We start from the raw sequence: 72,089 nt of genomic DNA on the forward strand, positions 1-72,089 counted from the left end.
ATTTCAAAGACTGGATTTCCCAGAAATGGGTCAGGACATCTATATACAGTCTTTCATGACATAATTCATACCCAGATCTCAACAGAAGCCAAAGAATAATATAGATTATATGACCATTTTTAAATTTTAAATGCTTTAGCAAAATCTATAAAAACAGGACAAAATTATAGGGCAAAAAAGCTTTTAAAAATTCCGATGACTCTCTGGAGATTTCTGGTAAAGTTAACTCAAATAAAATGATTATTTCCAAATTACAATCATTTTAAAATAAATCATTTGTGAAATAAATATGTTTGATTTGTGACACATTTATTCCAAGAAAATTACTGATACTTGGGATTCAGTAAGTTTTATTTATATTCTAGACTGTCATTAAATTCTTTTTACTAGGGCTTGGACAGTAGGTGGACTTTTCTTTCCCAGCTGCCAGTTCCAGGTAACCACAAGGAGGCTTACGTTAATTACAAATGCTCAAATGTTGGGCTCTTAGCTCTGAATTGTTACTAACTAGCTATTGCAACTTAAATTAACCCATCACTATTAATCTGTGTATTGCCACATGGCTTGTGGCTTTACCTGTCCTCTAGCATGTCTTTTTCTCTCTGTATCTCCTGACAACTCCACTGACTCCACCCTTTTTCTGCCCAACATTCTCATTTTGGGCCCTTCCTATACTTCCTGCATTGTCACCAGCCAGTCAGTTCTTTATTAACCAAGGATAATAATATATGTTAACAGTGTACAGTAGGATTATTACACAGAATTTCCCCTTTATTGTCTAATTAAAAGGAATGTTTTAACCTTAACATAGTAAAACCATATATAACAAAACAATAATTAAGTAGAGTTACAGTTACAATATTCAGTCTTTTTGTATTTGGCAAATTCAGGGAAAATGCTCTATTATTTATCTTATTTTTATGACTCTAAATTTTTATACCTAATTTACCTTATATCATAACTAAAGAAAATTTTAATTATGACTATCTAGTCTTCAACTCTATCAAAGATGTCAGGAATTTGGAAGGACTGCCCTACCTTGTCTTGGCAAATTCGTTAGTGCTGTGGGATGGTCTGTATGTTAAATTGCTCTGATTGGTCAATAAATAAAACACTGATTGGCCAGTGGCCAGGCAGGAAGTATAGGTGGGACTAACAGAGAGGAGAATTGAGGGAACAGGAAGGCAGAGAGAGACATGCCGCCATGACAAGCAGCATGTGAAGACGCCAGTAAGCCACGAGCCACGTGGCAAGGTATAGATTTATGAAAATGGATTAATTCAAGATATAAGAACAGTTAGCAAGAAGTCTGCCATGGCCATACGGTTTGTAAGCAATGTAAGTCTCTGTGTTTACTTGGTTGGGTCTGAGCGGCTGTGGGACTGGCAGGTGACAGAGATTTGTCCTGACTGTGGGCAAAGCAGGAAAACTCTAGCTACACATCAGTCATTTTCTTTGTGTCTTGTTTGTCCAATTTGGACAGCATACTGTCAGCAGTTGAGACAAGGGCAGTTTGTTGCCCAGTGGCTAACTTTTGCCACAAAGAAAGTAAACTCTATATGGAGTTTTTTCAGTGCCCATCATCTTTTATGAAGTAAATTGGTGCTGCCAGAAGCAGCCATGTCTCATTGTCATAAAAAAATCCTGTATTCTATTAAAGTATCTTAAATGCCATATTCTGTAGATCTCTAAAGTGTTTGAAGACCACATGTCTATCATAAATATATATCTGTTTGATATTGAAAACATATCTAACATGACTACAAGTTTGATTGTAATAGGTGATTAACTATTAACCCACATTTCTTTATTTTCCTAAATAGTTTGTAATAACTTTCAAGGACTAGTAATTTACATTACATTGTCAAATGAGCTGTCTAGGTACAATACCTTGAACAAAAGTAAAACCATAAGTACAGTAGGCTCTACCAAAAAATAACCTTAAACTTGTATCAAAGTACAAAAATGTCTTAAACAAAAGTAGAAACATATATACAGTATGTTTCTGTATATATCCTCAAATTTGTATCAATATATAAAAATCCATACCAATGTAAAATATTTAAGACTAGTAGTTGCTGTTTTGGTTTAAATGTAGATTCAATAATCTACCGTTTTTCCTCGTCATTTCTATTATCTTATCCTCTTTTCTTCCTTTAGAAAGAGCTATCTGAATTTAATTTTTATTTAGCATTTTTCCTGACTATAACCAAAAACAATTGGTTGCCAACCCTCTTAAACAATGACAAACATTTATAATCCATTTTAATGAACTTCCCTATACCTCATCATGTGGGAATGTGTGCATCATTCTCTAGAATACTTCCTGTTGTTTGGGGGCACAGGGAATCTTTGGAGGAACCTTGAGAAAATCAGGATAATTGTTAGGTCTTGGCTGGAGTATTTTTTGAAGATGTATCATCTCAATCAGCAGCCTTGAAGCTGTTCTGGATGACGGATCACCTGGGCCATCTGTTGCCATTGGTGTCTGGTTTCCTTGCTCTGAAAATACATAAAATTTTAAAGGTAACATACATATCTTCTTTAATACAAGTATAGACTATTGTACACAAGTCAACAAAAGATGATTGTTATGTGTTTGAACATACATCATGTGTCTTGTACTTCTTCCAGGCTTATTTCTTTATGTCAATAGTCAGGACTTCAGGAATTCTTCCTCAATCAAACCTGATCATCTTTAACCTTGAATGAAGTCACAGCCTCTCATTTTTAGTGGAATAAAAGTGTAATATCTTTCCAAAAATGATCTATCTTTTAACTTAAAATTTGATATCAAGATATTTAAAAAATATGTATGTTGGCTAAATATATCAGCTTTCATAATCCAGTGTCCCTTATCAACCATTGCTCCTTCCTCATCAGTCAAAAAGTTCAAAGACAACACAATAACATACAGTATCCAGACTCTCTATGTAATTTCTATCTTTACATGCCTTTTTATATTACTTTGCTGTCTTTTTAAGAACTTTATTATTTTAAAATTATATTTTTTCAATCTAAGACTGTACATACACTTCCACTTTTCTCCCAAGACTTTGTACATTTTTGAACACACTGTAGCTGTTGAGAGGTTTTCTCCATCTGACTCTGTCTTTACTGCAATATATAATCCTTTTCTGTCTGCATGAGAAAAGCTCCAAATCCACCATGCAACATGGTGGTGGAGATTTTGCTGGCAGCTTAGCCTACAGGTAGTGATTGAGGGAAGTCTCTCTGTACTGTGGCCACTGTGAGATACTATAGAAACCCACCATGCAGCTTAAATCATGGCAGTTAGTGCCTGGCTCCATCTTACAGGCAGCTTACAGGAGACAGATCTCTTCATCGTGGCTTGCATGAAACTGAGACTAGGAAACTGTGTTTCTCTCTCTTTCTGTGTGTTTAGAAGCATTTTTTAAGCTCTCTCAGGTTTTATGTGGAACATTCTTGTGCCTTTTATAGGTGGAGTTTTGTTTTTTGCCTGACTGTCTCAAGTAACCACATAGAGGCATATATTAATTGTAAATGCTCAATCAATAACTCAGGCATTTTGTAACTAGCTCTTACAACTCAAATTAACCCATTTCTATTAATCTATGTATTGCCATGTGGCTTGTGAATTTACTTGTCCTCCACCATGTTTCACTCTCTCTGTGTCTCCTGATGACTCCATTGACTCTGCTTTTCTTCCTCCCACCATTCTCAGTTTGGCTGTCCTGCCTATAATTCCTGCCTGGCAATTGGCCAATCAGTTCTTTATTAACCAATGAGAGTAATATATACTCACAGTATACAGAAGGGTTATTCCATAATATCAAACTTTGTAGTGAAAGAAAAAAAAACAGGAAATTGTAAGAAAAGTCTTGCCCACAACATATTAGAATTACTGTGCATATTTTTAGAATTTAAATTTAGGTGGTTACAGCTCACTTCCTTATTCTACTATAAGAAGTTTTTCACATGGTGTTTGACTAATGCCCAGAATTTATCAACCATCAGTATGGTTTCCTTTTATAAGTTGAGTGTTTTCTAGTCATTTGCAACCTAAGCAGGTTCTTTATAATTTTTTTTCTTACTCACCTCATTTATGTTCATTTTTACAAATGTGAGTTACAGGTGAGATATCCATTCTGAAAGCTGCTTGCAGCATCATTACATTTTATTCATTCTTGACATGTTTCAAAGAGTATTGGTTACATCAGCTAAACAAATACCATGTTGAATTCTATACATTAATATTTATTTGAATTAAACCGACAGGACTCCTTTGTACTCTGGTGTACATTCATGACTCTCTGTTATAAAAGGATCAAAAACAATTTACTAATAGTTGAAACATGTTAATATGCTTTTGAATTTCAGCAACTCCATAGGAAAAATAATGAACATAAAGAAAATGGTTATTTTCATTACCAAGAGATAGTGCTCTTTTGAAAGTATACAGTGGTGACACAAAAGTCTATTACAATATCAGCAGGGTATAGACCTAATATTTTATAGAGTTATTACTGGAACTACCAAGAAAGAAAGAGCCCCTATAGGCATCTATTATTCCCTAAACATTATGAAATTGTAGATTTAGCCAAAATACTAATATCACCAAAGCAGTCTTTATTATACCCTTTATTTCTACTAAAATGAACTATAATTTTATTTCTAAACTAAAAAAGATTCTCCACGTGGTAGAAAAAATATCTATTTTTATTTCCACTTTATAGAAATAAAACAGTTAAGGAAGTTGAGATTTTTTTTTACCACAGTTTTACTAAGTATAGTTAGGTTGGCTTTGATCATTTTTTTCCACAATATTACATTTGAGATATTATAATAGGTTGTGTCATTATTTAGATTATTTTAACATTAATAATTTTCAAAGCATCACATGGGTCAGATTAATGTGATGTCCCCTTCTGGATGATGCTGTGAGTCTCTTAGTGAAAGGCAGAACTAAAGACAAGAAAAAAATAAAATAAAGCAAACATGCAAAAAAGTAAAACCCACTTTCTTCTCTAGCTTCAAGTAGAAACCTCAATGATGAGAAACTCTAAGGAGTGGATGAAACTTGGTCCTTATGACATTTAACAAAGAACCAAGGAATCTGTAATGAAGTAGCAGAGGAGGTCTTGGCTTCCTTGAAGCAAACATCATGCAAGGAAATTGACAGGAAGAAAACTGTAAGGGCTTGTTTGAAGGTTAGTTACATCTTAAAGCCAGCTTCCTCTCATGCTCATGACCAATTCCAGGAAAACCTCAGAACTGTTCCCTTTGTATATAGAATGTTCTCATTTGGGTCACACAATAGAAGTTTTTAAAAGGCTCCTATGACAGTTGTGGAATTTCCTTTGGCCTCTGCTTAGCATGATTATTTTTAAACAGTTTATATTGAAGTACAATATTTTTTAACCCCTTAATGATATAAAGTGTGTCCACTTGAGTATTTTGGCATTTGTATATGATGATCCACTGGTTCCATGACTTTCTGACAACCAAAAATTTAACTGTAAAGATGAATCAACTTTCTTATCATTGTATTTTCATGCTTAAAGTGTGTAGATGATATTACATCAACATGTCTATATTTTAATGGAAACATCTATTGGTTAGATCAATTATTTCTATGTCTGTTTGCTTAAGGTAGCTTTTCTGAATTCTTATTTAACTCCTGACAGTTGATATGAGATCAGACAGTGTGTAATACAAAAGTGTCTGTAGTTTTCTGATGCCAATCTGTCTCATTGTTCTACCATCTCTTTAGTAGGGGTACTGATGCCACTCCTAGATGCAAACTTCATTAATAGACAAAGAATAGATGTGTTTGCTAAGATAAATAATGAATGGGGGTGATCAAGTCAATAGGTGCTTTGGTAGTAAGAAATTTAAAAGAAGCAGGTAAAATATTCATATATTCATGAGGTAGTGGCTACAACTGTAAAACAAACAAAGAAACAACAACAACCAAAAATTAACAATTGTGAAATTGCAAAGCTATCTGGAGAAAAATATGCTGATCTCTGAAGAGGTAGCTCAGTTGAGTGAGTTCTTACCCAGAACCTAAGAATGCTCTTAATTTTATCTTCAGTAGAAGGTCAAGGCAATGTGTGTTTACATATCATATTTAACCACATCTAGGGCAACATGAGTGCCCAACTGAAGTAAATATAGAGAAAATAATTTTGAACTTGTATCTTTCTTTTTTAACATGACAAAATATCATATAAAATAAAACCATCATATAGAACCAGACAAGCCGACCCAAAAGAAGCAAAAAAGCCTCAAGAGTGGGCAGAAGAATCAGAGATCCACTCATTCATACACTCAGGAGTTTCATAAAAAGTAACTTATCTGAAAGCTATGATATATACGCAGGGGACCTAGTGCAGACCTGTGTAGACCCAGTGCTTGCTGCATCAGTCTCTGTGAATTCATATGCACCTTGCTAAGTTGATTCAAAGACCCTTGTCATTCAAGTGTTCTTCATACCCTCTGGTTGCTACACTGTCTGCCTCTTCTTTGGGGTTCACTGAGATAAGAGTGGAGGAATTTGATGGATATAAACCATTTAGAGCTGTTTTCCAAGGACCTATTCTTCACAAAATCTAGCTGTAGGTCTATTCATCTGTTTCTATCTGCTGCTGGATGAAGACTCTCTAATGATGAATGAATAAGGCACTGATCTATCAGTATAGTATAGCGGAATACCACTAGAAATCATCTTATTGATACATTTCTTTAATTTTATACCAGTAGTTTTCTGTTTTACCCTTGGTCTCTGGGCTCTCTAGTCTCTCATTCATGATTACCCAAGCAGTATCAGATATGGGTTCCATCTAGTGGAGTGATCCTTAAGTCAAATCAGACATTGGTTGGTTATTCACACAAATCTTATGCCACCATAACCGTAGTATATCTTACAGGCAGAATATGTTGTAGGTCAAAGGCTTTGTGGCTGGATTAGTGTTTACATTTCTCTTTTGGTAGCCTAAAAATTGCTTTTTCTTACCAAAGACATGATTATTTACATAAGTGAAATTTTTCCTTCATACATTAGTCACAAAAATATTTATCCAAGTAATTGATTTAAATGATATTAATCTATAGCCACTTATCTACATACTTATGTTAAAAAGGATTAGTTTCCATGCACAATGCTGACTTGAAAATAATCTAGTCCTATCATTTTTATCTAGACTTTAATGTATAGAATTCTATAGATGAATTTCTAAAATGTCTTATTATATAAAAAACACAGAGCCAAATACAGCGGTGAAAGCCTTAGATCAGAGAAATAGGGAAAGCCACCAGCCAACCTTACCTCACCAACTCTGCAGCTTCCAAATGTGTGTTACTTCCTGTCTATCCATGCCTTTATTGCTTTACTGTTCTTCCCTCTCATTGGCTCTCCTAGCCCAGCTATATCACTTCCTCTTCCTACACAGCTTGTCACTTTCTGTTTATCTGTACAGACCTTCAGGTCTCTATGGTTAGTATTAGGATTAAAGGCATGTGTCACCACGCTTTGCCCTGTTCCCTAGTTTGGCCTTGAACACAGAGAGACCCTGCCTGCTAAGTGATAGGATTAAGGGTGTGTGTTACCTGACTTCTTGTTTACTTAAAATGGCTGGCCTTTTCCCCCTAATCTCCAGGTAAGCTTTATTTATTAACATACAAATAAAATATCACCACATTTCAGCACAAATAAAATATCACCACAGAATTCATTACAAAGTTCAGTCACTTATTACTTCTTATTGGTTTAGCGATTATTTAAAACTTCTGGGGATCATTTTGTTTGGAGAGAAACTTGTAAATTACTGGCAATTAAAATCAGCATAATGTGTATCTGTTAAAGATCTTAAATTTAGAATACATATCATTTACAAAATCATGAAATTGTCATATTTGATAAACTTTCTGTTGTATATGGCTGTTAATTGTTTCAACAACACAATATTTCATTTCTACTAGGAAAACAACAGAGTCCTACAGGAACTTTTATTGCATGTCCCAATTTTTAGTAAATGTAACTGTTGAGTGCTAGTATTTCCTTGTGGACTTTTCTTTTCTTTTTTCATAAAATATCAAGCTAAAGAATTCCCTCTTTGAAAACAGTATGCTATAAAATTTTGTTTGATATTGTGTATACTTCTTTCATTAAGAGGTGATTTGGAGTTCTACAATGGATTGTAATAACAGATAATTTCCCTTAAGATGATGCCACACTATAATAGGGATTTTAGAGTACTAATCTCCATAGGTCTAAAATGATTCATCTATCCGGTTACAATTTGAGGAACTTTTGTCTTACTTACTGTGTCCTTGGCCTTACAGAATCTTCTGTTTCAGGATATCCCAGTTTTAATTGTTGCTCTCAGTGACTGAGCTACTAGTGTTATGTTTAGAAAGTAGTCTCCTGTGCCAGTGCGTTCAAGACTACTTCCTATTTTCTCTTCTATCATGTTCAGTATAATAATGAGATGATCATGTTTTTTTTTTCAATTTGTTTATATAGTGTATTACATTGACAGATTTTCATATGTTGAACCATCCTTGCATCTGTGGAATGAAGCCTACTTGATCATGGTGGATAACTTCTATGATGTGCTCTTGGATTCAGTTTGCCAGCATTTTACTGAGTATTTTTGCATTAATGTTCATGGGGGAGATTGGTCTGTAATTATCTTTCTTTGTTGGATCTTTGTGTGTGGTTTGGGTATCAGGGTAACTGTAGCCTCATTAAAATAGTTTGGTGAATTTCCTTCTGTTTCTATTGTGTGGAACAATATGAATAGTATTGTATTAGCTCTTTTTTGAAATTCTGGTAGAATTCTGCATTGAAACCATCTGGTCCTGGGCTTTTTTTTTTTTTTTTTTTTTTTTTTTTTTTTTTTTTTTTTGGCTGGAAGACTTTTAATGACTGTTTGACTGTATCTATTTCCTTGGAGGATATAGGTCTATCTGGTCTTGATTTAATTTTGGTATGTGGTACCTATCCAGAAAATTATGTATTTCTTTTAGATTTTCCAATTTTATGGAGTACAGGTTTTTGAAGTATGACCTGCTAATTCTCTGTATTTCCTCATTATCTGTTGTAATGTCTCCCCTTTTATTTCTGATTTTATTAATTTGGATGCTCTCTTTCTGCCTTTGGTTGGTTTGGCTAAGGGCTTTTCTATCTTCTCTATTTTCTCAAAGAACAAACTCTTTGTTTCATTGATTCTTTGTATTGTTCTGTTTGTTTCTATTTTATTGATTTTACCTTTCAGTTTGATTATTTCCTGGCATCTATTCCTCTTGAGTGAGTTTGCTTCTTTTTGTTCTAGAGATTTTAAGTGTGCTGTTAAGTCACTAGTATATGATTTCTCTAACTTTTTTATGTGGGCATTTGGTGTTATGAATTTTCATATCAGCACTGCTTTCATAGTGTCCCATAAGTTTGGGTATGTAGTACATTCATTATTATTGAATTTTAGGAAGTCTTTAATTTATTTTTCTTTGACCCATTGGTGATTTATCTGAGCATTATTCAGTTTCCATGTGATTGTAGGCTTTCAGTAATTTTTGTTGTTGAAATCTATCTTTAAGCCATGGTAGTCTGATAAAATTGAGGAGGTTATTCTAATTTTTTTTGTATCTGTTGAGATTTGCTTTGTGACTGAGTATCTGGTTGATTTTGGAGACTATTCCATGGGTTGCTGAGAAGAAGGTATATTTTTTTTTCTTAGGGTGATATGTTCTATAGATATCTATTAAGTCCATTTGAGTCATAATATCTGTTAGGTCACTTATTTCTCAGTTAAGTGCGAATCTGGCAGATCTGTCCAATGGTGAGAGTAGGGTGTTGAAGTCTCCCACTATTAATGTGTGGGGTTTGATATGTGATTTAAACTTTAGCAGTGTTTCCTTTACATATGTTGGTGCCCTTTTATTTGGGGCATAAATGTTCAGAATTGAGACTTAATTTTGGTGGATTTTTCCTGTGATGAATATGTAACGTCCTTCCTGATCCCTTTTGATTGATTTTAATTTGAAGTCTATTTAGTTAGATATTAGGATAGCTGCACCAGCATTCTTCTTAAGTCCATTTGATTAGAAAGTCTTCCCAGCCTTTTACTCTGAGGTTATCTCTGTCTTTCAGGATGATGTGTGTTTCTTGTATGCAGCAAAAGGATGAATCCTGATTTCATATCCATTCTGTTAGCCTGTGTCTTTCTATAAGTGAACTGTGTCCATTGATATTAAGAGATATTAATGACCAGTGATAGTCCATTCCTGTTTTCTTTTGGTGGTAGTGTGTGTATGTGTTTCCCTTCTTTGGTATTTACTATTGTGGGATTATCTATTGCCTATGTTTTTGTGGGAGCATCTGACTTCCTTAGGTTAGAGTTTTCCTTCTAGTGCTTTCTGTAGGGCTAGATTTGTGGATAGGTATTGTTTAAATCTAGTTTTGTCTTGGAATGTCTTTTATACTATGTCTATGGTGATTGAAAGTTGTGCTGGGCACAGAAAGGAGTTTAGACTGGCATCTGTTGTCTCTTAGTATCTGCATTATATCTGTCCAGGACCATCTGTCTTTCATAGTCTTCATTGAGAAGTCAAGTGTTATTTTGATGAGTCTGCCTTTATAAGTTACTTGGCCTTTTTCCTTTGCTGCTCTTAATATTCTTTCTTTAATCTGTATCTTTAGTGGTTTAATTATTATGTGGCAAAGGGACTGTTTTGGGTGGTCTGGTCTATTTGGTATTCTATAAGCTTCTTGTATCTTCATAGGTATTTCCTTCTTTAAGTTGGGAAAGTTTTCTTCCATGATTTTGTTGAATATATTTTCTGTGCCCTTGGGTTGGTATTCTTTTCCTTCTTCTATCCCTACTGTTCTTAGGTTTGGCCTTTTCATGGTGTCCTAGAATTCCTAGACATTTTTTGTTATGGCATTTTTGGCTTTGGTGTTTTCTTTGACTGACAGATTTCCTCTATTGTATCCTCTACAGCAGAGAGTCTGTCTTCCATCTCTTGTATTCTGTTGGTTATGCTTGCATCTGTAATTCCTGTTTGTTTACTCAGATTTTCTATTTCCATTCTTCCTTTGGTTTGTGTCCTTTTCATTGTTTCTATTTCACTTTTCAGGTCTTGAGCTATTTCCTTCACATGTTTATTTTTTCATGATTTTCTTTAAGGGATTTATTAATTTCTTCCAATTTTTTGTTTGCCTTTTCCTCAATTCTTTAAGGGAATTTTAATTTCCTCTTTAAAGATCTCTATCATCTTCATAATGTTATTTTTTAAGGTTGCTTTCTTCTTATATTGCTTTCTTCTGCTTATATGATGTTCAGGTCTTGCTGTTGTAGAACCACTAGCTTCTGGTGAGGCCATATTGTTCTTTATGTTGTTGTATGTATTTTTGCATTGGTGTCTACCCATGTCTTCCTCTAATAAGTGCAAGAGATGCCTCTGAACAAACTGCTCTTGGTTAGATCTGTGCTTGCTGTGTCTGTGTCTTAAGGTGCCACTGTGGGTCCAATATTTTCTCTTGGTCTTATTTGGACCTGGAAGATTCTGTATCTCAGGGAGGTGCACTTGGTCCTATGAAGAACCTTGGTTCAATAATAGCTGGCAGTTTCTGTGTCACAGAAAGCTGCTCTTGGTTCAGTGAGAGCTCTTGGTCCAGTGAGAGCTGATGGATTCTATGTCTCAGGAAGCCTCCTTTATTCCAATGAGATCTGGAGGATTCTGTGTCTCAGGAAGACACTGGGGCCACAGGGGTATGGGTAGGTTTGGGATAGTGCATGGGTCTTGTAGATTGCAGGGTCTGATGGGGGGTTTTGGTGGGGGAACTTGCCCCCGGGAGTCTTCCCTGCTGGGGCAGCAATCTACATTAGAGTTTTAATTGAGCTGTGTAGCCAGAAGTTTTCCTTTGTCCTGTCTGGCCCTCAGCAGCTTATAAAATAATCACTCAGAGGCTTAATACATTAATTATAAACTGTTTGGTCTATGGTTCAGGCTTCTTACTAGCTAGCTCTTACATTTTAAATTAACCAATTTCTATTAATCTATGTATTGCCACATGTCTCATGGTTTTTTTTTCTGTTGCATTTCATCTTGCCTCTCAGGGCAGCTCTCAGCATCTCCTCTGACTCCACATTCTTTCTCCCTGTACCTCTCTTGGATTCCCCACCTGGCTGTATCCTGTTTTACCATAAGCCCAAACAGCTGCTTTATTAACCAATGGCAGCAACACATATTCAAATCATACATAAAGACCATCCCACAACAGTTACATAGGTACAATACCTTAAATAAGAAGAGAAGCATATATATATATATATATAGTATAAGAAAAATATCTTTAAATTTGTATCAATATATAAAAATCCATACCAATGTAAATTATTTGAGACTAGTAGATGATTTAGTTCAAAAGTAGACTCAATGATCTACCCTTTATCCTATCATTTCTATACTTTATCCTCCTTTTTTTCTCTTTAAGAAAGGATCCCTGAATCTAATCTCTGCTCAGCTTTTCCCCTTACTATGACCAGCACCAACTTGCAAACAACCCCCTTAAATTATGATAATCATTTATAATCCAATGGATGACCAAAATCTACCCCCCATCTCTTAAGAATGTGGGTTTTGTGTTTTTCTAAACTACTTCCTGTTATCTGAGTGCAATGACATATTTAGGGGTCCCTGAGAAAATTGGGATAATGAACAATTCCTTGGGGAACTAGTTGTGTTATTTGTTGTTCAGTCTCTATGTAATGGGAAAGTGCTGGGCTTAGCTAAAGTCCTGGCTGGATTAGGGTGTGACACTGGACCATTTCCTTTAGCAGTTTTGAATTTGTTTTAGATGCAGAATTTTGAGGAAATTGCACCAGAGGAATTCTGGGAAACAGTATCACTTATGTTACTCATCTTTTTTGGCATCTGGGCCTCTTTTTTTTTTCTGAAAGCACATGAACTTTTAAAGAATATGTATATATATATATATATATATATATACACACACACACACACACACACACACATATATATATATATATATATATATATATATATATATGCACATTAGCACAAGTATGGAATATGTCATGTGTCCAAGTAAGCTAAAAATGATTTCTGCTTTCTGTTTGAGCACCCCCACCCTTTGCAACTCCTGTTGCAGATCAGCAGGCAAGACTCTTACAAGCAGGCCTTCCTACTTCATTATTTTTAAACTATTTATTTTTCTATGGTGGTCTATACTTTTTTTTTATTTATTTAGTATCTAAGCAATTTTAAGCATATTATATCCGTTTAGAGGTTTTCTCAATCTGGACCTCTTCTTATTATGCACATGTAACATTATCTGACCACTGGAGACAAACCTTAAAGATCCAGGCTACTGCAGAGAGTGATGCTGGTGAATGTCTCCCCCCACTCTTTGGTTTGTGACAGTCTACCCTCCTGTAGGCAGGCACTGGCCCAGGAGACATATTTACCTCTACAGCTTTGGGAGTTTGTGTCCACATATGGCAAGCATTTTAACCAGTGAGGGTTTCTCAAATGCTCAGCTGCTCAGCAGAGCCTCATAGAAGAGCCATACCTCTGTAACCAAGCCTGTTCAAGAGACCATGGTCCCGGGAAGCCTTCTCAGGACTTATGTGGAGTGCCAAGCCTTCACCTTGGATGCCATATGTAATTGCACATTCTCATCAAGATTCCCAGCCCAAAGTAATGAAGTTCCACCTATACTTCCTGCCTAGCTATTGGGCATTTGGCTCCTTATTAAACCAATCGAAAGGTGCCTTGGCAAAGACACATCTTCACAGTCTACAAAGGATTATTCCCTCCACCCCTCCCCACTGGCCCGCACTTCCCCTCTCCTCCAGGTCTACTTCATTTTCTGTCTCTCACTAGAAAAGAGTAGGCTCTCAACAGACAACAAGCAAACATGACTAAATGGAAAACAATAAGATGAATCAAAAACTATCAAATCAAAGTTGCACATGCCAACGAAACAGCAGGAAAAGAGTCCCAAGAGCAGGCACAAGAGTCAGAGATACCCTTCTTTTCACAGTCAAGAGTCCAGTAAAAATTATAAAGTAAGAGTTATACTATATACACAGAAGGCCTGGTGCATACCCATGTAGGTCATGTGCTTCTGGCCTTGAGATTTTCAGTCAAAGAGGGAAAATGATAAGAGGACCATTTCTATAGAATCGATTAAGCAATTAGGTGAGTGATCAATGTAATCAGTGGTTCTCAACCCTCCTAAAATCCTATAAACTTTATTGAAGTTCCTCATGTTATGGTGACTCCCAAGCATGAAATTATTTTCTTTAATTTTGCTGTTGTACATCATATATAATAACACACATCATATATATATATATATACATATATGTATATATATATGTATATATATATATATACACATTATACACACACACACACGTACACACATATATATCGCCAGGCTTGGTGTCCCACAGTCGTAACCCCAGTAGTCCAGAAAACTAAGGAAGATAATTACTGTGAGTCTGAGGGCAGCAAGAGCTACATAGAGAAGTAAACTCTTTCACAGAGGCAAACAAACAAAAATTTTGAATTCTAAAATTTACCTTTTTATTATATTTGCTAATTCTAGTGCTACTTGAAATTAGAAAGCCACATTCTCTATGTTTCACCATTTATTAAAACATCTTCTCTCTTGTCTTATGATTTTACACTAGGGTCTTACTTCAGAAAACATGTTTACATGGTTTGCTTAACCAAGATTAAAAACAAGCAAAACATGTTATTTAACCTAAATTTTACAATTCTTTTCAATAATCTCAACTTTTAGATTTTTCAAATTTTTGGTGTTATATGATGGAAAATTTTCATTTATATATTTTTATTTATATATGTGTGTATATATATGTATATATATATAAATGTTTTTATTATGAAGAGTAAAATTAAATGACTGTGGATAAGAGAAAATATGCAACTGTTTATATATCTATAGTATCTTGGTCAGAATAGCTATTGTTTGAGTACTTAAAATATTTCAATATTCATCTAATTTAAGATATGTTCAGTGAACAACTTGAAATAGAAGCATATTTTCAAAAAATGTGCAGTGCCAATTTATAATAAGTTCTGTGTACTACTCAAAGTGTTCATAAATATTTTTAGCTAACATTGTTTTTAAAATGTGATAAATACTAAAATTATATCAATACCCATTGCCTCTTAGATGGTATTCCATACCAATACAATATGATCTCCATTATAATAACCTACTTTATGAAGATTAAATGCTTTTGCAATTCAAACATGGTAAAATTGGCTTAAAGCAAAATCAAACAGTAGTTTGCTGGTTCAGGATTTGAATAGTGGAATGAGAAATCTCTCTTATATTGCTATTGTGCCCTGGTCAGCTAAGAAGTAATTGCTTTTTATAAGGCAAATTTGCTTTTACTTTTCTAAGGTAATGAAATGAACCTGAAACATTTCCTTTGAAATCAAAGTCACTATCCCTGAAATGTCACCAGACAAATTCCATCATATAGTTTCAGCAAACACATAATGAGAAAGTTGGGCTAGGTGTTGATTGACAGAATTCTATTAGAAAGCCTTCTCACACATTCACCCATAATTATCTATGTTGTAAATCAATACTGATTGGCATGAGGAAAAACAAAATCATATGTATTTTATGGAGAAAAAACCCTCAAGCAAAAGCAAACGTATGTGTTAAGATTATATGATCCAGTAAACATTTACTAAAAGTCCTTAGCAGCAGATATACATATATACATGTAAATACTACACATATAAATTAATAAAATATCTACTTGTTTATATAAAAGCAACAATAATAAAAGCTTCAAAAAATTCAGTGTATTTATTCCTCTTAATTATATTCTCAGGTTGTTTGAAAGTATCACCAATAAATACAGCATTCACCTAAACTGTAAGTTCTAAGAGAGAATATTTGTAGTAGTTTCACTGAAGGTGTTCTGTGGTACATTATTTCTGATGCATAGTTTATTCCCAGCAAGATAACAAAAAAGCTATTTTTAGCGCAAATATATGTTATAGATGAGACATTTTAGATATGTGCTGTACCTAAACACTCCTGTGAATTAGTTTCTAGGTAATATCTATTTGCTTAGTATTTCTCAAAAATCATATATTGATTGTAATAATTCTAATAATGTAATTTTGAAAAGGTTGTTTTAATTTGGAAATCTTTCCAGCGCATAATTTTTAAAGATCCTCATTGCCAGAGAATAAAAAATAACTGCACACACAAATTTTAAGGGATAAACAGAAAGTGTCCCTTGGAATTTGCAAAACTCATACCATCGAAAACTGTTAGAGAAACACATGATCTTAATACTAACACATCTCTGAATGAAATACAGAAACAACTGGGGCTATAATGGCAACAAAAAATGATTGTGAACAATGCAAATTTCTTTTTAACTAGCATCAAACTATTGGTACAGCTACACTCAATGTCATTTTTGCAGTATCCATTAACCAATGTTGTAGAAAACTGAAGCCATATGTTCTAAGTACATTCTTGGGACAGCAGGTTACTCCCTTTCTTCAGGTTCTGCCTGGCTTCAGGACTTAATTGGTATTTAGAAAATGTTTTTTATTGTTTTAATTCACATCTCAATATTCAAATTATCATCTACATTTTCACCCACTTCAAAACCAAGCATATCTTTCTTCAACTCTCCCAGTAGCTAAGTGTACAATCCCATGATCTTTTGCTGTAAAATTTTGGTATCACTACCTGAATTTCTAAAGATGTGGGTCAGTAACAGAAATAACACACACATATGAACTCCAGGGTACTTGGAAGAATTGCTCCTCACAAAATTTGCACCTAATTCTCTTATTATAATACCAATTTATTCTTCAAAAAGTATAGTAGCTTTGAATAAGAAGTTATATAAACAAAATTACTGTTGGAAAAAAATTACATAGAAATCATACACTGTGACAAAAATTCTGTGGCAGAACAATGGAGCTAAACCCAGAGTCATTGAATCTGTCACTCTGTGACATCGGAACACGATTAAAAATTACCTCAGTCCTTTTTGAAAATATAATTCACTACTACGTTCATTTAAAACATTAGCTGTTGATTTTTCTGAGTGAGGTTTCTAAATATTTCCAAAATAGTTCTTAGGCTTTTTTCAGATGATTTTATTTTTTTATATGTGGATGAATGTTTTTCTTGCATATGTGTATGTGAACTACGTGTGCCAGGAGCATGGAAAGGCTGGAAGAAAATGTTTGGGCCTCTAAACATGAGTTACTTTTGGTTGTGAGGCACCATGTGAGTGCTAAGAACTGAACTCAGATATTCTACAAGAGCTTTGAGCTGCTGAACAATCTCTTCAGGCTCAAATTTTTCCAAATAAATTACCTATTTTATTGCACTGAATTATTAGCTACAAATATGCCATTACATACTGACTATATGTCATTACATACTGACATATTATTGGAAAGGTTTGTGATTAAGCTGATGAAATGAACACAAATTGAATGGACTGTAAGTGAACTCTACAGAAATTTTAAGGATAGGTATTTTAATATATATTATATACTCATATATATATATATATATAATATGTATTATATACTGATATACCATTTTATTTATTTATTTTTTGTTTGTTTTTCGAGACAGGGTTTCTCTGTGTAGCTTTGCGCCTTTCCTGGGACTCACTTGGTAGTCCAGGCTGGCCTTGAACTCACAGAGATCCGCCTGGCTCTGCCTCCTGAGTGCTGGGATTAAAGGCGTGCGCCACCACCACCCGGCCTCTGATATACCATTTTAACTTGAATGTGGTAACCAAATTTATTTCCAGTAATAAATGGAAACATGTATTGTTCAAGTACTTTCCATTGTTTATATGAAATTTCCATGAAAATATAGTACCAATTGCATAACAGTTAACCTAAAAATTTGATATTAAATTTAATATGAAATTTCATAAAAAGAAAACTGCTAAATAATTGACTTAAACTCATATGCCTTTCTTTTGGAAATGAATTGGATTGCTTTTTCTAGACAGTTCTGAGTTACTTTTTCAGGTCAATCATATCTTTTAGTTCTGTGATTCATATTAACAAAAGGAAAACTCACACAGCATGTTGCATGCTTTATTCCAAAGGTCATTTTGTGCTGTGTAAAAGTGTTTCTATGTGTGTTCAAGCAAATTGCTGAAAGGAAAGTTTCATTTAAAACTCTTGTGTCTCAATTTTATTCCCAAATGAGATCAGTCAGTAATACTGTCCAATGTGTTGATCTTAATTCTGCCTTACCAAGCTGATATTTAAAACACAAAGGTGGTTAGACCACCTGCAAGGATGAAAGCAAAGTGAAAGTCAGTGTAGTTCTGATTGCAATTCCCAATCCATTGCACCATGCTTTTAGTGTATAAGAGGCTTTGTGACGATCAATTAACCACTATGAAGTCCTCCTGACATATCCAGGGTTGCATTGACTGAAGAAGGAAAGAAATCTTTAGCTTAAAGTATATCATTGAGAGAAGAAACAGATTCCTATGCCCTGAAAGTACTTTCTATCATTTTCATGGGGTACCTTGTTTGAAAAAAATGTAACTTAAAATCATAGTTATATCACAATATATTCTTCTGTAAGTCTTTATGTACAGTCTGCATTGGTTTTTGTTCTGTTTTGTTTTGTTTTTTGTTTTTGTTTTTGTTTTTGTTTTTTTATTTTTGAGGCAGGGTTTCCCTGCGTAACTTTGGAACCTGGAACTCATTGTGTAGACCAGGTTGGCCTCGAACTCACAGAGATCCTCTGCCTCCCACATGCTAAGATTAAAGACATGCACCAGCACCGAACTGCTCAGTATGTATTACTATAGGAACTAAATAGATATACTAAAGCTCGACTTAGGTAGATAATATTCATGCAGCTTTCAAACCTTATATTTTGAAAAATTTACTAAAAATGGACATTTTTCAAATTAGAAATAGAAAAATGATAACAATTTAAAAAGCCTCATAGAAACTTTACTTAAATGCATTATACAAAATGATCTACATTATACACACACACACACACACACACACACACACACACACACACACGCCACATCATTATGACACACACACACACACACACACACACATATATATATATATATGTATATATATATATCAAGAATTACTGGTATTTTTAAAAGTTGTAGTCGTTTTTATCATAAATACCTATTTGCAGTCAAACAAATGAAATATAGTGAGTAGTAATTTTTTTCTTAATTCTGATAAATTAATAATTATGATCTTTGTAGAAACATGAGAACTTTATTAAATGTCATTTTATTATAATGATTTGAAACAACTCCAAAGAAACAGATTAACTGTAATTCCAGAGCTAAAGATGATTTCTGTAACGTTTTTAACAAGTTATTATTTAAATGTAATCAGGTATGATTAAATTACTCTGTATTTTGAAATGATGATAATTCAGTATAAAATACAGATGCTCCTCAGTTTAAGATGGACTTATACACATCATGAGATGAAAGTATCATCAGTCAAAAATTCTTTTCATTCACATAACCTTTCATTGTATCTTAGCAACACACTCTCAATAGAGAATACACCGAGTTCCAACTTACTGACACTTCCTGATGTAAGAGAATATCATACTACTAACCACTATCTAGGTAATGGGACATTTAAAAAGCAAGATCTACTGAGTTCGTATTGGTTCCATTTTATTGTAAGACTAAGATAGGTTCAAATCATTCTGAAGTCAAAGGCTATATATATTTGTGTTGATATATTAATTAAGTAATATTTTCTAGTTACCAATTTTACCAAGAGCCATTTCTCAACTCATTTGGTAGTTTTGATAATAATATGTTGTATTTCAAATTGATTCAGAATAATTTGTTTTTTCCATCTTTTATTAACTTTTTTTCTTTTAAAACAAAGTATATTGATATTTCAAATGAACCTTTGGAAACCATTTATTGTAGAACAAATACAAGGTGAGATGACACAATTCTATATCCCACATGCATATTTGTATATATATTATCAACTGCCCCTGTGATCTGAGGAAAACAGCAAAAGCAAGATTGTTGCTTCAGACATTTGCAGACATTACAGAAGTGCATAGAGGGAAGAGATTCACTGTTAGCAAAGTTAGTCATGAGCATTCCTCTATTCTAGCTGCTAGCCTAGCTTAGGGGTCCAGGTTAAGACTCACCATGTCCTCATGGCCCACTCAGGACTGCCATCTAAAAGAGATTGTTTGAGTGTACAGTGGGCACAGTTTATTATAGTCATTAAGAAGGAGATGGGAAGATGATCAAGACTGGCCATCTCCTGTCACCAGGAAAAACTTCCCGATGAGAGATTGGGACACCAACCTAGCCACATAAACTGCAACCTACAGTCTGTCCTACTTAGGGCATGTGCTGAGATAAGAGAAGCACAGAGATTGTGCGAGTGGCCAACCAATGACTGGTCCAGGCTGTGACCGAGGATTATTGTGTCAAATCTGTAGATTTCTTTTTGTAGGATGGCTACTTATATTAAATCTTTGATGAAGAAAACTGAAGCATATATCAGAAGATGGAAATATTGTCCTTTTTATCAATTATTGCTGCCTTCTAAGCCACAGCTGTCGGAATCAACAACTGCCACTCTTCAGCTACCAAGAGTGGTTAGGCTGCAAGGGTCTATAGCTGGAGAGATTCTGTTGCATCCAGCTCCAGCTATTGCAAAACTATGGAGGGAACTTAACTAAACCTCTGTCCCACTAAAGAACTCAAGATTCAAAGGTTAAGGTGGAATTCTACTCTTCAAAGAGGCTGAATATCAAGTAGCTCTCTTTGTCTCCTTGGTGGTGGCACCCTCCAAAAAGCCCTTGTGCTTCTCCTTGCCCCTCCTTATAAAACTTTTTTCAGCTGCCTCCTCCCTATCACCTCCTCTCAGCTAGTTGCAGACACAGCCTCCTGACTGCAGGTGAATTTTATTTAATCAACACATCATTAAACCAATTTTCCAGAGCATAAACAAAACTAACACACCCTGAAATAATATTCTACAACAGAAGACTGTCATGCACATGGACAGGTGGGATAAACACAGAATAAATGACCATCCTACCAAGAGAAATCTTCAGATACAATGCAATAACCATCAAAATTCTGACATAATTCCTTACAGAACTCAAAAGGACAATTCTCCACTTCAGTTGAAAAAAACAAAAAGCTGTAAGAGCTAAAATAATCATGAACAATAAGAGAACTACTGGAGGTATTACCTTCCTTTCTTTCAAGTTGCACCACAGAGATATAGTTGTAAAAAATAGGATAAAAACAGACAGGTAGATCTATTGAATCAAATTAGAGACACAGATATGTACCAAAACACACATGGTAGCCTGATTTTTGATAAAGAATCCAGAAAGACACATGAGAAAAAAAGACAGCATGTTCAAAAAATGGTGCTGGTCAAACTGGATGTTTGTGTGGAATAGAAGACAAATGGATGCATATTTATTACCCTTCATAAAACTAAAGACCAAATGGTTAAAAAAACCTCAATGTAAAGCCAGTTACATTGAACATAATAGAAGAAAAATTGAGGCATAACCTTGAATTAATTGGGATATGAGACAACTTTCTGAACACAACATCCTTAGTGAAGGCACTAAGATCAATAATTAATAATGGGACCTCACAAAACTAAACATCTGTAGTAAGACAAATGTCACCATCATTCAGACAAAGCTGCACTCTACAGAATGGGAAAAGATTTTTTATTAACTTCACATCTGATAGAGGACTAGTACTCAAAATATACAAAGAATTCAAGAAACTAGATATCAACAAATTGAATAATTCAATTAACATGTGGAGTACAGTTCTGAGCAGAAAATTCTCAATAGGGGAATCTCAAATGGCTGAGAAAAATTTTAAAGAAATCAACAATATCCTTAGCCATTAGGGGAAAAGAAATCAAAATTACTTTGAGATTCCATCTTACATCTGCCAAAAATGGCTAAAATTAATAAAACAAATAAGAGTTCATTCTAGGAAAAATGTTGATTAAGTAGAACACTCCTCCATTGCTGATGGGAGTGCAAACTTGTATAGCCACTGTGAAAATAAATATAGCAGTTCCTCAGAAAATTGGAAATTAATCTACTTCAAGACCCAGGTATACAACTTTTGACACTCTATTGTACCATAAGGAGACTTATTCAACTATGTTTATTGTGGTTTTATTTATACTAGTCATAAACTAGGTACAATCTGGATGTACCACAACTGAAGAATGTATAAACAAAAACTGGTACATTTACACACTGGAGTACTACTCCAGTGTTTTTTTAAAAAATGACATCAGGTAATTCAAAGGCAAGTGGATGTAACTAGAAAAAAAATCATTTGAGTGAGTTAGCACTGACCCATGAAGGCAAACATGGTATGTATTCACTTATAAGTGGGTATTAGCTGTTAAGTACATGATAACCAGGGTACAATTTGTAGGCCCAGAGAGGTTTTATAAAGAAGTGTCTAGGGGAGATACAGGTATCATCCTGGGAAGATGAAATAAAATAAATTTTCAGGATAGACTGGGGCCTGCTGGGGATGGAAGTGAGAGGGATGAGATTAGGTGAGGTTTGGAATGAAAGGACAGAGTATGGTGAGATATGGTTGGAACTGGCAGACATTTGAAGAGTGTTTGGAAACCTAGTGCAGTGAAAAGTTCCTGGAATCTATAAAGTTGATCCAAATGAGGATTCCTAGTTATCTGGGATATGGAGTCTCAACTGGTCATCTCTTGTAGCTAGATAGGTTTCCAATGGCAAATCTAGGTTGCATGCAGTTGAGGTTGTTAGCCATGAGAGACCCACAGAAATCCCCAAGCAATTGTGACTAATGGTAAGATGAAGGTTGTTCTCAGCCAACTGACAGCAGGGCCCCAATTGCTGAAGAAAATATCCACACAGCTCATTGAACATGGAGAAGTAGAATTAGTACCTACATGGAGCCTTCCTCCCTATATTCTAGTCTCTTTGGTGAAGGAAGATACTCATCAGGCTATCAAAAGAGAGATGTGAACACCAACCCAGCCACAAAACCTTTAACTTACATTCTGTCATCTATGTAAAGTATGCTAGGGCTATAGAGGTGCAGAACTTGTGGAAGTAGTCAACCAATGTCTGTGTCTTAGGGTTTCTATTGTTATGAAGAGACATCATGACCCTGGCAGCTCTTATAAAGTATAACTTTTAATTGGGGCTGGTGCTGTGGGATGTCCTGTATGTTGTGAATAAATAAAACGCTGCCATCTAGGGAGTATCATGTAAAGACAGCAGGTAAAGCCATGGAACACGTGGTGACATATAGATTAACAGAAACGGGTTGCATATAGGAGTAAGAGCTAGACAATGAGCTGGGCAGTGGTGGCGCACGCCTTTAATCCCAGCACTTGGGAGGCAGAGCCAGGAAGATCTCTGTGAGTTCGAGGCCAGCCTGGGCTACCAAGTGAGTTCCAAGAAAGGCGCAAAGCTACACAGAGAAACCCTGTCTCAAAAAACCAAAAAAAAAAAAAAAAAAAAGAGCTAGACAATGGTAGGCCTGAGCAAATGGCCCAGCAATTTAATTAATATAAGTTTCTGAGTGATTATTTTATAAGTGGTTGTGGGGTCCATGGGGCTGGATAGGACTGGAGAAAACTCCAGCTACGTGGCTGGCTTCCTACTTCAGTGGTTTGGTTTATTATCTTCATGGTGGCATGCAGGCAGACATGGTACTGGAGAAGGGCTGAGAGTTTTACATTTTGATCCTCATTCAACAAAAGCAACTAGATATCACACTGGGTGTCTCTTGAGTGTATATGAGACCTCAAAGTGCACATCTTCAGTGACATACTTCCTCCAAAAAGTCCTCACCAACTCCAGCAAGGCCACATCTCCTAATCATGCCACTCCCTATGGGCCAAGCATTCAAACATCTGAGTCTAAGGAGGCCATACAAATTCAAACCACTACATTATGGTTTGACATAAGACCCCCACAGGAAGGAACTCATACCTGACACTATATTAACAACCAAGAACCAGAGACTAGATAGCTGAAAGACCTAAGGTAAAATCAAACTAGACGGGTAAAAAAAAATGAATAAATAAATAAACTAAATGATTCCTAATGATATTCTGCTAAAATCAAAAGCCAGTGCCTTATCCAGTCTCATCAGAGAGGCTTCTTCCACCAGCAAATGAGAACAGGTTCAGAGACCCACAGCCAGACATTATGTGGAGAGAGTCTAATTTGGAAGTCTCCATCAAATCCTTCCCTGGAGAGCTCAGGGAATCCCAAAGAAGAGGGGGCAGAATGTTCCTTAGAGTCAGAGGGGATGGAGGACAAAAGGCCCCCTGAATCAACTAACCAAGGCAAATATGGACTCACAGAGACTGAAACAGCAAGCTCAGTACCTACAGGGGTGTATAGCAGGTCCTCTGCATATACATTATAAATATTAGCTTAATATTTTAACTGGGCTCTGGATTATGTGCACAAATGTGTTTTTGACCCTTTTGCTTGCTCTTAGGACTCTTTTCCTTTTATTTGGTTATGTCCAATTGTAGAGAGCCGTGCACGGCCGTGCCTCAAAGATGGTGCAGCCTCTGGCTTCTGCCTTCCGGATGGCAGGTGCTCCTTATTTGGCTAAAGCTAGGATCTGGCTTGCTTCTGCACACCTGGACCTAATCTGGCTTGCTTGCACGTGTCTGACCCTAGCGGCATTGTCCACGTGGCACCACGGGGTTGATTTGCCCAGTGGCTATAAAGGGCATGGGCTGACTTTCCCAGTGTGTGATTGTGAGAGTGACTGGGAGGGTGACTGGGGGGGTGACTGTGAGAGTGAGAGAGGAGAGTGAGAGAGTGAGAGAGTGAGAGTGAGAGAGAGAGAGAGAGAAGAAAAAGACTATCCCCGGGGTCAGAAGATTGTTCAAGGTTCCTGAATAAACTGCTTAGAGAAGAGTCTGGCATCGCGTCGTCCTTGCTGGTCTGGGCAGACGCGACATCCAATGTCTTTATGAAAGTTTTTGCTTTATCTTACACTTTATTTTGTCATGTTTGGTCATTATGTTTTAGAAGCCTGGTCTTTTCTAGTGAAATAGAGAAAGAGAGTAGATCCAGAGTAGAGAGGAGGTGGGGAAGAAATGTAGGGGGGAGGAGGGTAAATTATATTTAGTATATTAAATGAGAAAATAATCTTTTCAATAAAACATAATTATAGGTATATTGGCCCAAAAATTCTTCAGGCTTTATTAGTCTTGTAATTATTTTTTTCATCAATCAAGGAAGAATAGCATTAGGACTTTTCTTAAAAAACATAAACTGGGCTTAGTAGTGCAGCATTGTAATCCCAGCTAAATGGGAAGCTAAAGGAAAGGTGCTTTCAATTGAAACACTGCTTGGGCTACAGAGTGAGTTCAAGAACAGCACTGGCAACTTAGACCCTCTCTCAGGGAAAGCAAAATGAAGACTGGGGATATAGCTCAATGGGTCAGTTCTCATCTCATCTGTCATGCTATATTCAATACTAACTTTGAAATTAATACAATAGAAACAAAGTTGTTTAAAAAATAAAATTAGTTTACTATACTTAACTAACAAAAAATGCATAATAGAACTTGCTGATTGAAGCTATTCAAACACGTACCAAGCCCAAACTTTATACATCTTAGTACAAAGTCTTAGATCACACAATCCTCTTCTTTTCTCATTTCACTGTTGGTCCTGATTACAAAGGACTATCCTACTCAGATAGGCTTTTTATTCTGGCTTACTGTGACCAGTTTTTCTGTCTTTCAATGATGCAGATTCTTCCTGTATGTTAAAAGCTACTTCGCTTATTTAAAATATGTCCTGGGTCTCTGATTCCTATTCCTTATTTTAGGCTCTTTTCCTTATGTTGTTTTGCTTTGTCAAACTTTGATGTGATGGCTTTTGTTTTATCTTTTTATATTTTATTTTTTTTCTGTTTCTTTGTTATCTCTTAGAAGTTTGTTCTTTTCTAATGAGAGACAGGGAGTGGATTCAGATGGGAGGAGAGATGGGGAGTAATGGAAAATAATTGAGTGAGGGGGAACTATAATCAGGATATATTGTCTGAGCAAAGAGTCTATTCTGAATAAAAGGAAAAAAAAATAAAAATGCTTGTGTTTTCTCAATAACATTGCCCTTACTCTCCTTTTTAACCACTGCTTCTTCTTCTTGCTTCCTCTCCATTGCCAGATTTTCTTTATTCCACTTAAAGTTAACATTTCTCTGGGAAATTTTTTATTCTACTCTTTTATGTATGTTTATTAGATTACAAACACATCACCTTGATAAAAATACATTCATCAAGAGCAGAAAAGTTTGTTCTGTTCAGAAACATTCAGTGAGCAGGGGACATAGTAGATACTCAGTAAAATTATTTTTAGAAACATTAATATTTAGAAATATATTTGGAGAAAAATATATTTTAATTTTTTAATTGAAAATTATACTCATGGATTAATGATCCCTAAATGTATTATCACCAGAGTTGGAAGGCTGGCTCAGCTGTTAAGAGAAGGTACTGCTGTTACAGAGGACTTAAGTTTTGTTCCCAGCATGAATATTGTGTAGTACACAATATTCTGTAATTCCGCTACAGAAGATATGACCATCCTCTTCCGATCTCTGAGGGTAATCCATTCACAGGCAGAAACACAAATATATATGTAATTTAAATTACAAAACTATTTTGGCGATATATTTTGATCATGTTTTACACTCCTTCAATTTCTCTCAGATCCTCCACACCCCCCTCCCCACCCAACTTTGTTACTTCTTTCTTTAAAAAGAAATGAAACAAAGAAAAAATGTAAAAAGCTTGTCAAACACACACACACACACACACACACACACACACACACACACACACACCCCAAATAGTCAAAAGACTAAAGACATGAATTGCTAAAGAAAAGAAAATGGATACCAGAAAGTCTACAAAAATACCATTGAGTTTTGTTTCGTTTTGTTTTATTTTATTTATTTATTTATTTATTTTATGTTTATCCCAGGGATTGAACTCAGACTGTCAAGTCTGGCAGCAAGATTCTTTTTTTTTTTTTTTTAATTTATTTTTTTATTTTATTTTGCAATACAGTTCAGTTCTACATATCAGCCACGGATTCCCTTGTTCTCCCCCATCCCGCCCCCTCACCTTCCCCCCAGCCCACCCCATATTCCCACCTACTCCAGGGCAAAGCCTCCCCCGAGGACTGAGATCAACCTGGTAGACTCAGTCCAGGCAGGTCCAGTCCCCTCCTCCCAGGCCGAGGCAAGGGATCCTGCATAGGTCCCAGGTTTCAAACAGCCAACTCATGTAATAAGCACAGGACCGGGTCCCACTGCCTGGATGCCTCCCAAACAGATCAGCCAATCAACTGTCTCACCCATTCAGAGGGCCTGATCCAGTTGGGGACCCCTCAGCCATTGGTTCATAGTTCATGTGTTTCCATTCGTTTGGCTATTTGTCCCTGTGCTTTATCCAACCTTGGTCTCAACAATTCTCGCTCATATAAACCTTCCTCTTTCTCACTAATTGGACTCCCAGAGCTCCACCCGGGGCCTAGCCATGGTTCTCTGTATTCAGATCCCTCAGTCGTTGGATGAGGTTTCTAGCACGACAATTAGGGTGTTTGGCCATCCCATCACCATTGAGTTTTATTTGTGTTGGGCCACAACTTGGAATTGTGCCCGCCCTGGAATACATAGAGAAGTACATTCCAAAGGGAAAACATGTTTTCCCTTTGCTAGCAGGCATCAGTTGCAAAGATCTTGTTAGTTAGTGGTAGGACCTCATGTTCACTTTCATGTTTCAACCCTAGAATCCCATATGTCTTACATTCTTGCAGGCTATGTTCTCCTACAGTCTCTGTGTATTCATATGTGCATCAGTCCTACAGTACCTGGAAGATACCACTTCTTTGTCATGATTCACCACCTCTAGCTCTTACAATTTTTCTTCCTCCTCTTCAACATGGATCCTTGAGCCTGGACAGGAAAGATTTGATGAAAATATACCATTTAAAATTGAGTACTCTAATGTTACACTCTAAACACTGTACATTTTATTTTTATTTCTATAAACACTCATGCATTTCAAGAAGCTTCTATGATTTGGAATAAGAGCAATGCTCTGTGGGTATAGATGTACATCATTAGGAATCATTTAATTACTGTGTTCCTGGAGAATAATTGTAGTAGGTTTTCCACTAGGTCGATGACCTGTCTAGTCTCAAATTCTTGGCCATTTTAACAGATTCAGGTATGTATTCCACCTCGTGGAATGGACCTTAAATCCAAGCATAAAGTAATTGGTTGTCCCTGTAACATTTTTGCCACTATTGTACCAGAATATCTGTCAGTCAGGTAGTTGTTGTAGGTCACAATGCTTGTAGTTGGGTGATATCGATGATTACTTTTCTTCTCTGATAATGTCCAGAGTAGCTTCCAGCACCATGAGTGCTGCTCAGTAGGGGTGAAACTTCTAGTTAGGCACCAGCTATCCGATGGCATAAGAGAGTGTTGTCATCAGCAACTGAGTCTTACCATCTTATTTATGGGTTTTCACTGAATCTTTTTATCCAATGACTCAACAAGATGAAATCTACATCTGGATCTTGAGAATTTTACTTGGTGGCAAAAGTACTATCATAAATGTTTGTTTCTTCTTAAAATTATTTCCAATCAGTATTGACTTCAATTTTCTGTTCCCTTAATGATTAAACAAAACAATCACTTTCTCCCTGTATATTAAACAAAAATTACAAGCCTACAAAAGATTATTCTCAAGTAATAGAAATAACATGGTATTCTTGTGTATATATCCGACCTGGGACATGTATTACTGACATCATGAAATGGCATTTTCTAACAACTGTAAGAGTTACCCAATAAGGTAACTGACCTAGCTGTGTATTGAATTCATACTTATTATCTTCTTTTCATGATACAGGTAAAAGATGATCAAAATATCAATTCAACTATACTTAGTAGTTGAGTTATACACAAATGGTCTCATTAATAATGGGAGCTGCTGTGAGATGTCATTCTCAATGCTGTAAATATGTGTTGCTCTGATTGATTGATAAATAAAATGCTGATTGGCCAGTAGCCAGACAGGAAGTATAGGTGGTGCAAGCAGATGAGGAGAATTCTGGGAAGAGAAAGGCTGAGTCAGGAATCATCAGCCAGACACAGAGGAAGCAAAATGTGGAGGCAGAACTGAGAAAAGGTACCAAGCCATGTGGCTAAACATAGATAAGAATTATAAGTTAATTTAGGTGTAAGAACTAGTGAATAATAAGCCTGAGCTAATGGCCATAGAGTTCATAATTAATATTAAGCTTCTGTATATTTATTTGGCTCTGAGCAGCTGCAGGGCCAGGCTGGAGTGATTTGTCCCAACCGCAGGGCCCAGGCAGGACCATAGAAACTTCCAGCAATAGTTAGCACTAATCTCAAGGGAACCATAGTCACTCAATATTATTTGATATTTCTTTATAATTCTATGATTAAATTAACAAATTTAAAGATCTGATGAGTTTAAATTTTTTATTCATTTATTTTTATGCAAAATATCCAGCTCTCTATCTCTACTCTAAGCTTCTCATTACATTATATCCAAAGAAAACAATCAAGTTTATATATATATATATATATATATATATATATATATATATATATATGTGTGTGTGTGTTTAATTCATTATTTCTGGCTTAGAAGTTTATTAACAACACATGTCTACATTTTGTTCTGTCCTGCTGTGAATAGCTGTGGAAAAGACAACCTGCCTATTTAGAGCACTTTAAATTCAGCAGTGTAGGGACAGGTAAATGAATACCTAGAATAACATGATTTCATAAATTTATTTAATATATAAATTAGAAGTAGAAGAATGTTAACTCATTATTTTTCTTTTATTTTTTTTTACTTTTCTCATGAGGAGCTCAGACCAACTTTCCTTATTGGAATATGTTTTCCTTTTTAGTCAGTAGTAAAAGTCTCCAATCATATATCATTATACCCATCTTAAATTTCTTGTCAAAGAAATTAACAAAAAAATGTTAGAAGGAACAAATATTATTAGGAAACATGGCAGTTAAGAGAACTTTCTGTGCAATCATGAGTACTGGAATTTAAATCTCAGCACCTGGATACTATGTTAGCTATCCAAACTCCACATCCGAGGTGATCGGACATCATTTCTGGCCTCTGTATGCAAGTACTCACATATGCAAAAATCCCTAACACACTCACACAGTCACACACACACACACACACACACACACACACGCAGTCACACACACAAATTAAATAAATAAAATATGATTTAGTTTTTCATGTTGTTTTGTTTCCTATTTCTTTGTTGTAGCATAATAATGTAATTTTATACAACATATAGGTTGTTTCCAGGTTCTGGCTGTTAGAAAAATGCTGCTATGAACATAGTTGAACAAGTATCTTTGTGGTACAGTTGAGCATCTTTTAGGTGCATGACCAAGAACGGTTTTGCTGGGTCTTAACCTTCAACCAAAGAATGGATAAAGAAAATGTGGTGATTTACACAATGAAGGTTAAAAAAAAAGATATCATGAAATTTGTAGGCAAATGGATGAAACTATAAAAAAGTCATCTTGAGTGGAGTAACCCAGACCCAGAAATACAAACACTGTATGTACTCACGCATAGGTGGATATTAGACACAAAGCAAAGGATAACCAGGCTACAAACCACAACCTCAAAGAAGCTAGGAAACAAGGAGGACCCTAAGAGGGACATGAGTGAATGGCCACAGGAAGGGGAAATGGTTAAGATGTCATGGGTAAACTTGGAAAGGGGTAGAGAAGAGGTGATGGGGGTGGGGACATGAGGGCTGGAGATGGCCCAGTTGGGAGAGGGAGAGCAATAAAAGAGATAGTTTGATAGACGAAGCTATTATGTGGTTAGGGAGAAACCTGATGCTAGGGAAATCCACAAAACCCCACAAGCATGATCCCAGCTAAAACACCTAGCAGTGTTGGAGAAAGTACTTGAATTAGCCTTCCCTTGTAGTCAGATGGGTGACTACCCTAATTGTCATCATAGAACCTACATTCAGGGACTGACAGAAGCAGATACACAGATACACAGGCAAGCACATGGCCTAGCTCCTGGAGTTCAGCTGAAGAGAAGGAGGAGGGATTATAGGAGCAAGGGGTGGGGGTCAAGATCATGATAGGGAAAACCACAGAGACGGCTGACCCCAGCTAGTGGGAGCTCATGGACTCTGGACTGACAGCTTGGGAGCCTGCATGAGACCAGCCCTCTGAACATGGATGAGAGATGTGTGGCTTGATCTGGCAGTGGGACCAGGACTTATCCTGAGTATATGAACTGTCTTTTTAGAGCCCATTCTCTATGGTGAGATGCCTTGTTCAGTCTTGATGCAGGAGAGAGGGGATTGGTCCTGCCCCAACTTGGTATGACAGCCTATGTTGACTACCCAAGGGAGGCCTTACCCACTTTAAGGAGTGAATGGGTGATGGGGCAGAGGGAAGGTCAAGGGAGCAGGAAAAAATAGAAGGGTATTACATACCAACTATGATTGGTATGTAAAATTAAAAAAAAAAAACTTAAAAAAGGTAAAAAACATCTAAAGTGACTAAATAGCTCTATAATTTTATAGTATATATTTTCATTAGTTATGATAAATTACCTCACTATTTTAGCATTCTGCAAGTTTGGTTTCTACAGAAAATAAGTATTTCTCTTTTCTTAGATAGTCACAAATTCCATATGTCAAAGGAATTTCTGTTTTAATTTTCTTCTGTCTAAAAGAATGACAGTACATTGACAAGATTAATAACTACACATAGTAGAAAAAACAGCTTCATCAGTCAGAATGGCTAGTATACTTGATATATCATGAAATGATACTTATCAGTTAAAACATGTCAAAGTCTACTGGCTTTAAACCAACTTTAGTGTCATTAACATATCTAGACAATTTCTAAGCAGCTATCTCAATGAGCTCATCTGAGTATAATTTTGTATGTTAGAGCAAAAAATGAATGGGATATTTTATTTTGTTTTAGTTAATATGGTTACAGAGTAAACAAATAATAAGGCCAGACATCATTCACACACATTTTTAATTATTTGCATCAATGTAAAAGTGCACCAGACCCATTCACTGTGAAAATGCTGAGCGTATTTATTTTTCTTATTTAAAAATTTTGTCTAGCAGAGGGTGCTTAAAGTCAGGACACTCTATAAATACCACTGAGATCTTTGGCAGCGTATTTTACAGAAAATCATAAATAACCCTCCAGCCGCATATCAGAGACAATTATCCCGTGGCATGGACTCCATTGCTTTGATTTAGTGTGATCTTAGAAGCCAAATAAGCTCTTACCTGTCACACCTAACTGCCACCCTCTAACATGGTTGATATTTTCCTCTAGGTTCATTATGTTTACCTTTGTTTCTATTATTTTAATGCTTGTTTGGGTTTCAAATGTAGACACACAGGGCTTAAGGATTTTCTGTCTTCTCATGAATGGAAAAACCTAAGAATATTACGGAGTTTTCTGAAAGTTTCCAATCTGATCACTTCCTGTTTTGGAAAGAAGGGTGGAGACTGAAAAGATATAAAACTTTTACATATTGTTTCCATGATTTGGTATCGCTAAATAATATTCCTTTAGAAACACTCTGCTTTTTCCGGTATTTTCATATACAAAAGATAATTTCATAATTTAATCTCATGCCCACAGTTTATATTTATTTTCTTCAGCCTTTAGTACACATAAGTCTTAAAGCAGTTCTAATTTCTAATATTTCTATCTAATTATAAGTCAGTTTCACTATGGATTTTGTGATGATAAAATAGTAAAGGAGGAGTTAATAAGATGAAGTTTCACGTGGATTTTAAATATTTACTTGTCTGTCATCCTATATTTTAACTCTTATTTTCCTAAGGAATCCAGACACAAGCTGTGCTTTAAAGTTCATTTTTGGTGCAAAATTTCTGAGATTATTTTTATGGATCTAATTTACATAAACAATTGACTTTTTAATTTTTAGGAAAAATGAATTTCTATTATCTGAAAACAAAGTCATTACATTGTTTTGATCTTAAAAGCAACAAGTAATATATTTAAGATTTTATATAATTTGGGTGATTTACTCAATCACTTTGCTCTATATGCTTAGTAATTTATCACTATAAATTATCATAACATATATGTGAATTTACATTCCTAGAATATCATTAAAATTGAGAAATATTAGTATCTCTCTCCTACCTATAATCTCTCAATCTCTTCCTTCCTTTCTTCCTGCACGGTAGGGAGTCTAGTCTAGATAGTAAATATGGTGTATAAAAATTAAGAATTGCTTGAAATGTAGTGTGAAAGCTATTTCTTATCAATCTATGTTGTACTCATTGAATATAATACGTGCTGAACTTAGTAACAAGTGTGTAACAATAGCCATTTTCATTCTCTGCTCTTCAGAGACCTTGTCGTGTCAAGAACATCTCCTTTTAAGTTTAAATGACAACTAAGTAGTCAAAGGACCACCAAAGAGTTATAACTTCTTAGAAGAGAAATTCTTCTTCTAAGACAATTTGAGGATATTTGTAGAGATGTTTCCTGTGCCTAGACTGAGTTTCAATGAACTGGTAAGGTTTCACCAACATTATACAGTTTTAGGTACACATAAAGAGAATGGCAACAACATAAAACAGGTAGTAAGAATGATTACATGTTTACAGACTATGTTATAGGTTCCGTTAAATTTATATTTAAAATATGATGGAATAATTTGATGGTTTTGTGAGGTGCAATAGAGGGTAGGGGATGGGGATGAGAACAAGAGACAACAGGATGGTTGTGCTGGGGTAGGGAGGGAGTTGGAGAGCAATGAAAGAGATATCTTTATAGAGAGAGACGTTATGGAGTAAGAAAGAAACCTAATGCTAGAGAAATTCCCAGGAATCCACAAGGTCGACCCTAGATTAGACTACTAGCAATAATGGACAGGATACCTGAAATGGCCTTCCCCTGGTAATCAGATTGGTTAATACCCTAACTGTCATCATGAGCCTTCATTCAGTAACTGATGGAAGCAGATGCAGAGATCCACAATCAAACACCAGGCCAAGCTTCAGGTGTCAATCAAAGAGAGGGAAGAGGGATTATATGAGCAATGAGCAAGATCATGATGAGGAAATCTACAGAGACAACTGAACCAAGCTTATAGGAACTCATGAACTTCAGACTGACATATGTGGAACCTGCATGGGACTGAAGTAGACCCTCTGCATATGGGAGACAGTTGTGTAGATTGGTCTGTTTGAGGTGCCCTGTGATCAGGATTTATCCCTGGTGCATGATCTGGCTTTTTGGAGCCCATTACTTGTGGTCAGACACCTTGCTCACCCTTGATCCAGAAGGGCAGGGGTTGTTCCCGGCTCAACTGAATGTACCAGTCTTTGCTGTCCCCCCAATGGGAAGCCTTACCCTTTAGGAGGAGGGGATGAAGTACAGGATCTATGGTTGGTATATAAAAGTGAATAAAAATGTTTTTAAATAAAAATAAGTAAGTAAATGAATAAAATGCCAATCCTTATCAGTTCTACTTTTTAAATTCTTTGAGAATATTTTATATCTTCTATAATTCTACAATGTGTTTTTAGAAAACTATATACCTTTCCATGTAAAATGTACAATATTTCAACCATACGTACTGAGAATGAAAATATTAAAACATGTTAAGTGGCTTCAGTGTTATCTGTAATCATTTATCAGTATGATATAAGCCTCCATAATCTTGGATACACTTGTAAATATTGGTAAAATCCACAAACATATGCACAAATCTTATGCTTTGGTCATCTGGATAGGACTGATTAATAGATTTTTTATGATAGAAAATTAAGTCTACTCTCTAATATTTTTCAAAAACTTTTCTTATAAGAGTACAAACCACTGTTTTATTCTTTTACAAATTAATGAAAATCTAGCTACTCATTATCTAATATCCAAAAACAGCAAAAGCAGAAGATATATACCAGGGATAGAGTCCTGCCACTCCTCTAGAGGGGTAGATATTCCTTTATTGATATTATCATAGATAAATAGTCTAATATTTTTATTTCATTGGAAATTAATATGAAGTCTAAAAAATACACATTTATATGATCACTAGAATGTAAGTGGAGAGAATGTAAGTAGAATGTAAGTATTTTGTTGTACTTTCCTATTCCACAAAACCAAAAATCAAAACAGGTAGGTTTTACAAGTGAAAATAAAGTATTGCCTTTCTTTGGCCTTGGCCTTTCAGTTTGCTGAAATGATGACCTAAATATAATAACTCATCCTTTTAACTGCCAGTTAAAAATACTCCCATAAGCTCCACCTGGGGCTTGGCTGTGGATCTCTGCATCTGTTTCTGTCAGTCACTGGATGAGAGTTCTATCATGACAGTTAGGGTGTTCAGCTATCCAATCACCAGAGTAGGTCAGCTTGGGCACCCTCTTGACCATTGCCAGTAGTCTACAGTGGAGTCATCTTTGTGGATTTCCAGGAACCTCTCTAGCACTCTGCTTCTTCCTATTCCTGTGGACTCTTCATTTATCATGGTCTCTCTTTCCTTGTTCTCCCACTCTGTTCCTGGTCCAGCTGGGATCTCCCACTCCCCTAAGCTCTCATTCTCCTGAACCTTGTCCTCCATTACCCACCCTCATCCCCAGTTTGCTCACATAGATCTCATGTATTTCTCTGTTGCTGGGTGATCCCTGTGTCTTTCTTAGGGTCCTCTTTACTAGGTAGCCTCCCTGGTTGTGAGTTGCAGTTTGCTTATCCTTTGCTTTACATCTACTATCCACTTATGAGTGAGAGTGAGTACATACCATGTTTGTCTTTCTGAATCTGGGTTACCTCACTCAGGATGATATTTTCTAGTTCCATCGATTTGCCTGCAAACCTCATGATGTCATTGTTTTTCTCTGCTGAGTAGTACTCCATTGTGTATATGTACCACATTTTCTTTATGCATTCTTTAGTTAAAGGGCATCTAGGTTGTTTCCAGGTTCTGGCTATTACAAATAATGCTGCTATGAACATAATTGAGCATGTGTCCTTGTGGTATGATTGAGCATTCCTTGGGTATATGCCCAAGAGTGGTATAGCTGGGTCTTGAGGGAGATTGATTCCTAATTTTCTAAGAAAGTGTCATATTGATGCAGAGATCCATGGCCAAGCCCCAGGTGGAGCTCCAGGAGTCCAATCGACTAGAGAGGAGGGTTTATATGAGCAAGAGATATTGAGATCATGATTGGAAAAAGCACAGGGACAAATAGCCAAACTAGGGAAAACACATGAACTGTGAACCAATAGCTGAGGAGCCCCTATGGAACTGGACTAGACCCTCTGGATAAGTGACAGTTGATTAGCTTGAATTGTTTAGAAGGCCCCCAGGCAGTGGGACTGGGACCTGTCCTCAGTGCATGAGCTGGTTTTTGGGAACCTAGGGCCTATGCTGAGACACTTTGCTCAACCCTGATGCAGGGAAGAGGGGATTGGACCTGTCTCAACTGAATGTACCAGGCTGGGCTGACTCCCCAAGGGAGATCTTGCCTTGAAGGAGGTGGGAATGGGGGATGGGTTGAGGGGGGAGGGCTGGGGGGTGGGAGGAGGGAGGACAGAGGAATCCGTGGCTGATATGTAAAACAAGTAGAAAATCTCTTATATAAAATAAAAAATAATACTCCCTTAATAAAGGGAGTGCAACTGTCTATCTTTTCATTCTACATTTGCTATGCGCAGTACAAGCAGCTCAAGCTTGTCTCAGGAGGGGATTTTCTGTAGCTTTTAGAGTATTGAATATATCAATGACTCCTTCAGATGATTTCTCTGTTACCTACATTGTGATCTCTATGTAAACATGCAGTGGAACATGCACTTGCAGGATGAACTTGAAAATGTTCAAGCCCCTCCATTATTGATGCATTCCTGGCAGGAGTATGTTTATATTCCAGGAGGTATAACAGGAATGCAAACTTGCTTATTGGAGGCAGGTTATAAACAGAGGTGGGTAAGTCTTGTGTAGGCCACCTGAAGACATGTCTCACCTTACAAATTTCAATCCTGTGTCATATTTTTCTTTTTTCTTACCACCCCTTCACACTGTTAACTAATAGATCTACTGAGAGAAGCTAGTTTCAATTATGACAATATTTTGGTATGTGCAGACAAAAGTACTTAGATGTGGTCTGGCCTCTGGGGTCCCTAGGTCCAGCCTGGTCAAGCTGGTAAAGCAGAAGTCTTCTTCTATAGAGTTGCAGATCCTAGATCCAGCCTGGTCCTCTGATAAAGTAGAAGTCTTCTGATGTTGTAGGCTGGGACATGGAGCCAGGGTTGGGAATGTTGGACGGTCTCAACAGGGTGTGGAGTCTGGGGTTGTTGGGCAGGCTTTAAATGGGTTTATGTGCAATGGGCCCTGCCTTCCCCGGGGTTTCTAGGACCAGCCTGGTCTCCAGTAAGTCTACTGAGGTTGTAGGCCTTAGTATGGAGCCGAGAGGAGGGGGTCTGAGATTCAGTTCTTAATACGTCTCAGTACTTGGGATTTAAAAAGGAGATGAGAGAAATATATTTGATTCTTAGTGAGAAAATCCATAAGTTGTGAGAAAGTCCAACATTTTAAAAATCACAATTGTAGTTAACTGTGTCAGCTAAGTCTTTGTTTAGGAAACCAAATGTCTAAGAAAATAAACTAATGAATACAAAGTTTATTTTATCTTGGTTTTAGAAGCTTTTGTGAATGATCAAGCACTTGATCCTATTGTGTTTGGAGATTGCACAATGTCAGTGTAAAAGACTGGTAGATAAAATTATCAGCTCAAATTGGAAAGTGAAACAAGAAGCACCAAAGACTAATGTACTACACTACCTTCAAAGACAAGGGTTTAGTGACTTAAAGTGCTTTACTAAGTTCTTAATTACTCTATAAATGACCAAGGCCATTTATAAAGAGAAAAATGTTCCAAATATTTTTCTTGGTTCCAGAGGGTTAGGGTACATGTTGAGTTGGCCTTTTGAAACCTCCAAACCCATCATCAGTAATGTAGCTCCTCCAACAGGGCCAAGGTCTTAATCCTTCCCAAACAGTTCTACCAACTGGTACTCAATTACTCAAACATAAACATATGGGAGCTATTCATTCAAGTTGTAAAACTATTAAACAGAATTCAGTGTAGTACAAATTTTTAGTGCCTGGGAATTATATCTGAGTTACTTGAAGGTAGATGAAATATAGTCAAAATGCTCTAATTTTCATTAAACATTTAAAGTCCGATGTTTAATAGGATAGTTCAAGTAGAAAGTGTAGAAAAAATAGCACTGGTAGATAGCATCAGCTGCAGCATATTTGAGAATATTTGCAAGGTCAGGGCACTGCTCCTGTTGTTTGAATATTCATAATTGAACCACTGCCATGGTAAAACTCAACAAGAAATAATGATGGAAAATGAAGTAAAGTTGTACAGCCTAAAATACCCAGAATTACACTCTGGAAAAAAAGTGAAAGGTAATGTTTTAAACTGAAATATTCTTCCATTGAATGCATAATTTTATTGAGGAGGAATTATTAATATGGAGAGTGGTAATAAAATATGTCTAGGAGAAAATGGCTTATTTAGCTCCATGGTGTAATACAAGTTAGTCTCAAAGGTATGGAAGGAAGTGCAACCTGCTTTCCAGTTAGAATGTCCAGATGTGACCTTCACAGATTTAATTTCTTTTATTCTTCTGAGGACCTGTCTTATATTTTTAAGTGCCTTCCTTGTCAGCACCACCTGTCTGTAGGCTGTTAGCCTCCAGAAAGTTCATCTCACTGGCCAACTAGGGAAATCTAGAATTTTATTCATTGAAAAGGGTCATTTTTCCCCTGAAGGAGCAATGGCAATCATGTCTAACCATTTATTTTAATAATAGAAAAGGATTAACTATTTCTAATACTGATGTGAATGATCATGTGTGGCAGTTTAATTCAAACAATGTTTTGAAAATGTCTATCATATACCAAGCTAATGAAAAAATAAGAAAACTGCAGATTGTGAATAGATGGTACATTAATTTACAGTAATATCTATTGAACTGCATTAAAATGAAGAACTAGAGAAAATAGGTAGTTTAAATACAACTGATGTTGACTAGAAACTAAAACTGGAGTGTAAAGATCACTCAGAATTTTACTACTGTGTATTATATTGGGGTTGGATGGAATTTATAGAGGGCATTAGGGAATTATTATTTCATCCAAAGAAGCTAGTCAACTACTTTATGCTGTTACTGAGATATGTAGTAAAAACCAGATCCTGTTTTCATGATATTTGCAAACTAACAAGCAATATTTGTTATTTTAGAAGAACCAAGGGCTCTGATGCTTCTGAGTGTCCAAAACTCAAAAGAGAACTGATTATAGTGAGTACTCAAAATAGAACACACCACAGAAGATGGGTTTGAGGGAATATTTGAAGTGACTTTTTAAAGTCTAAAACAAATTGAAGTTTTATGAAAGTAGCTATGGGCAATTACAGACCACTGAAAAATGATAATAAGTATTCCCCAGAGATTAGCCCCACAAATTGCCATCCAATCCCAAAATGTCTATCATAAAAAGTATATAAACAAACAACACTAAAAGGAATTGACAGGTTGTGTTTATATATTCACTTTCAGATTTTTATATATACATATAGAGAGAGATAGATGATAGATAGATAGATAGATAGATAGATAGACAGACAGATAGATAATAGGTAGACAGATGATGATAGATATATAGATACATAGATAGATACATAGATACATAGATCATAGGTAATAGAATACGTGGTTCTATATTTGAAAGGGAACAGGAGTGGGGAGATTGAAAGGTACAGGAGAGAGAGGAGGGAATAGGAATATCATGTAATTATATTTTAATTAAAATTTGAAAACACACACAAAAGTCATTGTTCACTGAAGCCATTGATTGCAAAATTTCAGAGATGAAGAAACTTCAAAACATGAGCTATTCTAAAAGAAATTCACATTTTTTTCTCAGTGAGATTAAAGAATCTCCATATATAATATTATAAGATATATGTTACATATTTGTGTACTTGTGTGTATTAAGTACAGACAAATTTTCTATTCTTAGTTACTCAAATACCAAAAAAGTATAATTTTGTATCATTTACATAAATAATCTCTGTATAAATGGAGAGAGCAAGAAACCTCAATCCAAGAAAATACTGACTAGGCAGAAATTGAAGCACTGTTTGCCTTGAAGTACTCTTCTGTCCCTTCTTGGTTCTAAAGAAAGAGTGAAAAGAACATTACATGTAAAATGCTGAGGAATTATTCTTCACACATCTCATTACTGATTCATGTTATGTTGGCAGGGAGTATAAATGGAGAGTTTAATAAAATGATAGTTAATTATGCTTTTTATGCATTTTGCACATATGATTATTTGCATTCCTACAAATCTATTATATGTTATCAGTTTTGTTCAGTCTGTTTTCATCTTTGAATAAATAATAATATTTTCATGATTGTGATTTTTTATTAGTTTGAATGTTTTATATGTACTTTTTCATTTTAGAATTTCAGTGGCTACTTAGATGTTAAACATCTGTAACCTCTTTCCAATCCTGATCTAAGTGATGTTTTATCATTTCATTTGTAGTTCAGGAATTTCCTGTCATAGTATATTGTTGTTGTAAGTATGAGTTTTAAATATGCAATTTTATAAATATTGATGTGTATTGTTACTATTTCACTTAAGGGTTTACTATTATCTAAAGATTATTATATTAAAATATTTAAATAAAAAAACACTCCTATTTTTATCTATAGATGAATGTTTCCTTATTTTCTATTTTTCATAGAACCATGTTTATAATTTTTGGTATTTTACTTCTACCTGCATAATTTCAAACATTTTTTGCCCATCTGTAGAAAACACTCCTTTTTAATGTTTATATTTGAGGAAACATACACTTAATTTTTTAAAAATATACATTCATTGTGCATAGAAGTCTGTGGAACGGGACTCTTAACTTCTCCTTTCACTCATTTAATTGTACTGCTCCTCTCACCTCAGATCTGTCCCGTGATTATGAGAAATGCATCCTCCACCATTATCTTTTTTCCTTTGTGGGGAATATTTGTCTTCATCTGTCTGTTCTTATGATTTTTCTGTTTATCATAAAATCAAGGTACTTAACTATGATATAGACAGTGTATGACTTCTTTTGCTCCTTTTTTTCTGTTATATTGTTAAGTTTCATAGATCTGGGGAATTCCCATTTTCATCAAATTTCAATTTTATTCTCCTTTATACCTATAATATGAACATTCTTCAGAGTTGAGGGTTTATTTATGTTCATTTTAATTCATTTTGAATTTCTAATGATTATTCAAGTGCTTTATGTTTTTAAAAACTTTTTAAATCTTTTCATTCTTAGATAACTTTGCCTGTATTGTCTTCAATGCACTGCTCTAAACATCCAATTTGTCTACTGCTTTATATATTTTCATGAACAGAAGTTTAATTTGGGTTTTTTAATATCTCCTTTATCATAATTAGCGTATCTGCTCTTTTCTCTTATTTTTCTTGCACATCAATCTATTTTCAGTGAGTAGGTTAAAAGCATTGACTCAAAGTTCTATGAATCAATCCAGTTCATAATAACGGTTTTAGATTTCTTATTAGCTAAGTTTGTAATTTAATGCTCCCTCAAATATTAGTAATTACATCTCTTGGAAGCTAGACAGTGTGGACATCTACCCTGAAGTATGCACAATATCCATGTAAATGTCATTTAACAAATATTGAACATTGTCATAAATGTCCATTGGTATCACTGTTATTTGGAAATATCTCACCTTCTAGATATAAACAGTTGAGTAAAATTTGTAAATATTGATGTAACATCTGGCAGATCACAAACATTTGTAGCTTAGGAATATAGACATTTCACACCCCACATAAGCACTGGTTTCTAATTACCTTATTTGGATAAGGATAATTACTTGCTGGATTTGGATAGTTTCCTCATGAGTCTGCACAGATCAGCCCTCTATTTTATACCTGGTGAGAATATTCCTTCTGCATCCTTCACTTAGCATACAATCTGCAAAACAAAATATATGTTTATTTCCCCCTAAACTCACAGTTCTTTTTGTCTGAATCAGTGATTTTTACCTCGCTCCATTTTCTGGAAAACTACCCTCAGTGAACTGAGGCTCTGGTGGATTTCATGAGCTTGTATCTTATCAGTGAAGATATCAGCGCTCATGCTCATCATTGTTTGATGGATGTTTTCAAAGTGCTGACTGTGTATATTTTCTTTGTTTTACAATGTTTTGTTGTTGAAGTTATTTAAAAAACAGAGGCAATCTGAATTGTTTTTATTTTATTTACAATACAATGCCTCTCTAATTATTCAAAATTTATTTCAGAATAAATAAGGAAAACAAAAGCTTTTCTCAAATTCTCCGAAAACTTTCTGTTTTTGTAAGTATTAATGAGGGTAGTCTAGAGAAACATAACTTACAAAATTAATCTGCCTATATGGTTATAGAAAGGGTTTCTTACTGGCTGTGGTCCCATAATCCAACATTGGCTATATATGAAAGAAAGTCCAAAAATCTAGTAGTTTCTCAGTTCCTGGGATTTGCTGTCTCAGCTGGTCTTCAGTATACCCAGAATCCTAAATATTTAGGCTCCAATGCCAGTTAAAAAATGGACTTACTGGAAAGAAAGAGCAAGCAGGTCGAGAGTAAAATCATCCTTCTTCCAAGTCATTATATAGGCTTCCTGAAGAAGGTGTGGCACAGTTTAGATCTGGACTATATGTATGTCTTTTTACATCAAAGATTCAGATTAGAAGTAGATCTTTCCACTTCAAATTAATCAAAAGCCTCTCATAGTTGTACCTCCATTTTTGGATTACAAATAATTGTAGTCAAATTAACAATCAAGAATAGCCATCACAATCTCTGTGCACCAACATTTTATATCCTGTATACTCTTTTTAGCATGTTAATTGTATTATAAAATATTTTCAGGATTCTACCAAGCTCCCTTATCCCTGTTCTAACTAATATCCTGTATTTTTTACCCTTATACAACATTGCAGTATTACTTCCTATGCATTATTTTTGTCAAAATTGAAAATTATTCAAGTTAGCCACATCAAACATACTCTCATGTAATTTTAACCAACAATTATAGCTAAATTAAGAAATAGCAAGAATGAAGCCGCATAGTGGTGGCACATGCCTTTAATCCCAGCACTTAGGAGGCAGAGGCAAAAAGATCTCTGCGAGGTCGAGTCCAGCCTGGTCTACAGAGTGATATCCAGGAAAGGCACCAAGTATACACAGAGAAACTTTGTCTCAAAAAACCAAAAAAAAAAAAAAAATATAACAAGACTGAAAAATATTCCACTATAAAAGTAAATATACTCACGATATCTAAAACATGTGAGATATGTCTTTCCTACTTCAGTTGTTACTGTAATCTGATTTAGATTATTTGTATTATAAATAATAAAATCTTATTTCTCATAATTTTGAAGACTTGGTCATCCTAGTTCAAAATACTTGTAAGTGTTGCAACTTTTTATTTACACACAACTCATTTCCAGTGCATTTTTTCAGAAAGTCTAAGGGTTAAAAATCCTCTGTTGAGTCTTCCATAAGAGAAATCCTCCTCCATAGGAAAGTTGATTCCCTAAACTGATTTTTGACAAAAACCTGCTTCCCAATATTGTCACCTTGATAAATAAGATTCCAAAATATGAATTTAGGGGCCTAGCATGTAAAGTCTATGAGCAACTCTAAATTTGTAACCTATTTCAAACTATTGATATCATTTGTAAGTGTATTTTAAATCTAAACATGAAAAATATCAAATAGTATCTAATCCAAAAGCAAACACAGAATATTGTTATACCATAGGCAAGAATTTCTAAGCAGAACTTAAAAGTCTGCAACTATAAAAAAGAAGCTGGATATATTGTATAGGTTTTAGAAATCAGAAATTAAAACTAATAGAAATATTTTTTTTTTTTTTGGTTTTTCGAGACAAGGTTTCTCTGTGTAGCTTTGCGCCTTTCCTGGAACTCACTTGGTAGCCCAGGCTGGCTTCGAACTCACAGAGATCCACCTGGCTCTGCCTCCCGAGTGCTGGGATTAAAGGCTTGCGTCACCACCGCCCGGCCTTAATAGAAATTTTTAACAAAACAGAAAGTAAAGGAGAAATTGAGATTTACCTTAAGGCAGATTGAGTATTTGGGAAGGTAGAATTTAGAAAGAGATGGTTGTGGGGAGCATGTAGAGTTAAACAGCAACTTAGTTTTGACATAATGAATTGGAGATAATTATTCAACAATGAGGAAGAGACATTGAATAGATAACTTGACATATGCATAGAGAATTTATAAGTTCTATCTGAATCAGAGGCACGTTCTTGTGTGTGTTAAATCTCTTTGAAGACAGTTAATATTTATAATAACCAAAAAATAGTTAATTAAAAGAAAAAACTCAGAGATCAAATATTTTAAATTTAGTGTAATATAATGGTAAGAGATAAATGAAAATAAAAGACCAAAGAAATGAGCAAACTGATCTTTCAAGGGAAGAGAAAATTTAATATGCTGTCGAGAATGATTAAATGTTGCTTTCTGCTAAATAGAATAAAGGCTGAGACAGTTTCTTTGTAATGGTTCTAAGAAACTACTGATTGGAAATCCTGAGTGAGAATAGAAAAAAGATTTAAGCACAGTTCATGCAATCAGTTGTCATTAATGTATTGAGACAGTGCTTTTGTGGAGAGGTATGGAGATACATTATTTATTAGTTGATTAGTTTTATCTGTAGTTAATCAGCATTGACTAAGGTTATACTTTCATGACAGAAATACAATGAAAGAGAGGGTAACTCTAGGAATCAAAAAGTATTTGAAGAGAAATGAATATTGTCCTTGAACATAAAATTTAAGCACAGTGACTAAGGAAGTAGAATTAGAAAAAATAAATATGATATAACAAAAGTGTGGCAGAACTCGTAATAAGGAAGTACTAAAACATGAGCTTAATGTTATTCTTATTAAAGGACTGAGAAAATATGTGACTGTTATAAAAGAGTAAGTTGAGTTGAGAAGAAATTGGTATTATCAATGTCCAGATACACCTGAATAACAGAACGATTAGGCAGGGTAAAACACTGTTTCACAGTAGATGAGTGTTAGCAGAGAAGAGTGTGAGCAATGGAAGTTTCATCTGTGATATAAAATGTGTGTGTTAAACAGTCAAAGTTCTTGGGGTTATTTCTGAGGAGGTTAAAATGGAGCAAGGATCCAGGAAGAAAGGAGAGAGAGAGAGAGAGAGAGAGAGAGAGAGAGAGAGAGAGAGAGAGAGAGAGAGAGAGATTGATTTATGTCTTGCAGCATAAAGAATAAATGGAGTTGGGCCTAATATTTCTCACCTGTAATCCTAATACTCAGGAACCTTATTAGTTTAAAACCATCCTGGGCTACACATCATGGCTGAATCACAAACCTCAATTAATTAATTAACAATGAATAAATATAATTAAGTATTAAAATGAGGATATGAAAATGGAAAAAGTATCCCAGCACTGAAGGTGCTGTGGAAGGTGGCAATATTTAAAACAGTTATAGTAAACCACTAAGGAACAGAAACATTGCAGACAAAAAAAATGTTAAATGATTGACTGCAAGCAGCATTCCTAAAGGAAAGAAAATGAAAATGTCTATGTCGAGACTGAAACTGAATGGAGATTGAATGGAAACAATACGGTTGGTTTCTCATTATTTTGAGTGAATCAAAATGTGAAAGATAAAGCAACCAGTCAATTATAGAGTACAGAGTCCCTGAAAGGGACAGGCTGTGGAACAATTTCTTCTAAAGAGGTTCTTGAAGAGTTAGTATTTACTCTGAGAAAAATATCTCCAGGCAAAAATATTAAGAGAAGAGAAGGATATTAAAGAGGAAAGTGTTAGTGATTAAGATACATATCTCGTTAGCCTTTACAACATTTTCTTCGTTATATGTAAAAATTTTTTGAACCTGGAGCAGAGGACAGAATTTAAATATTAATACCAGAAAACTTGATCAAAAAACTTAAAATGTAGAAAAAATTATGACAAATTAGTACACAGCAGGAGTAACTGCTTCTGTATTGTGCATTTCAAATACATTTTATAATGTTTATATACAGAGTAATGAATATATGTGTGACTATATAGGACTAGAGAACTTGAAGTTATAACATGGGTATTTTAGTGTGTAGCACTAAATTACATATAACTCTGAGATTAATATTTTACCAGGAAAATGTTTTGATAGTAATTTTGTTCTAATACTGTTTAAGATACTACAGTAATAACTAATACTGAAATATTTTATTGCTAATGTGAAGGTCATCGGTAGCTCTAGTATAGTATTGACACATGTCCTTATATTCACATTGAAGAATAAGAGCACAGGCTTTGAAAGCTCAGGGAACTAGAATAAATCCAAATGACACTGGTCTGAAAGAAAAAAAAATCTAGTGATAAAATGAACCCTAGGGGTATTCTGCTACATTCATAGGTCAGTGTCTTATTCAAACATCATTAGAGAAACTTCCTATTGCAGCAGAAAGAAACAATATAGAAGCACACAGTTAAATAGAAACCCACAGCCAGATTTAAGTCTAAGTGAAAAACTTCGGGACACTCATCCTCTCTCTCTCTCTCTCTCTCTCTCTCTCTCTCTCTCTCTCTCTCTCTCTCCTCTCCCTTTCTCTCTCTCTGTCTCTCCCTCTTGCTTTTCTGAGACAAGGTTTCACTATATAACAGTTCTGGCTGTCCTGGAACTTTATACCAGGCTGATCGCGAACTCAGAGATCCACCTGCTTCTGCCTTCTGAGTCCTCGGGTTAAAGGCATGTGCCACTACCACTCAGCAGAACACTCATTCTTAAATGGGATGTTTCCATCAAATCTCTCCCATGAGATGTCAGAAAACCAAGTAGGAGAGGAGGTGCATAAAATGTAAGAGTCAGAGGGGATAGAGGACACCAATAAAACAGTGTCCTCTAAGCCAACATGAGCAAAGCTCCTATGATCTCACAAAGACTGAAGCAGCATGCACAAGGACTACAGTGATCTGCATCAGGTTCTCTGTGCTTTGGTTATGGCTTCCAGTTTACTGTTTTTATGGGATTCCTAAGTGGGTCTCTGACTCCTGTGCCTTCACTTGGACTCTTTTCCTCCTGTTGGTCAGTCTTGTTCAACTTCCTTGTGAAAGTTTTTGTTTTATCTTATTATATTTTATTCTATTATATTCAATAGACATGCACGTGTGTGTATGTGTGTGTGTGTGTGTGTGTGTGTGTGTGTGTGTGTGTGTGTAAATCTAAGCACTAGGGTAAAGGCCAACAATGGAAGTGTCATTTATAGTGAGAGGAGAGGTAAGGGAAACATCAATTTTCTCTGATGTGATGATGATGATGATGGTGATGATGATAATGATGATGGTGTATGTGTGTATGTGTGTGTGTGTGTGTGTGTGTGTGTGTATACATGTGGGTGTGCATAAGAAAACCTCTTCAGTCTATATTTTACTTGTATGTGTTTTAAATGTTCACCAATTGGTAACAGACAACAAACTGGTGTTCTCTTCTCTGGGGAAGAATATTTCTCCCAGTCTCGACATTCTGTATTTAGTTGTAGTTCTTTGTTTTGGGTTGAGATCTCATGGCTTCTCCCCAAATCCATTTTGACATTTCTATTGTAGATGCCCTTGTTCAGTTCATGTGTGGACAGTTATGTTGGTGAGACTTTATGTTTGTAGCTTCTGACATTACTAGGAGGTACAGACTCACAGAAAACTCTATCAATAATGCTTGAGGTCCTCTTTCTTTTTTTCTAAAGCTCCACCTTGACTGTGTGGCTACTTTCCAACATGTGGATGTTTGCCATACGTATCATCTTCATTCTTCTGAGAGATCTTTACATTGCAATAAATGGGTCTTTTATTTTAAACACTCATCAATTATCTCCGAGCTTCTATTTGAGTCCATTCTTAATTCTTTAATTAATGAAACAAAAAGACCCATAAAAGATCATCAGTTTGCTTGGTGCAATATAATAAAACTGCCATGATTTCCTAAGAATTCTGCCCATACTTCTTTCCAGTTCTTTATGAGCATATTAAACAAACGTATTCCTATACCCATCTACATCTATGTTTGTTTAGCAGATTCATAATAGTTCATCAAAAGAAGGCATGATAAAATAATTATTCTACTTTTCAAAATGATCAATTCATGAAATGAGATGTTGATGATATTCATGTATATATTTTATTAATTTAATATTTTTCTTCCTTTTCACTTGTGTTCTTCCAATTTGAGCACTTCTTGATTGTTATAATTTTCAATTAGTTCTTTGACAGTTTCATGTAACTTGTGTTATTATATTGACTTCCCAGTTCCATCCTACCTTCCCCAACTACTCATTTCAAATGCTTTTTTTTTATTTTGCAATACAGTTCAGTTCTACATATCAGCCATGGATTCACTTGTTCTCCCCCCTCCTGCCCCCCTCACCTTCCCCCCAGCCCACCCCCTATTCCCCCGAGGACTGAGATCAACCTGGTAGACTCAGTCCAGGCAGGTCTAGTCCCCTCCTCCCAGGCCGAGCCAAGCGATCCTGCGTAGGCCCCAGGTTTCAAACAGCCAACTCATGCAATGAGCACAGGACCCGGTCCCACTGCCTGGATGCCTCCCAAACAGATCAAGCCAATCAACTGTCTCACCCATTCAGAGGGCCTGATCCAGTTGGGGACCCCTCAGCCATTGTTCATAGTTCATGTGTTTCCATTCATTTGGCTATTTGTCCCTGTGCTTTATCCAACCTTGGTGTCAACAATTCTTGCTCATATAAACCCTCCTCTTTCTCACTAATTGGACTCCCGGAGCTCCACCTGGGGCCTAGCCATGGATCTCTACATCCAGATCCTTCAGTCGTTAGATGGGGTTTCTAGCACGACAATTAGGGTGTTTGGCCATCCCATCACCAGATTTGTTTTGTTTATTCATTATGACCAATTTGTTCTGCTCAAATATTTTCAGATATTGGCTTTCTACTGTATGACAGTTAACTATCAGAGGCTACAATCTTAGAGAAAATAGTTCCCCTGTCCCTTAGAAGTGAACCATTGCCAAAAGCTCCATGGATACAAATGGAGCTTCATGCCTAGTTCCCATCTTTATGATGAAATTTGTTCTGGCTTTATGCTTAGACAAGTTTTGTGAATGCTGTCGCAATCATTGGTACATTCAAATAAGCAACTGCCTCAATGTATCCAGTAGACAATTCTTCTTTGTATTTATACATTGCCTGTGGCTTGTACAATATTTTCTCTACCTATTCTTCAATGATATCTGAAGCTTAAGTGTTGGCAGTGCGGTATACATATTTCATTTTGGGCTGAGGATACTAAAATCAATTATTCTCAGTACCTTGATCAGCTGTTAGTCTCTGTAAGTTACCATCTATTGCAAATAGAATTTTCCCCAATGGGGTTTGAAAGATGAAATTGGTATAACAATGAATCATTAGGAATAAGTTTAATCATTTTATTTTTTACAATTATTTTATTAAACCCATTGTTCCCATCTATAATGATTATCTATTTATAAAAGGCAATTAACATTTTTAATTTACAACAGCATTGTACAAAATTAAGAAAATATTTTAAAAATAGAAAAGAACTCAGAAATTACTTATCAAAAGATAAAAATTTTTAAGACCTAATTATGAGAGGAATTATCAATAAAAAATTAATTTTCTTAATACTCTGAGTATAACCTGTCATTTATTAAATTATATCCCTATTACATATAATTCCTTCTTGTGTCTTTTACTTTTGCATGCTTGGAAAAATAAAATTTCAGTATTCTTAAATGAGACACTAGACAATATATCAAAGTCAAGACAACTTTCTGCTTTATGTCCTTCTGTGTGGGTGAGGACTGAGAGCTATTTAGAAACTGTCTAGTTCTCTTAATTACATTTCTTTCCCACAACTTTTTAATTAATCAAATTTTCACATAGACTGAGTGTATATATATATATATATATATATATATATATATATAATCAAGATGAAGATAACAAAGGAAAATTACATAGAATTATTTCTGGAATCGAAGTCACAGAAAGTAAGTGCTTAAGAAGCTTAAGCTTATTTCTTAGTTGAAGAGAATGTTTGAATGGCCATTTGCTCTCCACTGTTACAGTATTTCTACTTTGTTGTGTGGTTAAGAGATACTTTAGAAGAATCTGAATGCTAGAAATTATCCTTAAGGGTAGAACATGTGCACACAGAGAAAAATGATACACTGAACCTTGGTGGCCACTAAATGCTGAATGCTCCAAAAACAGATCTGAAGAACCATTCAAATACTTCCTTGAGGACATACATAAAATTTTAAAAGTATACTTATCAATGACTTAACAACTAACACACAGGCTTAAGTGAATGCATACCATATTTACATTTCTGGATATGAGTTACCTCAATCTGGATGATTTTTCTCATTCCATCCTTTTACCTGTGAATTTTACAGTAAACAAGCTACAATCCATTTAACCACAGAGGCTAGACAGAGTATAAGGTACTAATAAGAAGGGATGGATAATCCCAGGAAGGGAAAATTGTACTGATACATTAATTTATCTAATTATTCTTTATCAGTAAAAATTTGGAGTGAGATATTTGGGTAAGAACCTGAATAATGAAAGAAGTGATAGAGAAGCCCCCTGTGACCTCCTCTTTCTTCCATTCCTGCATCTAAAAGTCTGAGATCTTCTCTAAGCCCTGCTTTACTACTTCTTGTCTCTCTATCTGTCCTTAGTCGTCCAAACCTCTATGTTTAATTTTGGTTAGCTAATAGCTAGCTCCAACTTGTAATTCAGAGCAAGCTTTATTTTTAGAATGTGATAAAATTACCACACAACATTTTCCCCTTTTAGTCTTAATAAAAAGGAAGGTTTTTAACTCTAATATAGTAAAATTATGTACAATAAAAACAATTTTCATGTAAGAATTACATTCACAAAGTGCAGTCCATTTGCATTTGGGAAATTCAGAGAAAATACTCCATTATCTATCCTATCTTGCTGACTCCAAAGTTTTGTACCTAATTTACTTTCCATCTTAATTTTTATTACCAACTCAAAACCATCCTTCTATGTCTCTCAACTTTATATACTTTACACTTCTTTTGTGAGTTTCTTTTCTGAACTTGGCAAGAAAGAAAACTATAACTATATTTATTTAGTCTTCTAGTCATCAGAGATCCAGAAATGATATAATAATAACTGAGTAATCTGGAAGTAACGAGCAACAAACTTTCAAAACTAAGAAATGACAGAAACAGCTGGATGTCTAAAGAGTCACTCAATGTTCTTCATTTACACTGGGGTATCCATTTTCAGCTTTCAGGTCTAAAATGTCTGACAAACTTTTTTTTGAAGCAGGAATTTTGACGGACTGTCATGCCTTGTCTTGGCAATGTTCAGCAGTTACTTTCTTTTGTGTCCTGCATGTCCAATTTGGACAGCATACTGTCATCAGTTGAGGCAATGGAAGTTTCTTGCCCAGTGGCTAACTTTTGCCATAAAGAAAATAAACTCAATATGGAGTTTCTTTGGTGCCCATAATCTTTTCTGAAATAAATGGGTGCTGTCAGGAGCCAACATGTCTCATTGTCATAAAAAGTCTTATATTATTAAAACATCTTAAATTTCATATTCTATAGCTATCTGAAATGTTTGAAGACTATCTGTATATCTTTGTTTGACATTGAAAGCATACCTAGCTTGACTACAAGTTTGATTGTAATAGATGACTACCAACCTGCATTTCTTTATTATCCTAAATAGTTTTTAATAATAACTTCCAAGGACTAGACATGTATACATCAAGTCTAATTTACAAAGAATAGAAGTTTATTCATCTGAAAGATCTGAAAAACAGGAAATGTAAGATCAAGTATCTGCATCTGATGAATTATTTTGTGCTGATTGGCATGCAGTCCGGAGATTGTTTATAGACAGAACAAATTTATTTTCTTAATTCTCTCTCTCTTCTTATTAATCAATTGATGAAGTCCTGGATTTTCTCAAATACTGTATATTATCTTAATAATTCTCTAAATCCTTGACTGCTAAACATTACTACTGTACAATATTATAGGTTAAGCCCTGTGACATTTAAAGAGGATTGGTCAATATGTTATTGAAATGATCATTTGTTCTCAGGAACATATTTCTTTCATTTTACTTCTGCTGGTTTAAAACAAAATTGACATAAATCTCAAAGTTTTTTTAGTTCAGAATATGGATGGTGCAGTTAGTAAGGTATTTGCCATATAAGCAGAAGGACACCATTTTAATCTACAGAACACACACACACACACACACACACACACACACACACACACACCCATATGTATATATGGTAGAATGGTAGCACGTGCTTGCAGTTCCAGAGCTAGGGAGGCAGAGACAGGAGGAAATCTGAGCTTCATGGTAATATGGTCAGCTCCACACCAGTATGATATCTTTTTTCAAGGGAAAGCTGAATGATGCTTGAGGCATGACACCAAGAGTTGGTCATAGCCTCCACATAACTACACACATGCAGACAAATGAACAAACCCACAGTGACACACACACACACACACACACACACACACATTATATCACTTTATTTCTTTGTGTTTGAATTCAGCCTATTGTCCTCAAATGCTGAAACTGCTCTTGTTTATGCTGATAAACCAGTGTTAAAATCTAGATGTCTCTGATAGGTTACAGAACATAATGGCCATCTTTACTGTAATAAGTATATTTTACTGTACGATATGTGATATACAAGGCAAAAGTGATATATTCTTTTATTGCACAACTTTTTTGGGAATATGTGAAAAAGAAACTATTTACTCAAATGACTCAAATGAAAGACCAGGCAGATGATTTCATATATGCCTAGCTTTCTGAATCAGTGAACATTGTTTTAACTAGAAGAGCACATATGATGACTATGAATAAAAGCATTGGTGACTCAAATGCCATTGCAAAGCCAAAAACACAACTTATATTCCAGGATCTCCAGGTAAAATTGTAGGTGGTTTGGCAAGAAAGAACTCCTTTTCCAGCAAGTACCAATGCTTATACACTTGAGTAATGAAATTGTGAAACATGTAACTTTCAGGAACTAATATAAGTCTTTTGTTTACTTCCTGAGGCCTAGTTTCTTCCAAGCAGAAATGTCCCAATTATAAGTAATGAGCTGTATAATACCTTTCTATTACTAAATTCAGGAAAACTATATTTCTGAAGTCTAATGATTCATGTAGATGTACTGTTGATTTAAGTAACACTTAAGTAGCCTTAATCAGTGTGCTATTATAAAATATTATTCTTAGTTAAAATTGATTGGAAAGAAAATCCAGTTTTTGAATTTTAGTGAGTGAATTTCAATTATAACATCTAGAAGCCAGATAAAAGTGACTGTTAACTTTTTAAACAGGACATAAAAAGTTATTTCAGATAAATGAACAGCTAAAATAATTGCTGAATGTATTTGAGTAACTATGAGTTATAATGTAAAAAAGTAAATTGTGATTGTAATAAAAAGTTTTTTTAATGATGATTATATTCTGATTTTGTCAAAGATTTATTGAAACCATTATAGGTTATATCTCTCAGATATTGATGCAAAAACTCTGGATGAGATATAAATGAATAAATAAATCTCTCCTGAGGACTCTGAAAAGAAAATAATAGAGTGGACTGAAGACTAGTCAAAATCTGAAAAAAAAATCTATGTAGTGTCTACTGTCTTTTTCTGCTCTGTCTCCAAGGCACTGTTCAAAAAAAAACTCTCTTAAAGTGAAACTTTGTAATAGACACTGTCAGCAAAAACAACTAGAAAGTACCTTCTTTCAGCCTGTCTTCCTTTAAGGGAAGTTGTTCTTTCTTCTCTTGTGGCCATGTATCAATTCCAGATCTACTCAAGGTGTCATTTTGCTGATGAGCAAGGAACACAAGCACCAAAACTATGGGAGATTGCACAGTAAAGTGGACAAGAGAGGATTCAGAGTATGGGGAGAATGACTTTGTTGATCCCACTTCCATTATTGTTGTTTTATTGTGATAGGAATCTCAAGTTATACATAGCACTTGGAATGTTGAAGAATAAATATTGAATTAGTCTTACTTTTATGGCAACATATTTGCATAAAATGGGCCAAAGAGAGGCAATTACTTAAAATTAAAGAACTATATATGGGGATCTTTAGTTTCTTATAAGTAGAATATCAGATCAGCCACACCCTGAACCTGAAATCTGAGTACCTGTGGGATACAGTGTGAGAAATGAGCAGCATCCTAGCACTCTTCAAGTTAAGAGGAGCATCTGGATGTCAAAGTCCAAGTTGGAGAACCTGTAGGTGCACAAACATTTGTAAAATAATGTGGACAATTATGTTCCCCACTGATAGTACTTAAAAAAAAAACACCATTAAGTTATTGAAAGAAAATGACAGTCAATAGATAATTGCATAGCCCTGAAATTCCTTTAGTAAAATGAACTGTACCCAGTGAATAAATACTTAGAGAAAAATCATAGTGGCTCTAAAATGAATGATAGACATCTTTCCTTAAAAGGGAAGAAAAATTACAGCACAGGGAAATCATGCATTTTAGAAGAGGAAGGACAGAATTTGAGTAAATATGATACAACATCCATCTTCTATTTAGTTAATATTTATATCCATTGAGAAAATGTTTTAAATGTATTATAAAGTAACTAGGGGTTTTACTGTATATCATATGATATGTATAATAACCAAACTAAATTACTAGGGCTAAGAATCATATGTACGAGATATTTTACTTGAAATGCTAAAATTTTTGCACAGGCAAACAAAATATAGATAGATAGAAGTTAGATAGATAAACACATACATACATACATGGATAAGGATATAGATATAGATATATAGATAATGTACTCATTATAGATCTTAGAATCACAAAAATTGTGAGTTAATTATATATTGTCAAAATAACAATTTAAAATTGTTGGAATTTTCTTTATTTATTTTTAGACAGAGTCTCACTATGTAGCCCTGGTTGGCCTTAAAGTCATAGAAATCCATCATTCCCTGCTTCCCAAGTTCTGGCTTTAAGGACATGTACTGCCTTGTCAGGCTAGACAAATCACAATTCTAATTGATGCCAGGAAAATGGAAGGGTAGTAGAAATAGATTAAAAAATAAGCAAAACTAATATAAGAATGTCATTAAACTATACAAACACATTAATGATAAAATTATTCAATGGGATCATAATAGATAATGGAAAATGCATACATCATGTAAGCATTGCTAAAGAGAAAGCTGTATTGTATATATTAATATCACAAAATGTTGACTAATAAACAAGGAATCAATAAGAAATACGCTTAACTAAACAGCATATCTGAAAAAAACTGGAATAAATTAGGGAATTGAAAAAGAAGCAGGTTGACCCTCAATTGTCTTGGTGACTTTTATGTGCTTTCAGTGATTTATGAAGTCAGTCATAAATCAACATGGTATTATATATATATATATATATATATATATATATATATATATATAAAACAAACAGGAAAATTAGCAATTTTGTCAAGTTACAAGAAGAATTCAGAAATGTAGACACAATTTGAGGTCATGAAGCCATCTTTACCAAATCCAGAGACTTGAAGTCATACAAACCTGCTCTACAATCATAATGGAATAAAACATAATATTTTAAAAGATTTAGGGCATCCATTTGCATGCAAATATCATGATGTCATTTTTAACAATGCTCCATTGTTTAAATGTACAATATTTTCTTTATCCATTCTCCAATTGAAAGACATTCTAATGCTTGGCTATTATGAATAAAACCACAAGGATCATAGTTGAGCAAGTGTCCTTGTGGTAGGATAGGGTAAATGCCAAAGCGTGGTATAGCTGGTTCTTGAGGTAGATTGACTCCCAATTTTCTGAGGAACCATTACACTGATTTCTATAGTGGCTCTACAAATTTTCACTCCCAACAGCAATGGAGGAGCATTCCTCTTGCACAGGTCATCACCATCATGAGCCATCACATATGTTATTGATCTTAGCCCAGCTAGCTCAGTCAGTAGAGCATGAGACTCTTAATCCCAGTGTCGTAGGTTCATGCCCCACGTTGGGTGCCATTTTTTGCTGGAGAGCTTCTCTCCAGGTCCCAAGCCCCACAGTCCCACAACCCACATATAAAATAATCACTCAGATGCTTATATTACTTATAAACTGTATGGCCATGGCAGACTTCTTGCTAATTGTTCTTATATCTTAAATTAACCCATTTCTATAAATCTATACTTTGCCATGTGGCTAGTGGCTTACCGGCATCTTTACATAGCTTGTCCTGGTGGTTGCTGGCAGTGTTCGCTCCTCCTTCCTGTTCCCCCAATTCTCCTCAGTAGTTTTGATTTTCATTTCCCTGATAGATAAGGATATTGAACATTTCTTTAAGTATTTCTAAGCCATTTGAAATGTTTCTGTTGAGAATTCTCTGTTTAGATCTGTTCCCCCATTTTAAAACTGAATATTTTTTAATATCTTAATTTTTTAATTATATGTATTTTGGATACTCTACCTCTAATGGATGTGGAATTGGTGAAGATCTTTCATCATTCTGTAGGCTGCCTCTTTGTCTGAATGACAGTGTCTTTTGCCTTACACAGGCATTCCAGTTTTATGAGGTCCCATTTATTAATTTTTGATCTTAGTGTCTGCATTTTAAGTGTTCTATTCTGGAAGTTGTCTCATAGGGCATTTTGTTCAAGGGTATTCCCAAGTTCCTCTTATATCAGGTTCAATATATCTGGTTTATGTTGAGGTTTTGATCCACTTGGACTTGAAATTTGTATCGGAGATAAATATGAATCTATTATCAGATTTCTACATGCAGACCAGGTTGACAAACACCAATTAGTGAAGATGCTTTCTTTTTCTCAAATGTGTATTTCTGGCTTCTTTATCATTAGGTGTCCATGTGTGGGTGATTTATGTCTGTATCTTCAATTCAGACCCAGCAAAAAAAGTATGGTAGTTATTTTACACTTAGAGGTGGACATTGGGACTGGAGAGATGGCTCAGCCATTAAAGCCTAGGCTCACAACCAAAAATATAAGAGGTAGATATTGGTTGTTAAGTAATGATAATCAAACTACATTTTACAGACCCAGGGAGGTTAGGTAAAGAAGAGCACTGTAGGTCAGGAAGCATAGATCTTCCTTGGAATGGGAAATAGAACAGATTTTGTGAGTGGACTGAGGGCAGGTGAGTTCAGGAGCCAGAGGGATTAAGTAAAGGGTAGGAATGACAGAGAGAGTGTGGGGAGGGACAGCTGAAATTGGAGTGGGGGACATTTGGGGAGCTGATGTGGCAAGCAAGAGCAATATAAACTTCCTGAAATCTGTGGGGGTGATCTTAGTGAGGACTCTTAGCAATGGAGAATTCACTGACTGAACTGGTCATCTTTGTAGCAAGGCAAGGCTTCCAGTGGTAGGACTGGGTCACATTTGGTTGGGTTATTGGCTGAAAAATTTAAGTAGAGAGTCTTAACTAACCAAGCTGATGTATTACAGAAAATGGCCCTCTGAAAGCTCCAGTGGGGCTCCAATGCCAAAGACAACTTCCACACAACTCACTGAATTTAGAGAGGTGGAGATGGTGTGGGCTTGGTGCCTTCACCCCTATGTTCTAGTCTTTTGGACATAAGAAGGTACTCTGAAAGCTACAGAAAGAGAAATCTGGACACCAAACCTGCCAGAAAATACTTCACCTACAATATTTCCTGCCAACTAGATGTTCTGGGCAATGAAGGTGCAAAACGTGTGGGAGTGACCAGTCAATGTTTGGTTAAACTTCAGACCCACACCAAAAGAGGGAACTGATGCACTGCACTTCCTGGATGGTCAGGAACTGAAGTCTGGATGTCCTAGACCTAGACTAAGGGTGGAACAAATATAACTGCCAAAAATTAATGAAATGGTTCTTAATGATATTCGGCAGTACTCCATGACTACTGCCCTGTCCACTCATCATCAGAGAGGCTTTCTCTGGCAGCCCATTGGAGTACATGCAGAGATCCACAGCCAGATATTATGCAGAGTCTAAATTGAAGGTCTCCATTGGGTCCCTCTTCTCAGAGATTGGAGAATCCCCCAGAACAGGGTGAGTAAAGGAGTCAGAGTGGATAGAGGACACCGAGAGAATATGGACCACCAAATCAAATAAACGGGGCTCATATGGACTCACAGAGACTAGGAATGCAAACATGGGGCCCTCATGAGTCTACACTAGGTCTTCTGAGTATATGTTATGGCTGTTAGCTTGGTGTTTTTGTGGGACTCCTAACAGGAGCAGATGTATTTCTGACTCTTGTCTGCTCCTGGGACTCTTGCTCCCATTCAGTTGCCTTGTCCAGCATAAATATAGGGGCTTTTGCCTTTTCTTATTGAATCTTATTTGCTCTATCTGCTATCAATAGTTCTACATAAAAGATCTTGCACAATGTTTTATGAGTATCTTTTACATCTATCTTTGATTTTATTGAAAATAATTTTTATGCAATATATTTTGATTACTGTGTTTACTCCCCTAACTCCTCCCAGGTCCTGCCTTCCTTCCCAGCTACTCAACTTTTCTCTCTACTTCCTTAGGAAACAAACAAGTACATAAAGAAGAATAATAAAAGAAACTTAAAAAAAACCTGGAATAGAACCAAAAGCAATAAATAGAGAAAAAAAGAGCTGAAGAAAATGCATATGAACACATATAGACACAGAGACATGTTTTCATACACAGAAACACAAAACCAGAAACCCTAACATAGATAACAAAAAGACCCATGAGGTAAAAACAACACTCCAGGAAAGCATTATGAGAGAAAGAACCATTGAAAATGCCATTGAGTTAACTTTGTATTGGTATTTACTGCTGAGCATGGGGCATGCACTTAAGAGTAGTTTGTATACCTAGAAAGACTCAGTTGGAGGAAACGAAGTTTTAATTTGCAATTGGCTATCAGTTCAAGACAACTTCTTAGTTAGTGATGGAGGATTGTGTCTACTCCCCTCTCAGCATTGAGCCCCATCTGTTCCAGAACTGTGCAAGCTGCAACAGTCTCTGTGAGTTCATATGCGGATCGGTATTGCTGTGTTTAGAAGACCTACTTTTCTTGTTGTCCCCCATTTCCCCTGGCTCTTAAAATGTTTCTTTCTTCTCTTCGGCAGGGTTCTCAAAAGTTCATGTGGAGTGGTAGTAGAGACATCCTATTTAGGATTGAGTGTTCCAAAATCTCTCTTTCTACATGATGTCAGGCTGTATCTATTTGTTCCTATCATCTGCAGGAAGAAACTTCTCTGATGATGGATGTGCCCACAATTATAGGAGGCTGTCATTAGAAGTTATTTTATTGCTACATTCCTTTAGCAGAACAGTAGTATTTGGTTTCACCCAAAGTTCCTGGACTACTTCAGATTCCTAGCCACCCAAGCAGTGTGAGGCATGGGTTCCATCTCATGGAGTGGGCCTTAAATCCAAACAGATATTGCTTAGTTACTCCCAATAGCATTGTGCTTTTGGGAGTAACCAAACATAAACTTACCTTTCTAGCATGTCATCATGGTAGACTAAAAGATTGTTAGCTGGGCTGGTGTTTACCTTTATCCTTCCACACAGAGTACCTTCCTGGATCATGAACACTAGTCACTAGGGGTGAAGGATGTATGTAGGCACCAGATCGACTTCTCCATGTTCAATGAGTTATGTAGCTGTTATCTTCTGCAGTAGGGCCTTATTTCCAATTTGTAGAGAGCAACCAATAGCTTTGTCAATATCGGGGTTTGTTTGGGAGTTTTCCTAGGGCCCTTTTGACTAACCACTTGATTACATGTACCCCATTCTTGGAACTAAGGGCTTTATTTGATGATGAGGGATGGACAAGCGGAGCTTTATCTCTTCCACTTAATTGGTGATTTCATTTAGATCGCCTTCATATTTATAAGGGCTTCTTTCCTTGAAGAAACAGAAATTGCTGCACTCTACTCAAGAAATGGTGAAAAATAAATAACATAATCAATATTCAAACTAATTTCTGAAACATTTTTGAAAAGAAATTATTAGCCATAACACTTCATCTAAATAACTCTACAAAAATTTAAAGGAGAGATAATATTAATTTTACTTAATATTTTTATAGGAAAACAATGATTCAAGGGATAATTGTAAATTAACTTATGTCAAATAATATTACCCCAGTCTCAAAATATTGATATGGTAAATCAGAGAATAAATCTACAAGTCTATATAACTAATGATGTACACAAAAATCTTTTTGAAAAATACCAAAACATGTTCCCATAGGCCTTCCGTTCCAAGGCCAAAATCCTTCATGGAAAAAGACAAAACTTCAAGTTTCTCAGTTTTATTTTCTTAAATTTAATCCAGCAGTATGTGGATTAAATCGCGCGCGCGTGTGTGTGTGTGTGTGTGTGTGTGTGTGTGTGTGTGTGTGTTTTACAGACAAAAATTAATTAAAAAGCCTACTACATGGATGTTACTCCTGTATGTTAGCTGGTCCATGTGTAATGGTATGTAATTAAGCATAAACATGTATATATTTCATACTTTAAGATTCTTCTACAATTTTAATGAAACATATAGCTAAATAAATGAATGTATTCCAACATGATATATCATAGTATATTATAATATTGAAATAAATGAGGAAAAATTAACATCATGAGAGTAAAATACAGCTCTATAATAATAAATAGGATTTCTGTGCATTGATTTTATTGTAAATATATACATATTATTAAGTAAACAAAGGGGACATTACTCATCAAGAAGATTGGAGTTCTGACATCTAGGATCTAGGTAAATAATAAATGAGGTAGTGTGGGGATTTAATTCTCATTCTCTGAAGGCAATAACAGATTCACTAAGTAAAGCTGACTGTTTAAATTAACTGTGTGGACCAATTGTGGTTCAACTGAGAAACTTTGCCTCAGTGAATAAATGGAAAGAGATGGAGAAAGATTGCATAAGTCAAAGCTGGCCTTCATACACATACAGACATGCACCACCCACACACAGGAGAATACATATGCGCACTTCACTCAAAGCAAACACATACAAATACATGTTTAAAAAAGGAAAAACAATCAATGAAGTTGAACTCCTTAGCAATTGATGCAGAAGGTGCAAAGATTACGTAGATGTGAGTGTTCTCATTTTTGCTGAAATATCTTCACAATAATGAGATCATTTAACCATATATTTTTAAATGTCAGTAAAATAAAATAAAAATGAATTTAATTCCAGAATAAATCCATTCAAACACCTTTAAATTTTGGTAGCTAAGACATTACGCACAAGTTCAATTCTGGATTTTTTTTCCTAACTTTCATTTGCAAAGTAGGTCTTATCAATACATATATTTATATAAAAGATGTAAATTATACAAAACTATGCTAAGGTTTACTTAGAGGCACTAAGTTAATAAATCAATATCATTTCATAAAACAAAATAATTTTTATTTTTCATCCTATCAGGATTCAAGAAATCTTGAACAGTGCTTCTGTTACTCATAGTGAACAATAGTACAAAAGTATCAAATGGGCCGGGCGGTGGTGGCGCACGCCTTTAATCCCAGCACTCGGGAGGCAGAGCCAGGTGGATCTCTGTGAGTTCGAGGCCAGCCTGGGCTACCAAGTGAGTTCCAGGAAAGGCACAAAGCTACACAGAGAAACCCTGTCTCGAAAAACCAAAATAAATAAATAAATAAATAAAAATAAAAAAATAAAAAAGTATCAAATGGAAAGATGGAAAATTAATATATATATATGAAAATATATATATATCATTCAAATTCTGAGTCACTCTACATAATAGTATAAAATTTTACAATTTCCTATCTCCTTCTACCTGAAGTATGAATCATTCACATATCCATCTTACACAAGCTGTGCAAGGTGTTGGTCACTCAGTGTCCTTCTCATTCATCAAAATTAGTCACATGGGCTCATTACATTTGCATCCAAGCACAAAATTCAGCAGTAAACAAATTCCATGTCACAATGCCAGATCCTGCCCCACATTTCACTGATCAGATAGGCACAGTGTTGTCTCACATCTTCATAAGAAAGTTCAGTACAGTGCAATAAGAACTACTGAGTGAGGTATGACAACACTACATATAACTTGTTTCATTTTTATAAATGGTCTAGCACATTGTTAATTAATATTTTACACCTCTCTTACTGTTTCTACTTCATGAGAGATATGAACCCCTTGATGGAACTGCATTGTATGTATGTATAGACCTGAGCACTGAACATTAGACCTTCACTAGAGGTCTCATTTATGCCCCAGAGATAACAGAACTACTGGACATGATGGTTGCATGATATCTATTGTCATAGTCACACTTTTCAGTAAACCAATATTTTAATCTAAGTATATAAATTAACTGCAGTGTGGTATTTGGAATCCAAATTGGTGGTTAAGGATTGTAGAATATTGACTACTAATAGACCTCATTTGCTTAATTTATATATATTGTCTTGAAAAATAGTTTTTGTTTAATGTTCTAACACATTACTATTCAAATGGGAGCCATCTTTAGGAAAACAGAAATAAATATGAAAGTACCGATTAGTCTTATTGAAAACAACACAAAGTTCTGTGTATTTAATGGTAATATTTCTTTATGTTTCATAACAACAGTGACTAATTAGCATTTACATAATAATGAGGGTTTCATAAATTAGGAAATAAAATATCCTAAAACTGTTTTTGTCTTGTGAACTATAAACTTTTCATGTTGTGTTTAAATATTTTGATTCCTGCATTAATTCAGTCCATCATAATGAAGATTAGTCAAATAAGACTATTATTATGCATTTGGGAATAGAATAAAGTTGAATATAAACTATCTTCCCTTCTGTTTTTCACACAGTCTTTAACATATAAATTCATGGATAGTAAGGAGAGGCCAATGATCTCTAAATAACAAAATTTTATGTACATGTATTTGTCCATTCAAAATACTGTCAAATGAACATTTTAATGAAAAGAGATTTAATCATAAGATTCATTACTACATAACCTATTCATTCAGTAACAGACCCTTGAGATGTGAGGAAAATGCATGTAAATGAGATTACTGATAGGATGCATTTGCCAAGAGATTAAGCTATTAGCATGGAAAGAGCCATTATAACATAAGGAAGTTGTACCATTACTGAGGTCCATAGGATGCAAAATGATGATATTTTTAAGTTGTCATGTCCCTGTGGAGTTTGAAAAATTATTATTTTGCATATCAAATGTCGTTTTCCCTTTTATTTTGCCAATTTTGGTCCATATTCTATATAGGTTCTGTAAAGATTCTAACATCTTATTCCTTATTGGATTCAATTTGATATCTCTCACTTAAAAATAATTCTCAAACCATCTGGCTACTGAAAACACAGGATATAGGTCAAGAACTGATTCAGCAGAGGATAGCATACCAGCTGCCTTGTCGCTATGTCCTTCATGGTATCTGTTTTAAAAGACATGTCCTTCCTTGTATTCAGACATCAGTTTTTCTTGCCTAGAAACATTTGAACCAGACTTCACTCCATAATGATTAAAGCAGGAGGCTTGACCTTTTAAATTGTAAAATGTGGGCAAATGGCCCTTTTGGAAAATGGATTTGATATATGTAAAGCATGGTAATATGTTAGTATTTCTTAGATAAACCACAATGATTCAGCAAATGTCATTTCCTTAAGCTATGTTTTTGACAATGCTATAGTAATGATGATTGTTTACACAGCAGAGTATTACAACAATGCATAAAGAACTCATCCAAGCTGGTCTATTTCTGATACATGAATGGCTATGTAGGCTAAAATTGGAAAATGCAGAAATTTGAAGTCACCAGCATAATATGGCCATAGGAATTTGCCAAAGTCTCAAGAACCTTTAGCTCTTTAATGTATTGTTCATTGATGATAATTATTTGTTCTTAAAATTCATATATTTTATGCTGATTATAATAGAAATGCATGTGTATTATTTTATGATACATTTTATAAACCTAGTGAAATTCTCCCACTAACCCTTCCTAATTTCCCATGACAGGTAGTCCACATATCTAAAAACTCAGAGCTACTCTCCACTTATGACAGAGAAACCTGTGACATTTGTCTTTCTAGGTTTGATTACCTCAGTTAGGAAGATTATTTGTGGCTCCATCCATATACCTGCAAAGTTCATAATTTAATTGTTAAAGAATAATACTATTCCATTGTATATATGTACACACATTTATTGTCTATTCATCAATTGATGGGCATCTTGGCCATTTCCATTTTGGGGCTATTGTGAATAGAGCAAAAATAAAAATACATTAGCATGTGTGTCTTTAGTATAATATAGAGCCTTGGCGACTATTCACAGGGGTGGTACAATTCTTTCATTTTGTACTTATGTTAACAGCTTTTTAAGGTCCATCCACGTTGATTTCTCTTTGGGCTGTAATAGTTTACACACTCACCAAGAGTAAATAAATGCTCTACTTTTACCATGTCTGTATGAGTACACCACTATACACAGTACATATTATCTCATTGTGGCTGTGAGGTATGCATAAGATCAAGCTAGCCAGACAGTGGTGGTGCACGCCTTTAATCCCAGCACTTGGGAGGCAGAGGCAGGTGGATTTTTGTGAGTTGGAAGCCAGCCTGGTCTACAGAGCGAGATCCAGGAAAGGCGCAAAGCTACACAGAGAAACCCTGTCTCAAAAAACCAAAAAGAAAAAAAAAAAAAAGATCAAGCTAACCAAAACTCCAGCATGACTGGCAAATAGGCTAATGAAGTTCCTAGCTAAGGAGCTATTGAAGTTGAAGGTTACCCCGGAGGGGAAAAATCTACTGTTTTTCAAAGATACTGTCTTGAGAAGATACCAATGTTCTATTAGATGATTCTACACTATATCATGCAAGGAGCATCAAGTGGATTTAGTGAATTAAAAAACAAAACAAAACAAAACACACACACACAAAAGAAACCAAAACCAAAACAAAAATGACAAAAAAAAACCAACAAAAAAAACCTCAGTACATTAAAGTTGGAAAAGAAAAATGGTGGTTGATCTGATAAGGGAATGAAGGGAAGTTTGTGAAAGGATGGAGGATTTTTAAAAATTTGAATTATAAACTAGTCAGAAATTCTCAAACAATAAAACATTCTATAAAACAAATCATGTTTTTTGAACTTGCATAGCAATGTCACATAAATAGAAAAGCCAATTTTCTAAACAAATATATAATCAAAGACAATTTTAAAAGTTAATGTTTTACCTTGTTTTGAAACTATTTTTATAACATTTATGCTAAGGTTTATTATTGGACGTACTGTGTGATGTAATATACTTAGTCATATACTAATTTGACATGTGAAAACCAATATATTAGTAATGATCAATAAGTAACTTTCTTTAAACATTGCACAAAACTTTACCTTATAAAGCCAAAGTCAAAACTCACCCACTACAACGATGCTACTTCCATCATAAGGCAAAGCTTTCATGATGTTATCACCTCCTTAATGCTACCAAATCTTAAAACTGATAAAACAGCCTTGGTGGTAGTGGCACACGCCTTTAATCCCAGCACTCGGGAGGCAGAGTCAGGTGGATCTCTTTGAGTTCAAGGCCAGCTTGGGCTACTGAGTGAGTTCCAGGAAAGGCACAAAACTACACAGAGAAAGCCTGTCTCAAAAAAACAAAAACAAAACAAAACTGATACAACAACAAGTAAACTAAAGCATTAACTGGGAAAAAAAAACCATTCAAATCACATCAATAAATTGGTTGTATTACTACTCAGTTTACACTGATTAGAATAAAAAAAGTAGAAAATGAACCATGAAAGATTCATTGAATCTAAGCAAAATCGTGTCAGAGGGACTTGGGAGAAGGCTCATTCTTGATTGTGCCTGATATTCACACATGAGGATTTGAGTTAGGAAAAATTCTCATGCAGGATGCTTCAGTAACCTCAGCACATTGAGGCACAAAAGAATAGATCCCTGGAGTTCACTGGCCAGCCACCATCTGTTGAGCTCCAAGTCCAAAGAAAAAACTCAAATCTCAGCACTCAGGAGACAGAAGCTGGTATATTTCTGTAATTTGAAGGCCAGTATGGTCTATATAATGAGTTCCAGTGCATGCAAGGCTAAGTAGTGAGACCTTGTATTGAAAATTTAAATCAAAAGAAAATAAATAGGGGGCTGGATAGACGACTCAGCAGTTATATGCAGTTTCTGCTCTTGAAGATGACAGAATTTCTGTTCCCAGCACTGCCACACAAGCCCCAAACCATCCGTAACTCCATTTCTAGAGGTTCTGAAATCTTCTGAACTTCGCAGGCACCAGGCATACATCCAATGCACTTACATAAATGCATACAAAACATTCATGCACATAAAATAATATAAATAAATCTTTTAAAAAGTAAGGAGCACAACGATTAAGTAAGACTCCTACCCTCAACCTCTGATCTCTAAACACAACACACACACACACACACACACACACACACACACACACACACACCCCTACACATGCATACACTCACATACACTCTCACATGCATATTTATACACACAAACACCACAAACACATACCACTCACACATTAACTGTAATAATGTAAAAACTGAAGAGAAATGCAACACAAATATTTTTCTTTTTTACCATTGTATTTGTTTATTTATGTTGTATGTGTATACACATGCATGCATGTTTATGCAAGCTGGCACATGCCATGCTGCATGTGTGAAGTCAGAAGACTCCTAGAACTGTTTTTCTCTTTCCATCATGTAGGTTCTATGGAGCACATCCCTGATGTCACGCTGTGTGTGCAAGTGACCTTGCCTACTGAGCCATCTTCTCCACTTCTCAAATACAGATTTGATTAACCTGTTAACTTTTTATAAATTAAACATTTTATATCATTCCATTTACTTAGCCTCTAATATACCAACTATTTCACCTTTTAACTTTTTCTGGTTGCTTTAAGGTAATTTTACAAATGTTTTAAGGTAAATTTTCTATTATGCAATCCTAAGATGTTTATCTGTCCTTGTAAGAATGAGTATTATGAGATTTTGAATATCTTTCGTTAATAATTGTCTTCAAAAACAAATTAGACATACTTCTTTAGATTATATATTTATCAAGGATTAGTAATTTTATTCCCTTTTATGTTTTCACAAACAATTTAATGGAAACTGCTGAGTCATTGTTTTGTCCTACATTTAAATTTTTATATGTATGTACACACACACACACACACACACACACACACACACACACACACATATATATATATGGAAATTGTGGTGATTTAGCTGATAATGTTCCCCTTAGAACCACAGAGTAATGAAAACCCCAGTACCAGGCATAAGAAATCTGCTTTCCAAGGATTGGTCAGGGTAGTCCAAGTGACTCTCATAACAAGGTAGACTACAATATAGTCCTTGGTTGTTTCTCAGAGGTGGAAGGTAGCAGTATTTTGAAAACACTGCATGCTTCAAACATAGAACTTGGATTACTTGAGTTGCATCTAACTTGAAAGCCTCTTTTTTCTAATAAGATAGCTTCCATGATACCAGATAATACCGTGTAAGATGCCAGGAGGTAGGACAATTAATAATCATAACAAGCTGCAACACACAAACCACAACAGTGAAAAGCATGGCAAGATATATGTAACGGTGCAACAAATGTCACTAATATGATGGTGATAACCAACAGTTGTCTAATTAGACTCAAGACCTGCTCAAGAGGAGGAAAATAATGTCGGGGTTTTGAAACCTAGCCAGCTTCCTTGAGCTTGAGAGGCCATGGGCCTTAGAAAAGAATCTGCTACCATCACTTTGCTAGACCAGCTTAATTCCTTACTACACTTGAAATCTTTTCCTTATACAGCCAAGTTAAGATTCTTCCCTTTACAGAAAATGCAGGTCACCATAGAAAATTAAAACTAAACACTATTCAGCAAATGACAGATCATGGTGAGCCTAGCTTTCGTAGATACATTTACATTACAGATCCTTTGTCTATCTGTGGCTTAGGGTACACCAAGAAAGAGAGAATAGAAAAATTGTAAGAGACAGAATAGCATAGAATCTGCTTTGAAACAGTTTCTCCTATAAATGGTTGAATTAACAAGAATGGAAAAATAAGGAAGTGAAAATCTTCATGGAAAACAGCAGTTGACAAAGAACTATGTATAGGCAACTAATGCCTGCTCGGATAACTGCAACTTTTTCTTAGGGGTGAGCTTATTTATTGGTTATTCAATAAAAAGCTCTGAAACCACACATATGCACACTACTAATATGGTCCCAGTTAGTTGTATTTATACATTCGTGTATACCTATATGCATATGTGTGTGTGTGAAAATAATTATCAAAAGAAAAGAGGTCATCAATTTGAGAGTGAGAGGGGATGAAGGATGTAGGAGGGAGTGAACATGTGAGATGCTGAAAGAAAGGGGAACGGAAAATGATTTATTTCTATTTTAACCAAAATATTTTAAATATGTGCTTGTTATAAAAATAAATTTCAGCTTTTTAGATCAAATTAGACAGCTGTATTCTATTGTATATGAATACATAGATATATGTATTCATAAGATATATGAGGCAGTTAGCAGTCATATTTGTAATATAAAATTTTAAATAATATAAACATATTTCTGTTTTGTATAGTTAAAGCAGATACAAGCTAAGTATTTTATCATTAAATTGGATTACTGTTGGTTTAATTATGAAGATATTTGACTATAGAATATGAAATTCTGGTGATGTCATGTATCTTGGTAACTATATTACTTTTCAATTGCTACATACCTAAATTAATGAATATTTAGAAAGGGCAAAGTGGTATACATTAGTAATCTCAATTTCTATGAACTGGAAACGTAAACTGTTTCTAAATTATTCACATTGTTGAAAATCAAGGTGTTCACAAAGGTTAGGTTGGGTCTCATTCCGTAGTGGAAAGGATTTGCTTCCACACTCAAAATGTTTGGGTCTCTGCAGGACTGAAAGATCCAAGATGACTGTGACCTTCTTTGCCTAGTTGGTACCTGGACTTAAGTCTCTTTGTCTCTGTCTCTCTGTCTGTCTCTCTATCTGTCTCTCTGTCTCTCTGTCTCTGTCTCTCTCTGTCTCTGTCTCTCTGTCTCTCTGTCTCTCTGTCTCTCTCTCTCTCTCTCTCTCTCTCTCTCTCTCTCCCCATCCCTGGGTTCTCTCTGACCAGTGTCTCACTGTGTAGCCTAGGCTAGCCGCACAAGGCTTCCTACCTCATTGTCTCTTGTTTCAGGATTACATTAATGAACCACTACATCAAGATATTGAGAAATTATTTTTTTAAAAAAAAATGTAAATAGACAAGGCTGAAGATGCAAGTCAGTGGCACAATACTTGCTTAGTTTGCACAAAGTACTGGCATCAGTGCCTGAATACATAAATAATTAGGTAGTGTCATTGCTAGAGAGAAGTTGCAATCCTCTGCAATGTGACGTTTATGAAACCTTAATGTTTCTTATAACAGGGTATGAACAGCAGCATATACATCTGAGGGGAAAGGAACAGAAAAGACATGCCTATGACTACAGGCCAATCTCTTCTAGACAATTCATCATTAAGACCCTCTTCCATGATTATTCTAGAATATGTGAAGTTGACAACTAAAATCAATCATCAAAAACACTTGCTTACCTTTTGGATTTAGTAGGTTCACTTGTCAGCAGCCTAAGTGTACAAGAGTGGACATAGTCAATGCTGTCACTCAGGGCTAAATCAGTTTCTGTTTCCTTCTTAGAAAGTTCTGAAAAAGCAGCCCAGTACAAGCCTTGTGTGTTGAGAAGACAAAAGAAAACAACAACAAAAACAAAAATGAAAAACAACAAGGACAAAAACGAAATTGCTGCTCTATTTTTAACAGTTCTTACATTAATGTAAGCTGACATATTAAAGTAATTTATTTTCATATACTCCACATATGACTTCCTTTGCAAAGGCCCTAACTTGAGTGATCACTTATTTGTTTTCTCTAATATTTCTAGTGGGAATGTTTACCAGATCCTCAAGGAGTCCAGAGATAGATGTATGAGGACTGAGGATCACATATAACACTACTTCTATTTTTGTGAAGTCAGGGGCATAACAGGTTACATGTACCTCCATCTCATGAATAAAATCTGAAATCTGTGCCTACTAATGTGTTCACAATAAAAAGATATTGATAGTAGAAATTTATTTTCTCAATAAGTGAAATAGTTCATACCTTATTAGATATCTGTCTCATTAGATACCATTCTCTTTCTCAGTTGAGCATTTAAAATAGTATGTTAAAAATTCCAATGACTTTATTTAACATAATTATTGAAATGTTGGAAATTTGGTCAAACTATCAACTGATAATGTTTTATTCAAAATTAGTTTCATCCACAGCAATGGTATTCTTTATTGCTTTACCAATACCTAATTATTAAAAAGTCTAATACTTTACAATTTCAAAATAGCTTTCAAAAGTAGGAAACAAACAGGTTAGTAAGAAACTTGGCTGTTCTGCTTCATTTAAAAATGCAAATTATCTTTTCATACAAAAAAATGTACAAATAATTATAATGCCTGAATTGAAATTTGGCTTTAAATGTCAGAACTATTAATCTGTAATCCCTGGATAACTTTAAATTTAAATTATACTGAGTATTTTTATGATTATGGATTTTTCTATTTGTTATAACATGAAAGATATATTAAAATAATGTAATTAACAAATGCAAACATAATTAGATTTATCCAAAACTACCTCTTCAAGGAAAGCATGTGAAATGAAGCCTTCTTTGGAAGGAATAATTATATCCTTAAAAGTAAAACAAATAGAAAAAATAGAATAAAACTTAATGTTTATCCTACAGAAGTACTGTAAGTTTGCTAAAACCTACAGAAGTAAAATGGTTATATTAGCTCGTTTTCTTATTTAAATTAATTTATTCAGCTACTAGTATCTGTTTCTTTGCAATGATGGAGCTATATAAAAGTGAGTGCAATTTGTTTTGAGATTACAAAATGCTTAATTTCTGAGTGTTGAATTAGATAATTAAAGCAATACTTCCCAAATAAGTATGAAAGTATTCACAGCTTTCTATTCAGTGTAGTGAATAGCTAAAACAAATCGGTAATAAATATGACAGGGGAACAGTATTAAGTCTTATAGAAATAAATTAAAACCTAAAGTACATGAAGGTTGATACATAAATTGATGGAGGGTTGTAGGCAGACTTTTCTTTTCTGCCTTGGTTTCCAAATAATAGGCATGGATATTTAATATTAATTATAAATGTTTGGTCAATAGCTCAGGCTTATTATTAACTGGCTATTAGAAATAAAAGTAACCATTTTCTATTCATCTATGTACTGCTCCAAGGCTCCTGCCATTTTCCTCTTCACTATGTCTTGCTTATTCTCCATCTGGCTGGTGACTTCTCTGACTCAGCCCTTCTTTCTCTCAGCATTCTGTTTGGCTCTCCTGCCTAAACTTACCCTGTTCAGCTATTGGACCCTCAACTCCTTTATTAATCCAATCAGAGTAATACATATTTACAATGTACAGAATGATTACTCCATACCATTTCCTCATTTTTGTTTAATTAAAAAGGAATGTTTTAGCCTTAACATAGCAAAACTATACCTAACAAGACTATAA

The sequence above is a fragment of the Peromyscus eremicus genome, chromosome 6 (assembly GCF_949786415.1).
Source record: "Peromyscus eremicus chromosome 6, PerEre_H2_v1, whole genome shotgun sequence".
Lineage (NCBI taxonomy): Eukaryota > Metazoa > Chordata > Mammalia > Rodentia > Cricetidae > Peromyscus > Peromyscus eremicus.